Source organism: Ranitomeya imitator, chromosome 5 (genome assembly GCF_032444005.1).
Source record: "Ranitomeya imitator isolate aRanImi1 chromosome 5, aRanImi1.pri, whole genome shotgun sequence".
Lineage (NCBI taxonomy): Eukaryota > Metazoa > Chordata > Amphibia > Anura > Dendrobatidae > Ranitomeya > Ranitomeya imitator.
This window is the reverse complement of record NC_091286.1, coordinates 643,098,258-643,170,346: the sequence shown is the minus strand read 5'-3', so window position 1 is coordinate 643,170,346 and position 72,089 is coordinate 643,098,258. Positions and strand designations below refer to the sequence as shown.

The window sequence follows — 72,089 nt, the reverse complement described above, 5'->3', positions numbered from 1 at the left end:
AACCATAGCCCTAATCAAAACCCTAAGCCTAACACACCCCTAATCCTAATCTCAACCCTAACCTCAAACCTAACCCTAATCCCAATACACTCCTAACCCTAATCCCACCCCTAACCCCAGCCCTATTCCTAATGCCAACCCTAACCCTAATGCCAACCCTAATCCCAACTCTAACCCTAACTTTAGCCCCAACCTTAGCCCTAACCCTAACTTTAGCCCCAACGCTAACCCTAACTATAACCCCAACCCTATCCCTAACTTTAGCCCCAACCCTAACTTTAGCCCCAAACCTAACCCGAATTGGAAAATAGAAATGCATACTTTTTTTTTTATTATTTTTTCCTCACTAAGGGGATGATAAAGGGGGGGTTATTTACTATTTTTTTTATTTTGATCACTGTGATAGGATCTCACAGTAACCAAAATAAAACAAGAGGAAAAATCTTCCTCTGCCGGCCGGCAGATCAAGGCCAGCGCACTGCGCATGCACCCGCCATTTTCTTACCAAAGCAAGAAGCCGGTGGCCAGGAGAGGAAGCAGGAGGACCCAGAGACACCGGTAAGTATAACAGGGTCCCCGATCCCCCTATATCTCAGTCTTCTGATGTGCGATCACATCAGAGCACAGAGAAGGACACACCGCATTTTTTCTTGCGGTTGCCGGTAAACGGTTAATTACCGGCGATCACAAAACGGGTAAGTAAAAACCAACCCCGATCATGTTCTTTGGGGTCTAGGCTACCTCCGGCAGCCGAGACCCCAAACATCTGCCGGGTGTCGGCCAGCGGGCGCACTGCGCATACACCTGCCATTTTTTGCCGGAAGAAGATGGCGGCGCCCATGGGGAACAACGAGGGGCACTAGGGGAGACGGGTGAGTATCGAGGGGTGATCGGGGACCCCATTTCTCTGTCCTCTGTTGTGCGATCACATCGGAGGTCGGAGAAATTAAATGGCAAATCATTTTTTTTTTTGACTAGCGATCGCAACTCGGGGGTCGGTAAAAACCAACCCAAATCATGTTCTCTGGGGTCTCGGCTACCCCCGGCAACCGAGACCCCACAGAAAATCCGACTCTGAGGGGCGCTATACACTTTTTCCACAGCAGCGATATGGTTTAAGTACCCTTAACTGCCACCGTTAAAAGGCGTATCGGCGGTCGTTAAGGGGTTAAACTTTTGTTGAAAAAATTAGAAATGACTGGTCAAAGTTTAACCCTTATAACTTCCTAACAAAAAAATTATGCTAATGTAAAGCAGGAGATGTTGTGAGATGTGGGAAGGGGTTAAAGAGGAAGGACAGGGTCCTGTCTATCATTAACTGATATAAAACTCTGCATCCTTTTCAAAAATATCTGTAACATCTTAGGTTTGTAACGTGAAGTTCTGCAGCAGCTGAGGTGTGCATTATGAGTTTCTGCAGCAGCTGAGGTGTGTATTATGAGGTTCTGCAGCTCCTGAGGTGTGTATTATGAGGTTCTGCAGCAGCTGAGGTGTGTATCATGAGGTTCTGCAGCTCCTGAGGTGTGTATTATGAGGTTCTGCAGCAGCTGAGGTGTGTATCATGAGGTTCTGCAGCAGCTGTAGAACCTCCTCTTAATGAGAGTGGATCGTCCCGGTGTAGGGCAGTGGGGTACTTGGTACCGGGTCCTCCGGTTCTCAAGGGGGATGTCATGGTGGCTGACCCGGTCCGTGGCCCTTGTGAGGTCCGTTATGAAAGGGGAAAGGTCTTTAAAGGTGAAATGTTCGTGACGCCACCTGTGGTATTCGGTCAGGGTGACCTATGCTACTTAGGGGTCCGCTGGGGTGATGTTATGGCATCTAGATGGTATATCTTCCCACAGGTGAAGTACAGTTAGGGCCAGATATATTTGGACAGTGACACAATTTTCGCGAGTTGGGCTCTGCATGCCACCACATTGGATTTGAAATGAAACCTCTACAACAGAATTCAAGTGCAGATTGTAACGTTTAATTTGAAGGGTTGAACAAAAATATCTGATAGAAAATGTAGGAATTGAACACCTTTCTTTACAAACACTCCACATTTTAGGAGGTCAAAAGTAATTGGACAAATAAACATAACCCAAACAAAATATTTTTATTTTCAATATTTTGTTGCAAATCCTTTGGAGGCAATCACTGCCTTAAGTCTGGAACCCATGGACATCACCAAACGCTGGGTTTCCTCCTTCTTAATGCTTTGCCAGGCCTTTACAGCCGCAGCCTTCAGGTCTTGCTTGTTTGTGGGTCTTTCCGTCTTAAGTCTGGATTTGAGCAAGTGAAATGCATGCTCAATTGGGTTTAGATCTGGAGATTGACTTGGCCATTGCAGAATGTTCCACTTTTTGGCACTCATGAATTCCTGGGTAGCTTTGGCTGTATGCTTGGGGTCATTGTCCATCTGTACTATGAAGCGCCGTCCAATCAACTTTGCAGCATTTGGCTGAATCTGGGCTGAAAGTATATCCCGGTACACTTCAGAATTCATCCGGCTACTCTTGTCTGCTCTTATGTCATCAATAAACACAAGTGACCCAGTGCCATTGAAAGCCATGCATGCCCATGCCATCACGTTGCCTCCACCATGTTTTACAGAGGATGTGGTGTGCCTTGGATCATGTGCCGTTCCCTTTCTTCTCCAAACTTTTTTCTTTCCATCATTCTGGTACAGGTTGATCTTTGTCTCATCTGTCCATAGAATACTTTTCCAGAACTGAGCTGGCTTCTTGAGGTGTTTTTCTGCAAATTTAACTCTGGCCTGTCTATTTTTGGTATTGATGAATGGTTTGCATCTAGATGTGAACCCTTTGTATTTACTGTCATGGAGTCTTCTCTTTACTGTTGACTTAGAGACAGATACACCTACTTCACTGAGAGTGTTCTGGACTTCAGTTGATGTTGTGAACGGGTTCTTCTTCACCAAATTAAGTATGCGGCGATCATCCACCACTGTTGTCATCCGTGGACGCCCAGGCCTTTTTGAGATCCCAAGCTCACCAGTCAATTCCTTTTTTCTCAGAATGTACCCAACTGTTGATTTTGCTACTCCAAGCATGTCTGCTTATTCGGTCGTCCATGACAGCACTACGGAGAGAGGGGATCCGCCCTTCAGGAACAGGAAACCTACAGATATATAAGGGCGGCACCTCTCCCCACGCATCAGTTGGTTTCCTGTTCCTGGAGGACAGGATTCCCTACAGATTTTCTTCAGTTTCTCCTATCAAGCACCCAGGCCGGCTGTCCGACCCAGGTAGCGAGGGGGTCTCCTACCTCGGGCAGTGCGGGTCCCTGGAAGCGCCACGGTGGGCCCGGGTAGGGCTCCACGTCAGTGAGCGGTGCAGAGGCGAGCGGCGTCCAGAGGAGGCTGTCTCTGCGGTCAGAAGGTGAGTATGTTCCCCCCCCTTCCCCCCGGGCTCCGTTCGCTCTCGTGCCCTGACTCCCTACCTCGGGTCCCATCCGGGCGGCGCAGGCTCCGGCAACGCCCTCCGCACTCCTCTGGGATCGGGGCGGATTCGGGTGCAGGCTTCCGCCGCGATCGCCGCACTGCTGGGGCCACGTGGGCGTCGGTATGGCGGCGTGCGGCTGGAGGATCCGGCGACGCCGTCCCCGGCTTCCAGGAGCGTCGCTCACCGCTCTAGCCGGTTCCGGAAGTGATGCGGCGAGGGGGCGGAGCCGGGACCGGAAGTCGGACGCCGGCCGGCTTCAGCTGAAAGCACCGCGTCCTGCTTGTGATGGGAGCGGAGGGGGGGGAGCGCTCAGGGGCGGGGGAGGATGGAGCAGGGTCAGGTGCAGGGGGAGAGTAATTACTGACCATATGCACCTGCACATGTTCCGGCGGGGGAAGGCTATATATAGCTAATCAAGATTGCTGCAGAGCTGCTTATGGCCATCTGCAGCTATGGAGGTGCCAGAAGCTGCCGTTGGTCTGCTGGAGCAGGAGCAGGACAGATCCTCAGAGACCCTTGCAAACCCCCAGCAGAAGAACTGCGGACGCAGCAATCAGGCCAGTCGCAGATCAAGACAGAAGGATCTGGACCGACCCCCCAGTGAACCGGTACCTACCGCTACTGCCTGGGTAAGAGATCTTCGTGAATGTACGTGCCGCACAAGAGGTTGGTACACAAAATGAGAATGCTTGGTCTGGGGGAAATTGTGTGTAAATGGGTTAGTAACTGGCTTAGTGATAGAAAGCAGAGGGTGGTTATAAATGGTATAGTCTCTAACTGGGTCGCTGTGACCAGTGGGGTACCGCAGGGGTCAGTATTGGGACCTGTTCTCTTCAACATATTCATTAATGATCTGGTAGAAGGTTTACACAGTAAAATATCGATATTTGCAGATGATACAAAACTATGTAAAGCAGTTAATACAAGAGAAGATAGTATTCTGCTACAGATGGATCTGGATAAGTTGGAAACTTGGGCTGAAAGGTGGCAGATGAGGTTTAACAATGATAAATGTAAGGTTATACACATGGGAAGAGGGAATCAATACCACCATTACACACTGAACGGGAAACCACTGGGTAAATCTGACAGGGAGAAGGATTTGGGGATCCTAGTTAATGATAAACTTACCTGGAGCAGCCAGTGCCAGGCAGCAGCTGCCAAGGCAAACAGGATCATGGGGTGCATTAAAAGAGGTCTGGATACACATGATGAGAGCATTATACTGCCTCTGTACAAATCCCTAGTTAGACCGCACATGGAGTACTGTGTCCAGTTTTGGGCACCGGTGCTCAGGAAGGATATAATGGAACTAGAGAGAGTACAAAGGAGGGCAACAAAATTAATAAAGGGGATGGGAGAACTACAATACCCAGATAGATTAGCGAAATTAGGATTATTTAGTCTAGAAAAAAGACGACTGAGGGGCGATCTAATAACCATGTATAAGTATATAAGGGGACAATACAAATATCTCGCTGAGGATCTGTTTATACCAAGGAAGGTGACGGGCACAAGGGGGCATTCTTTGCGTCTGGAGGAGAGAAGGTTTTTCCACCAACATAGAAGAGGATTCTTTACTGTTAGGGCAGTGAGAATCTGGAATTGCTTGCCTGAGGAGGTGGTGATGGCGAACTCAGTCGAGGGGTTCAAGAGAGGCCTGGATGTCTTCCTGGAGCAGAACAATATTGTATCATACAATTATTAGGTTCTGTAGAAGGACGTGGATCTGGGTATTTATTATGATGGAATATAGGCTGAACTGGATGGACAAATGTCTTTTTTCGGCCTTACTAACTATGTTACTATGTTACTATGTTACCCTGATGCAGTCTTTTCCTATGTTTATTTCCGTAGGGGAAAAAAAGCGCTGGTAAATCAAAAAACAAGGAGTGCGCGCTATGCGCTTGCCCTTTGCCAGACGCCTACCCTAAAAGACTTTGTCAGTCGTGTGTGCGGCAGACGGTGGCGGAGGAGTCTCCCGATTTCACTTCAAATCTTAGGGAGATTATCAGGAAGGAGGTGAAGGATTCCCTGAAATCCCTATCCCGGGCAGAGCCTTCCAAGAGAAGAAGGGAGCCTAGCGCCTCAAATTCAGATTCGTCCGCTGGCCCAAGTAGAGAGATTGATTCAGACGCCTCTGTCTCCTCAGCGTCCTCTTCAGAAGAAGAGTCTAATCGTTTCTGTTTCCTGTTGGACCAAATGGACAAACTAATTAGATCAGTTAGATCCACTATGGGGGTGGCGGACGAAAGGCCAGAGCGTTCAACACAGGACCTAATGTTTGGCGGTCTAGACCCTAAAAAACGAAGGTCTTTTCCGCTTAACGACAAGGTGCAGAACCTCATTAAACGAGAATGGAGAAGCCGGAGAAAAAAAGCTCTTTTCCACCGGCCTTTAAACGAAGGTACCCCTTTGAGGACCCCATGGTGAACACCTGGGATAAGGCGCCAAAATTAGACGCAGCAGTGTCTAAGGCATCTAAGAAATCATCTATCCCCTTTGATGACATGGCTTCCCTAAAAGATCCTCTGGATAAAAAGGCGGACTCGTTCCTGAAAGGGACTTGGGAAATGTCGGCTGGTGCCTTGAGACCTGCTGTGGCTGCGACATGCGCAGCCAGATCGATGATGGTCTGGCTGGATCAGCTAGGGTCTAAATTAGAAGAAGGTGTTTCCAGAGATTCCATGCTGAAATTCCTGCCAACAATCCAAAATGCCGCTGCCTTTCTCGCAGACGCTTCTGCGGATTCAGCAAGAATGGCGGCTAGAGCGGCAGGATTATCGAACGCAGCGCGGAGGGCCCTATGGCTGAAATGTTGGCCGGGTGACCTTCAATCCAGATCCCGTCTGTGCTCTATCCCATGCGAAGGGGAATACCTGTTTGGGCCAGTCCTAGATGAGCTACTAGAGAAAGCCGGAGATGAAAAGAAGAAGTTTCCTAATCTTCCAACTACCTCTTACAGGCGCCCCTTCGCAGGGAAAAGATTCTTTCGGAAGAGACCGGCCAGAGATCAGAGCAGATGGGACGAAAAAAAGAAGAGAGGTACGGGGTTCATGTTTGGTGGAGCACGTCAGGAGCCACCCCGTGAAATCAAAAAACCACCCCAATGACTAGTCGCCCCGGTGGGAGGTAGACTATCTGCCTTCTACCCGGCCTGGTCCAAGATCTCCAGCAGTGATTGGATTTTGGGGTTGGTAGCTACGGGTCTGCAGCTAGAATTCTCCTCTATCCCTCAGAACTTCTTCAGAATCACCCCTCTCAGATCCTCTCCAGCAGAACAGGCAGCCCTGGAAGCGGAAGTTCACGATCTGCTCAATAAAAATGTCCTATCTGAGGTTCCGGAAGGAGAACAGGGTAGTGGATTCTACTCTCCTCTATTCCTGATAAGTAAACCAGACGGCTCCTTCAGAACAATCATTAACCTTAGAGCACTGAATAAATTTCTGACCGTGCAACCATTTAAAATGGAAACTATAAACACCGCAATAAAACTGCTGTTTAAAAACTGCTTTATGGTAGTATTGGATTTGAAGGACGCCTATTACCATATCCCTATTTATGCAGGTCACCAACGATACCTGAGGGTGGCGGTACGGTTGGATGGGGTAGTAAAACACTTCCAGTATAGGGCCCTTCCCTTTGGGATTTCGGTCGCCCCTCGGGTATTTACCAAAGTAATGGCGGAAGTTATGGCGCACCTGCATGAGTCCAACATTCTAATAATCCCCTACCTGGACGATCTCCTTATCGTAGGTAAAACGGCGGATCACTGTCTGGAACAGTTACATAAAGTGATGTCGGCTCTAGAGCGTCTGGGGTGGATGCTAAACATTAAAAAATCACGGTTACAGCCCATGACGGTGCAGCGATTTTTGGGCCTGACCCTGGATTCCCAGGTTCAGGAATGCCGTTTGCCTCAAGAAAAAATTGATCGCCTGCACCTTCAAGTGCTGAATACCTCTAAAAACCCCACCATGTCCCTACGAAAAGCCATGTCTCTGCTAGGCTCTCTCTCGTCCTGTATTCCAGCAGTCCGATGGGCTCAGTATCATACGAGGATACTTCAGGGCGAGGTGCTGTTGCATCAAAAAAGGTTGGGGGGGTGTCTAGAAAGTCTGCTGACCCTATCCCAAGACGCTATTGTATCCCTCGGTTGGTGGTTGGACCAAGAGAATCTGTCCACAGGGGTCCCCTGGGAATATAATATAACTCGCGTGGTCACCTCGGACGCTAGCCCTTCTGGGTGGGGGGCTCACATGGGGGATACATTGGTCCAGGGGCTGTGGGATTGTAATCAGATAGAGATGTCTTCCAATCTAAAGGAGTTGACGGCTGTGGAGCAGGCGGTTAAAACACTCCTTGTCTGTCTACAGGGCCACCACGTGCGAGTAGTCTCGGACAATCGAGTCACCGTGGCATACATAAATCACCAAGGCGGGACTCGTTCCAGATCCCTGATGTGTGTAGCAGATCGTCTGTTTCATCTAGCAGAGCAACATCTTCTCTCGTTGACGGCTCTACACATAAAGGGGGCAGAAAACACTACAGCGGATTTCTTAAGTCGCAACACATTAAGGCAGGGAGAGTGGTCCCTGAACGGCACCATCTTCGACCTTATCGTGGAAAGGTGGGGACAACCAGAGGTAGACCTGTTTGCCACAAAAGAAAACAGGAAAGTGGCACAATTCTGCTCTCTGAACCCCAGAGAAAATCCCCTGTCAGTAGACGCCCTCCTCATAGACTGGAACTTCAGGCTAGCCTACGCCTTTCCTCCCCTGTCTCTACTTCCTCTGGTGGTGAGGAAAATCAGGAAGGACAAAGCCACAGTGATATTAATTGCCCCCTTCTGGCCCAGAAGGACGTGGTTTCCATGCCTGAGGGCTATGTCGATGTCCGATCCATGGGTCTTGCCAGACATTCCGGATCTCCTATCCCAGGGTCCAGTCTACCATCCTCGAGCGGTTGGCCTTCATCTGACGGCGTGGATTTTGAGCGGGCGCTACTAAAAGATAGGGGGTTCTCACCGGCCCTCATTAACACACTGCTGAAAAGCAGGAAAGTGATAACCACAAAAATCTATGTCAGAATCTGGAAGAGATTTCTTCAGAACTCGGGGGTAATAGCTGGTCAGTCAATACCAATAGACCAGATCTTGGAGTTCTTACAAAGGGGGTTAGATATGGGGTTATCCCCAAATACTCTTAAGGTGCAGGTATCAGCCTTGGGGGCCCTCTTTGGCTGCAACATCGCTGAGAATCACTGGATCAGCAGATTCATCAGGGCAACAAAACGGTCTAGGCCAATTGTGAAGAATAGAGTCATGCCATGGGACCTGAACCTAGTCCTCTCAGCCATGACAGAGGCCCCATTTGCGCCAATTACTTCAGCCTCTATTAAACATCTATCCCTTAAAGTAGCCTTCCTGGTGGCCATAACATCGGCGCGTAGGATAGGTGACATACAAGCATTATCCAGGGTTCCCCCTTACATGCAGCTTAGGGATGATAGAGTGATACTGTCCCCTGATCCAGCATATCTTCCTAAGGTAGTGTCCAGTTTCCACAGAACACAGGAAATAGTTCTTCCATCTTTCCTCCCCAATCCTACTAACGATAAGGAAAGGAAGTTACACACTTTAGATGTAAGAAGATGTATCCTGCAGTATCTAGCGGTAACTGATCCCTGGAAGTTAGATAATGCCCTATTCGTGTCCTATCAGGGTAGTAGGAAAGGGCATAGAGCATCGAAGTCTACTCTAGCTAGATGGATCAGGGAGGCTATCTCGCTGGCTTATATCTCAAAGGGCAAGCCGGCGCCTGAAGGTCTTAAAGCGCATTCCACTAGAGCTATGGCGGCTTCGTGGGCGGAAAGATTGGAGGTGTCGATCGACCAGATTTGTAAGGCTGCTACTTGGTCTTCTCCAAACACTTTCTATAACCATTATAGATTGAACCTGGGTGCCTCATCTGACCTCTCTTTTGGTGTAAGGGTGCTGCAAGCTGTAGTCCCTCCCTAGTTAGTTACTCTCTGTAATTCTCTCCGTAGTGCTGTCATGGACGACCGAATAAAGTCTTAGTTACTCACCGGTTAACGGTGTTTTTCGGAGTCCATGACAGCACCTGTACATACCCTCCCGTCTTCTTAAGTTCTGGGTGTACACCTCTTCCTTTACTTATATATAATTCACGGGTAGTGAATAGTTAATATTGTATTATTGTTTATTTTGTATGCTATTAACCTTGGTGGTCCTCTTGTGCTCTGTAAACCAACTGATGCGTGGGGAGAGCTGCCGCCCTTATATATCTGTAGGTTTCCTGTTCCTGAAGGGCGGATCCCCTCTCTCCGTAGTGCTGTCATGGACTCCGAAAAACACCGTTAACCGGTGAGTAACTAAGACTTATCTCTCTGATGGATTTTTTCTTTTTTTTCAGCCTCAGGATGTTCTGCTTCACCTCAATTGAGAGTTCCTTTGACCGCATGTTGTCTGCTCACAGCAACAGCTTCCAAATGCAAAACCACACACCTGGAATCCACCCCTGACCTTTTAACTACTTCATTGATTACAGGTTAACGAGGGAGACGCCTTCAGAGTTAATTGCAGCCCTTAGAGTCCATTGTCCAATTACTTTTGGTCCCTTGAAAAAGAGAACGCTATGCATTACAGAGCTATGATTCCTAAACCCTTTCTCCGATTTGGATGTGGAAACTATCATATTGCAGTTGGGAGTGTGCACTTTCAGCCCATATTATATATATAATTGTATTTCTGAACATGTTTTTGTAAACAGCTAAAATAACAAAACTTGTGTCACTGTCCAAATATTTCTGGCCCTAACTGTATGTCCCCAGGGCTTCCCAGAGTGTAGATGGTGGATGGTGTGAGGTGCAGAGAAGAACGAGGACACAAGGTTGCAGTCTCTTTACCTTTACTGAAGACTTCAGCGTCCACAGTCCAGAGCTCCAGATCACACGGCAGGCAGAGTCCGGCCGGTCTGAAGGCAAATCCAGAGTCCCCTTATCCAGGTGGAAATCAGTAGCCTTCCTCCAGGGCCTGGATGTTGTAGTACCTTCCTGCTGAGCTTCTCGGTAAGGTCCTCACAACTGATGTAGATGTTCTAGATGTTATGTCTTTCTCTCTGTCCCCTAGATAGATAGGAACAAACCCGTATGACTGGTGGCCTGGGACTTTTTACAGGGACTCTACCACAAGTTGCCACCGTGCCTCCTGGGTATAGGTCAGGCAGGTAACGTGGAATTAGCTGTCCTGCCAGTCTCTGGAGCAAGGCTTGGAGACTGTTGCTCCCTCGGTGTTCCGGCTACTGGATCCTGCGCCTCAGAAGGAGACAGCCTATATAGGGGAGAACTCCTTCTGGTTTCCTCTCCTTTTGCTATGACTTTGTTTCTCACCCTCTACAATACAATTCGCCGTTCGTGTCCTGTCTTAGGATGCTGCCGCATCAGTAGGCAGGCGCTGCTCCGTGTCCTTCTGTCTAGGCCTCTGACAGGATCCAACCCCTGTCAGGGACCACTCTGTCTGCAGCTGTTTGATGTTCCTCCTTTCCCTCTCTGCCTGACAGGTGCTGCCTGGGTGAAGCCCAGTCAGCTTCTGACTAACATCCTATCTAAACCACCAGTTTTAGCTAATTGTGAAGAGTGCCCTACTAAATAGGAGCATAGCTCCCCCTGGTGGACTGGAGTGTGAAGTGTGTTGTGTGGTTTGTGATACCTGGTAAAGTGATCTCCTTTATTGCCTTCAAACGTAACATCACTCCCCCCAAGAGGAGAATGATATTACTGCAACGACCAGGACCCTGGGGCGCTGCAAGAGCGCTACTCATCAACCAATCGGTGACAGGCACAAGATGGAGGATACCTTCGTACAGTGCAGTCTGTGAGTGACGTACCCGACAGGAGAGGTTGTCAGCTCCTACGTCACTCACCTGTAGTTGTCACGTTCTGTCTGATGATATTCTTTCTTTTTTTAATATTTGTGCTATTTGTTTTTGTTTCTTAGAATCATTTCGAAGGTGTGATATAAAGTCATCCGGATCCTGTTTATCGTCCATCTGTTTTTTTTGGCGCATTTAGCGGCTTATATCATCGCTTAATGTTGGTGTTGACCTATGAATTTATACGGTGTCAATGTATAAAAAAAAACAAAAAAAAAACTTTTTTCTTTCACATCTAGCTGAAAAGCCATAAATATTTTGGCAGATTTTTCTTTACCATATTGCTCATTTTGAATATTCACGTTAATTGTGAATTTTTATTTTCATTTGTTTTCATCTGTCTCATCATTGCACATCTCACTTCTCTTATACACACACACACTTATATAATAATATTAAAAATAATGTAAAAAAATAATGTAAAAAAGTGAAATATATATTTAACTTTTTTTAAATTATTTTTCAGATTTTTTTTGTTCAACAATATTATCATTAAATATATTGTATATTCATAAAGTGCTATGAAAAATACCATCGCAATTGCCCTTTTAACCCCTTCCCGACCTTTGACGCCACGTAGGCGTCATGAAAGTCGGTGCCAATCCGACCCATGACGCCTATGTGGCGTCATGGAAAGATCGCGTCCCTGCAGATCGGGTGAAAGGGTTAACTCCCATTTCACCTGATCTGCAGGGACAGGGGGAGTGGTAGTTTAGCCCAGGGGGGGTGGCTTCACCCCCTCGTGGCTACGATCACTCTGATTGGCTGTTGAAAGTGAAACTGCCAATCAGAGCGATTTGTAATATTTCACCTATTATAACGGGTGAAATATTACAATCCAGCCATGGCCGATGCTGCAATATCATCGGCCATGGCTGGAAATACTAGTGTGCCCCCACCCCACCCCACCGATCGCCCCCCCAGCCCCCCGATCTGGCCGGTACACTGTTCCGGCTCTCCTCTGTTCTGTGCTCCGCTCCCCCCCGTGCTCTTGTCCGCTCCCCCCGTGCTTCAATCACCCCCCCGTGCTCCGATCACCCCCCCTGCACTCCGATCCACCCCCCTCAGTGCTCCGTTCCACCCCACCCGTGCTCCGTTCCACCCCCCCCCGTGCTCCGTTCTACCCCCCCGTGCTCCGTTCCACCCCTCCCGCGCTCCGATTCACCCCCCCATGCTCCGATCCCCCCCCCCCCCCGTGCTCCCCCCCACCCTATCATACTTACCGATCCTGCCGGGGTCCGTCCGTCTTCTCCCCGGGCACCGCCATCTTCCAAAATGGCGGGCGCATACGCAGTGCGCCCGCCGAATCTGCCGGCCGGCAGATTCGTTCCAAAGTGCATTTTGATCACTGAGATATAATCTATCTCAGTGATCAAAATAAAAAAATAATAAATGACCCCCCCCCTTTGCCACCCCCATAGGTAGGGACAATAAAAAAAATAAAGAATTTTTTTTTTCCACTAATGTTAGAATAAGGTTAGGGGTAGGGGTAGGGTTAGGGGTAGGGTTAGGGCTAGGGGTAGGGTTAGGGTTTCGGTATGTGCACACGTATTCTGGTCCTCTGCGGATTTTTCCGCTGCGGATTTGATAAATCCGCAGTGCTAAACCGCTGCGGATTTATGGCGGATTTACCACGTTTTTTTTGCGCATTTTACTGCGGTTTTACAACTGAGATTTTCTATTGGAGCAGTTGTAAAACCACTGCGGAATCCGCACAAAGAAGTGACATGCTGCGGAATGTAAACCGCTGCGTTTCCGTGCAGTTTTTCTGCAGCATGTGTACAGCGATTTTTGTTTCCCATAGGTTTACATTGAACTGTAAACTCATGGGAAACTGCTGCGGATCCGCAGCGTTTTCCGCAGCGTGTGCACATACCTTTAGAATTAGGCCATGTGCACACGGTGCGGATTTGGCTGCGGATTCGCAGCAGTGTTCCATCAGGTGTACAGTACCATGTAAACATATGGAAACCAAATCCGCTGTGCCCATGGTGCGGAAAATACCGCGCGGAAACGCTGCGTTGTATTTTCCGCAGCATGTCAATTCTTTGTGCGGATTCCGCAGCGTTTTACACCTGTTCCTCAATAGGAATCCGCAGGTGAAATCCGCACAAAAAACACTGGAAATCCGCGGAAAATCCGCAGGTAAAACGCAGTGCCTTTTACCTGCGGATTTTTAAAAAATGATGCTGAAAAATCTCACACGAATCCGCAACGTGGGCACATAACCTTAGGGTTAGGGTTGGAATTAGGGTTGTGGTTAGGGGTGTGTTGTGGTTAGGGTTGTGATTAGGGTTATGGCTACAGTTGGGATTAGGGTTAGGGGTGTGTTGGGGTTAGGGTTAGGGCTGTGATTAGGGTTATGGCTACAGTTGGAATTAGGGTTGTGGTTAGGGTTAGGGTTGGAATTAGGGTTGTGGTTAGGGTTAGGGGTGTGTTGGGGTTAGGGTTGTGATTAGGGTTATGGCTACAGTTGGGATTAGGGTTAGGGGTGTGTTGGGGTTAGGGTTGTTGTTAGGGGTGTGTTGGGGTTAGGGTTGTGATTAGGATTATGGCTACAGTTGGGATTAGGGTTAGGGGTGTGTTGGGGTTAGTGTTGGAGGTAGAATTGAGGGGTTACCACTGTTTAGGCACATCAGGGGTCTCCAAACGCAACATGGCGCCACCATTGATTCCAGCCAATCTCGTATTCAAAAAGTCAAATGGTGCTCCCTCAATTCCGAGCCCTGACGTGTGCCCAAACAGTGGTTTACCCCCACATATGGGGTACTAGCATACTCAGGATAAACTGCGCAACAATTACTGGGGTCCAATTTCTCCTGTTACCCTTGTGAAAATAAAAAAATGCTTGCTAAAACATCATTTTTGAGGAAAGAAAAATGATTTATTATTTTCACGGCTCTGCATTATAAACTTCTGTGAAGCACTTGGGGGTTCAAAGTGCTCACCACACATCTAGATAAGTTCCTTTCGGGGTCTAGTTTCTAAAATGGGGTCACTTGTGGGGAGTTTCTACTGTTTAGGCACACCAGGGGCTCTGCAAACGCAACTTGACGCCCGCAGACCATTCCATCAAAGTCTGCATTTCAAAAGTCACTACTTCCCTTCTGAGCCCCGACGTGTGCCCAAACAGTGGTTTACCGCCACACATGGGGTATCAGCGTACTCAGGAGAAACTGAACAACAACTTTTGGGGTCCAATTTCTCCTGTAACCCTTGGGAAAATAAAAAATTCTGGGCTAAATAATTATTTTTGAGGAAAGAAAACGTATTTATTATTTTCACGGCTCTGCATTATATACTTCTATGAAGCACTTGGGGGTTCAAAGTGCTCACCACACATCTAGATAAGTTCCTTTCGGGGTCTACTTTCCAAAATAAGGTCACTTGTGGGGGGTTTCTACTGTTTAGCCACATCAGCGGCTCTGCAAACGCAACGTGACGCCCGCAGAGCATTCCATCAAAGTCTGCATTTCAAAACGTCACTACTTCAATTCCGAGCCCCGGCATGTGCCCAAACAGTAGTTTACCCCCACATATGGGGTATCACCGTACTCAGGAGAAACTGGACAACAAATATTGGGGTCAAATTTCTCCTGTTACCCTTGGGAAAATTAAAAAATTCTGGGCTAAATAATTATTTTTGAGGAAAGAAAACGTATTTATTATTTTCACGGCTCTGCATTATAAACTTCTGTGAAGCACTTGGGGGTTCAAAGTGCTCACCACACATCTAGATAAGTTCCTTTCGGGGTCTAGTTTCCAAAATGGGGTCACTTGTGGGGGGTTTCTACTGTTAAGCCACATCAGGGGCTCTGCAAACGCAACGTGACGCCCACAGAGCATTCCATCAAAGTCTGCATTTCAAAACGTCACTACTTCACTTCCGAGCCCCGGCATGTGCCCAAACAGTGGTTTACCCCCACATATGGGGTATCAGCGTACTCAGGAGAAACTGGACAACAAATTTTGGGGTCAAATTTCTCCTGATACCCTTGGGAAAATAAAAAATTGCAGGCTAAAAGATCATTTTTGAGAAAATATATATATTTTTTTATTTTCATGGCTCTGCGTTATAAACTTCTGTGAAGCACTTGGGGGTTCAAAGTCCTCATCACCCATCTAGATTAGTTCCTTTGGTGGACTAGTTTCCAAAATGGGGTCATTTCTGGGGGATCTCCAATGTTTAGGCACACAGGGGCTCTCCAAACGTGACATGGTGTCCGCTAATGATTGGAGCTAATTTTCCATTTAAAAAGCCAAATGGCATGCCTTCCCTTCCGAGCCCTGCCGTGCGCCCAAACAGTGGTTTACCCCCACATATGGGGTATCAGCGTACTCAGGACAAACTGGACAACATTTGGGGTCCAATTTCTCCTATTACCCTTGGCAAAATAGGAAATTCCAGGCTAAAAAATCATTTTTGAGGAAAGAAAAATTATTTTTTATTTTCATGGCTCTGCGTTATAAACTTCTGTGAAGCACCTGGGGGTTTAAAGTGCTCAATATGCATCTAGTTAAGTTCCTTGGGGGGTCTAGTTTCCAAAATGGGGTCACTTGTGGGGCAGCTCCAATGTTTAGGCACACAGGGGCTCTCCAAACGCGACATGGTGTCCGCTAACAATTGGAGCTAATTTTCCATTCAAAAAGTCAAAAGGCGCGCCTTCCCTTCCGAGCCCTGCCGTGTGCCCAAACAGTGGTTTACCCCCACATATGAGGTATCGGCGTACTCGGGAGAAATTGCCCAACAAATTTTATGATCCATTTTATCCTATTGCCCATGTGATAATGAAAAAATTGAGGCGAAAAGAATTTTTTTGTGAAAAAAAAGTACTTTTTCATTTTTACAGATCAATTTGTGAAGCACCTGAGGGTTTAAAGTGCTCACTAGGCATCTAGATATGTTCCTTGGGGGGTCCAGTTTCCAAAATGGGGTCACTTGTGGGGGAGCTCCAATGTTTAAGCACACAGGGTCTCTCCAAACGCGACATGGTGTCCGCTAACGATGGAGATAATTTTTCATTCAAAAAGTCAAATGGCGCTCCTTCCCTTCCGAGCCTTACCATGTGCCCAAACAGTGGTTTACCCCCACATATGAGGTATCAGTGTACTCAGGAGAAATTGCCCAACAAATTTTAGGATCCATTTTATCCTGTTGCCCATGTGAAAATGAAAAAATTGAGGCTAAACGAATTTTTTTGTGAAAAAAAAAGGACTTTTTCATTTTTACGGATCAATTTGTGAAGCACCTGGGGGTTCAAAGTGCTCACTATGCATCTAGATAAGCTCCTTGGGGCGTCGAGTTTCCAAAATGGGGTCACTTGTGGGGGAGCTCCAATTTTTAGGCACACGGGGGCTCTCCAAACACGACATGGTGTCCGCTAAAGAGTGGAGCCAATTTTTGATTCAAAAAGTCAAATGGCGCTCCTTCCCTTCCAAGCCCTGCCGTGCGCCCAAACAGTGGTTTACCCCCACATATGAGGTATCAGCGTACTCAGGACAAATTGGACAACAACTTACGTGGTTCAGTTTCTCCTTTTACCATTGGGAAAATAAAAAAATTGTTGCTAAAAGATAATTTTTGTGACTAAAAAGTTAAATGTTCATTTTTTCCTTCCATGTTGCTTCTGCTGCTGTGAAGCACCTGAAGGGTTAATAAACTTCTGGAATGTGGTTTTGTGCACCTTGAGGGGTGCAGTTTTTAGAATGGTGTTTGGGTATTTTCAGCCATATAGACCCCTAAAACTGACTTCAAATGTGAGGTGGTCCCTAAAAAAAATGGTTTTGTAAATTTCGTTGTAAAAATGACAAATCGCTGGTCAAATTTTAACCCTTATAACTTCCTAACAAAAAAAAAATTTTGTTTCCAAAATTGTGCTGATGTAAAGTAAACATGTGGGAAATGTTATTTATTAACTATTTTGTGTCACATAACTCTCTGGTTTAACAGAATAAAAATTCAAAATGTGAAAATTGCGAAATTTTCAAAATTTTTGCCAAATTTCCGTTTTTATCACAAATAAACGCAGAATTTATTGACCTAAATTTACCACTAACACGAAGCACAATATGTCACGAAAAAACAATCTCAGAACCGCTAGGATCCGTTGAAGCGTTCCTGAGTTATTACCTCATAAAGGGACACTGGTCAGAATTGCAAAAAACGGCAAGGTCTTTAAGGTCAAAATAGGCTGGGTCATGAAGGGGTTAATGAAACTGGTCTGGCTAATCCCATAAATCCCATAGGCTATGTGGACACAATGCGGATTTGCTGCGGATTTTTCCACGCAGAAATGCTGCAGATCAGATGTGATGTACAGTACAATGTTATTCAATGGGTAATAAAAAAAAAAATGCTTCACGGAAAAATCAGTGCGGAAGTAGCATGTCACTTCTTTTGTGCGGATCTGCGTTTCTGCACCCCTCCACGATAGAAATTCGCAGTGGTAAAAACAGCAGAAAATCCGCACAAAATCCGCATCAATTCCGCACAAAACCCGCGGCTTCTGCCAGGAGATGCGGATTTTGTGCAGAATATTCTGCACCTCTTTTCCTACGTGTGCACATAGCCATAGAGTGACTGATAACTTTTGTGACAAGCCTGGGCCACCATATCTTTAAGCGTTGAGTTTTCAGGTGCGCACCCATCCCCCCATACTGTGATCATGGGTGCTGATGGATTCCAGCGACAGATGAACGCCGATGGCAGCCGTCACCTGGATCTTGTCGCACGGGAGATTGTGATTAGTACGATGCACTTCAATACTGCAGGATTTACCACTTATAGGACAATTATCTCCCCCCAAAAATACAAGTTTGCAGTTGCCATAACGGTGCTGACTGTCGCCGGGTCTAGGTAATGGACGCCGTAGAGAACAGAAACCTAGACGACAATGGAGATTTTTTCCACCATTTCTCCCTCCCTCTTTGGTTACACGGCCATAGTGACACTGGGGCCGGTCATGGCGGGTGTGGGGGCCGCCCGATACTGAGGTGGTCCGTACATCTGACCCGACTCGTATTCGCCCACGAGGACCATCTGTAGGATCCGTCATGGATCTATTGTCCCGGTGCGCAGGAATCCGCAGCAGAAATCAGGTTTGCCCCCATTTTGGGGTGGAATCTGCCCAGAAATCGCTCCCATAAGTCACAGGTCAAATTATACTTTGAGCTATTTTTAGGTGATCTGGATAAAAAAAGAAAATCTGTGAAAATCTTCTAATCTTCACTGAGATTATTTTCCATCCAATCAGAAAAATTCAACTGAAAACAGCAGAAATTCTGTGAAACGTGCAGATTATGCTGCGGATTGGCACACAACCTTCCCTCTAATTTCCCTGCCATTGCCCCTCATACTACAAGCAGGGTGGACGCCAAATGCTGCAGAAGCTCTGGATCTGTGCGATGTCTCCGCGATCATAACTCCCATCATCATCATCATCATCATCATCATCACCTTAAAATGTGTAGTAACAGCAGTGTCCAGCAGGTGGCGCCCGAGTCAGCACGACTCGTCAAACGCAAGAAAATAATGCGCACGCTCGGCCACGCCTCCCCGTGACGTCACGGCAGAACTGCTCTGTCAGCTGGACGCCGGCTCGGGAGAGTCACATGACCGCCCTTCTTCCTTCCCGGTCCCGGACGTTCGGTGAGCTCGCGCTGTGTATCTGGGTGCACCGGGGCTCGGGAGGGGATCTCCTTCATGTGGTGCACGGCTGGGGGAGGGGAGTTGTATATAACATGCACATATAGATTATACACCGTGTCCTCCACTAGGGAAGGGCTAACCATAAGGTGGCTGTGGAACTACAAGTCCCAGCATGCACCCAGCAGTGGGCAAATTGCTTGTAGATAGCTTTCACACTCAGAAATTACTATTATTATAGGTTGTAGTCACATGACCAGGTCACCTGAGCGCATGATGGCGGGGACCGCGGAAAACACACGACTGGCCGAGAAATCCAGGGGAACTGACTGCTGAGCCGTGTATCTAATCCTATCCTGTGATACTGACTGCTGAGCTGTGTATCTAATCCTATCCTGTGATACTGACTGCTGAGCCGTGTATCTAATCCTATCGGGTGATACTGACTGCTGAGCTGTGTATCTAATCCTATCATGTGATACTGACTGCTGAGCTGTGTATCTAATCCTGTCATGTGATACTGACTGCTGAGCTGTGTATCTAATCCTATCCTGTGATACTGACTGCTGAGCTGTGTATCTAATCCTATCATGTGATACTGACTGCTGAGCTGTGTATCTAATCCTGTCATGTGATACTGACTGCTGAGCTGTGTATCTAATCCTATCATGTGATACTGACTGCTGTGTATCTAATCCTATCCTGTGATACTGACTGCTGTGTATCTAATCCTATCATGTGATACTGACTGCTGTGTATCTAATCCTATCATGTGATACTGACTGCTGTGTATCTAATCCTATCATGTGATACTGACTGCTGTGTATCTAATCCTATCCTGTGATACTGACTGCTGAGCCGTGTATCTAATCCTATCGTGTGATACTGACTGCTGTGTATCTAATCCTATCGTGTGATACTGACTGCTGTGTATCTAATCCTATCCTGTGATACTGACTGCTGTGTATCTAATCCTATCCTGTGATACTGACTGCTGTGTATCTAATCCTATCATGTGATACTGACTGCTGTGTATCTAATCCTATCATGTGATACTGACTGCTGTGTATCTAATCCTATCATGTGATACTGACTGCTGTGTATCTAATCCTATCCTGTGATACTGACTGCTGTGTATCTAATCCTATCATGTGATACTGACTGCTGTGTATCTAATCCTATCCTGTGATACTGACTGCTGTGTATCTAATCCTATCATGTGATACTGACTGCTGTGTATCTAATCCTATCATGTGATACTGACTGCTGTGTATCTAATCCTATCATGTGATACTGACTGCTGTGTATCTAATCCTATCATGTGATACTGACTGCTGTGTATCTAATCCTATCATGTGATACTGACTGCTGTGTATCTAATCCTATCCTGTGATACTGACTGCTGAGCCGTGTATCTAATCCTATCGTGTGATACTGACTGCTGAGCCGTGTATCTAATCCTATCGTGTGATACTGACTGCTGTGTATCTAATCCTATCCTGTGATACTGACTGCTGTGTATCTAATCCTATCATGTGATACTGACTGCTGTGTATCTAATCCTATCATGTGATACTGACTGCTGTGTATCTAATCCTATCATGTGATACTGACTGCTGTGTATCTAATCCTATCCTGTGATACTGACTGCTGTGTATCTAATCCTATCATGTGATACTGACTGCTGTGTATCTAATCCTATCATGTGATACTGACTGCTGTGTATCTAATCCTATCATGTGATACTGACTGCTGTGTATCTAATCCTATCATGTGATACTGACTGCTGTGTATCTAATCCTATCATGTGATACTGACTGCTGTGTATCTAATCCTATCCTGTGATACTGACTGCTGTGTATCTAATCCTATCATGTGATACTGACTGCTGTGTATCTAATCCTATCATGTGATACTGACTGCTGTGTATCTAATCCTATCATGTGATACTGACTGCTGTGTATCTAATCCTATCATGTGATACTGACTGCTGTGTATCTAATCCTATCATGTGATACTGACTGCTGTGTATCTAATCCTATCATGTGATACTGACTGCTGTGTATCTAATCCTATCATGTGATACTGACTGCTGTGTATCTAATCCTATCATGTGATACTGACTGCTGTGTATCTAATCCTATCCTGTGATACTGACTGCTGTGTATCTAATCCTATCCTGTGATACTGACTGCTGAGCTGTGTATCTAATCCTATCCTGTGATACTGACTGCTGTGTATCTAATCCTATCGGGTGATACTGTCTGCTGTGTATCTAATCCTATCCTGTGATACTGACTGCTGAGCTGTGTATCTAATCCTATCCTGTGATACTGACTGCTGAGCTGTGTATCTAATCCTATCCTGTGATACTGACTGCTGTGTATCTAATCCTATCCTGTGATACTGACTGCTGAGCTGTGTATCTAATCCTATCCTGTGATACTGACTGCTGAGCTGTGTATCTAATCCTATCCTGTGATACTGACTGCTGAGCTGTGTATCTAATCCTATCCTGTGATACTGACTGCTGTGTATCTAATCCTATCCTGTGATACTGACTGCTGTGTATCTAATCCTATCCTGTGATACTGACTGCTGAGCTGTGTATCTAATCCTATCCTGTGATACTGACTGCTGTGTATCTAATCCTATCGGGTGATACTGACTGCTGAGCTGTGTATCTAATCCTATCGGGTGATACTGACTGCTGAGCTGTGTATCTAATCCTATCATGTGATACTGACTGCTGAGCTGTGTATCTAATCCTATCGTGTGATACTGACTGCTGAGCTGTGTATCTAATCCTATAGTGTGATACTGACGCTGAGCTGTGTTTCTAATCCTATAGTGTGATACTGACTGCTGAGCTGTGTATCTAATCCTATCCTGTGATACTGACTGCTGTGTATCTAATCCTATCGGGTGATACTGACTGCTGAGCTGTGTATCTAATCCTATCGGGTGATACTGACTGCTGAGCTGTGTATCTAATCCTATCATGTGATACTGACTGCTGAGCTGTGTATCTAATCCTATCGTGTGATACTGACTGCTGAGCTGTGTATCTAATCCTATAGTGTGATACTGACGCTGAGCTGTGTTTCTAATCCTATAGTGTGATACTGACTGCTGAGCTGTGTATCTAATCCTATCGTGTGATACTGACTGCTGAGCTGTGTATCTAATCCTATCGGGTGATACTGACTGCTGAGCTGTGTATCTAATCCTATCGTGTGATACTGACTGCTGAGCTGTGTATCTAATCCTATCGTGTGATACTGACTGCTGAGTATCTAATCCTATCGTGTGATACTGACTGCTGAGCATCTAATCCTATCGTGTGATACTGACTGCTGAGCTGTGTATCTAATCCTATCGTGTGATACTGACTGCTGAGCTGTGTATCTAATCCTATCGGGTGATACTGTCTGCTGTGTATCTAATCCTATCCTGTGATACTGACTGCTGTGTATCTAATCCTATCGTGTGATACTGACTGCTGAGCTGTGTATCTAATCCTATCATGTGATACTGACTGCTGAGCTGTGTATCTAATCCTATCGTGTGATACTGACTGCTGAGCTGTGTATCTAATCCTATAGTGTGATACTGACTGCTGAGCTGTGTATCTAATCCTATCGTGTGATACTGACTGCTGAGCTGTGTATCTAATCCTATCGGGTGATACTGACTGCTGAGCTGTGTATCTAATCCTATCGTGTGATACTGACTGCTGAGCTGTGTATCTAATCCTATCGTGTGATACTGACTGCTGAGTATCTAATCCTATCGTGTGATACTGACTGCTGAGCATCTAATCCTATCGTGTGATACTGACTGCTGAGCTGTGTATCTAATCCTATCGTGTGATACTGACTGCTGAGCTGTGTATCTAATCCTATCGGGTGATACTGTCTGCTGTGTATCTAATCCTATCCTGTGATACTGACTGCTGTGTATCTAATCCTATCGTGTGATACTGACTGCTGAGCTGTGTATCTAATCCTATCGGGTGATACTGTCTGCTGTGTATCTAATCCTATCCTGTGATACTGACTGCTGAGCTGTGTATCTAATCCTATCCTGTGATACTGACTGCTGTGTATCTAATCCTATCGGGTGATACTGACTGCTGAGCTGTGTATCTAATCCTATCGGGTGATACTGACTGCTGAGCTGTGTATCTAATCCTATCATGTGATACTGACTGCTGAGCTGTGTATCTAATCCTATCGTGTGATACTGACTGCTGAGCTGTGTATCTAATCCTATAGTGTGATACTGACGCTGAGCTGTGTTTCTAATCCTATAGTGTGATACTGACTGCTGAGCTGTGTATCTAATCCTATCCTGTGATACTGACTGCTGTGTATCTAATCCTATCGGGTGATACTGACTGCTGAGCTGTGTATCTAATCCTATCGGGTGATACTGACTGCTGAGCTGTGTATCTAATCCTATCGGGTGATACTGTCTGCTGAGTATCTAATCCTATCGTGTGATACTGACTGCTGAGCATCTAATCCTATCGTGTGATACTGACTGCTGAGCTGTGTATCTAATCCTATCGTGTGATACTGACTGCTGAGCTGTGTATCTAATCCTATCGGGTGATACTGTCTGCTGTGTATCTAATCCTATCCTGTGATACTGACTGCTGTGTATCTAATCCTATCGGGTGATACTGTCTGCTGTGTATCTAATCCTATCGGGTGATACTGACTGCTGAGCTGTGTATCTAATCCTATCGTGTGATACTGACTGCTGAGCTGTGTATCTAATCCTGTCGGGTGATACTGTCTGCTGTGTATCTAATCCTATCGGGTGATACTGACTGCTGAGCTGTGTATCTAATCCTATCCTGTGATACTGACTGCTGTGTATCTAATCCTATCGGGTGATACTGACTGCTGAGCTGTGTATCTAATCCTATCGGGTGATACTGACTGCTGAGCTGTGTATCTAATCCTATCGGGTGATACTGTCTGCTGAGTATCTAATCCTATCGTGTGATACTGACTGCTGAGCATCTAATCCTATCGTGTGATACTGACTGCTGAGCTGTGTATCTAATCCTATCGGGTGATACTGTCTGCTGTGTATCTAATCCTATCGGGTGATACTGACTGCTGAGCTGTGTATCTAATCCTATCGTGTGATACTGACTGCTGAGCTGTGTATCTAATCCTGTCGGGTGATACTGACTGCTGTGTATCTAATCTTATCGTGTGATACTGACTGCTGTGTATCTAATCCTATCGTGTGATACTGACTGCTGAGCTGTGTATCTAATCCTATCGTGTGATACTGACTGCTGAGCTGTGTATCTAATCCTATCATGTGATACTGACTGCTGAGCTGTGTATCTAATCCTGTCGGGTGATACTGACTGCTGTGTATCTAATCTTATCGTGTGATACTGACTGCTGAGCTGTGTATCTAATCCTGTCGGGTGATACTGACTGCTGTGTATCTATTCCTATCGTGTGACACTGACTGCTGAGCTGTGTATCTAATCCTATCGGGTGATACTGACTGCTGAGCTGTGTATCTAATCCTGTCATGTGATACTGACTGCTGAGCTGTGTATCTAATCCTATCGGGTGATACTGACTGCTGAGCTGTGTATCTAATCCTATCGTGTGATACTGACTGCTGAGCTGTGTATCTAATCCTATCGTGTGATACTGACTGCTGAGCTGTGTATCTAATCCTATCGGGTGATACTGACTGCTGAGCTGTGTATCTAATCCTGTCGTGTGATACTGACTGCTGAGCGGTGTATCTAATCCTATCGTGTGATACTGACTGCTGAGCTGTGTATCTAATCCTGTCATGTGATACTGACTGCTGAGCTGTGTATATAATCCTATCGTGTGATACTGATTGCTGAGCTGTGTATCTAATCCTATCGGGTGATACTGACTGCTGTGTATCTAATCCTATCGTGTGATACTGACTGCTGTGTATCTAATCCTATCGTGTGATACTGACTGCTGTGTATCTAATCCTATCGTGTGATACTGACTGCTGTGTATCTAATCCTATCGTGTGATACTGACTGCTGTGTATCTAATCCTATCGTGTGATACTGACTGCTGTGTATCTAATCCTATCGTGTGATACTGACTGCTGTGTATCTAATCCTATCGTGTGATACTGACTGCTGTGTATCTAATCCTATCGTGTGATACTGACTGCTGTGTATCTAATCCTATCGTGTGATACTGACTGCTGCGTATCTAATCCTATCGTGTGATACTGATTGCTGCGTATCTAATCCTATCGTGTGATACTGACTGCTGAGCTTTGTATCTAATCCTATCGTGTGATACTGACTGCTGTGTATGTAATCCTATCGTGTGATACTGACTGCTGAGCTGTGTATCTAATCCCATCGTGTGATACTGACTGCTGAGTATCTAATCCTATCGTGTGATACTGACTGCTGAGTATCTAATCCTATCGTGTGATACTGACTGCTGAGCTGTGTATCTAATCCTATCGTGTGATACTGACTGCTGAGCTGTGTATCTAATCCTGTCATGTGATACTGACTGCTGTGCTGTGTATCTAATCCTATCGTGTGATACTGACTGCTGAGCTGTGTATCTAATCCTGTCGGGTGATACTGACTGCTGTGTATCTAATCCTATCGGGTGATACTGACTGCTGAGCTGTGTATCTAATCCTATTGGGTGATACTGACTGCTGAGCTGTGTATCTAATCCTATCGTGTGATACTGACTGCTGTGTATCTAATCCTATCGGGTGATACTGACTGCTGTGCTGTGTATCTAATCCTGTCATGTGATACTGACTGCTGTGCTGTGTATCTAATCCTATCGGGTGATACTGACTGCTGTGCTGTGTAATTCCCGTGATCTGAGCGCCGCAGTGACATGACTGCTATGCTCAGATCTCAGTAGAGGCCAGTGAGCAGCACAGAACCAATAGAATCACCACTGCTATCCTCGGTGACACTGGCCACATCTTGGTATCACATTGCAGTCACTGGCACAGTGTCTCCGCACTGTGATCCTGATCACTGTCCCCCCTTATAATTTTGCAAACGCCCAGAAGGGGAGGAGCGATATCGAACATGTGATCAGACCCCGCCCACATTTACTGCAGTCGTAATGCGACTTAGCGCTACACTAGGTTTTCCTGTTTCCAGCAGCTGCTCCCCCTTGTGTTTAAAAGCGGAGAATTTAAAATATTTTTTTTCCTATTTTTTTACATTTAATTTTTTTTTAAATATTAAACAGCCCCTCTCCAAAAATACATTACATTTTTAAGTGTTATAAAAATAAAAGAAAATGACACCTTCCCTTTTAAAAAATAAATGTAGGAATCCGACTGCACGCACAGACTATCAATAGACAATGCTCTGTACACGTCACTTTTTATTATTAATATAACATTGATTCCAGGGTGCTGGACATGAGGAGGAGGAATACACAGGATACAGAGAGGAGAGGGTCCGACCTGCCGTCTACAGGCTTTTACAGTGACTACACAGACATATACAGCTATAGACAGACTGAGTCATAGGAGAGCTTTCTAGGCTCACTCTCTAAGCTCATTGTGAAGGGAGGGAGAAGAGGTGTGCTGTGACATCATCTATTGTGAATGGTGGATCCTGTGTTATCTACTGTATATAGAGGTGTTATCAGTCATTGTACAGGAGGAGGAGGTGAGCTGTGACATCACCTATTGTGTATGGTGGATCCTGTGTCATCTACTGTATATAGAGGTGTTATCAGTCATTGTACAGGAGGAGGAGGTGAGCTGTGACATCACCTATTGTGTATGGTGGATCCTGTGTCATCTACTGTATATAGAGGTGATTTGTCAGCGGTACAATGTGACCAATTCAGGAGACGGTGGTGTGAGTCGTCCATCCCAGCTGCTGTTTCTCTGACCTCTGTAGCCAGGCTCGGCTCCTCTGCCTCTGTGACTTCACACTAAGCGTTAGGATATTATTTTGTCCTTTGTGCTTACTCCAATATCCTCCTTTTTTTTTCTGTTCCTCCAGTTGTAGAATGGAGCCCGGTCTGCTGAACACCGCAAATGCTGAGCTGGAGCAGCGCCACCTGGAGGCCGCAGAGGAGCTGTACGACAAGGTGATAGAGCGCTGTCAGCAGGACAGGTGAGGAGGGTGCTTGTCCTCGCTACGTGCAGTGTGTGGTTACAGGATAACCAGCCGGAGCCACGTGGACGTATACGAGACGACGTCCAGACTCCAGAGTCCACAGATAGATGGAGCTGGTGCAGGACAGAGTGCGGCTCCGGGATGGAACCGTCACTTATTAACCTACAATCTGTGTCCTGTTATTCCCTTACAGTCTCCTTCAGTGCAGAAACTCCAGGACTGAAACTTGAGTTTCTGCAATACAATAGCAGTTTTTTTTCACCTTATGTGAATGGATCATGAAGTGCTGCATTCATTGTGTCTTCAGAAAATCACCTTTCGCTCCAATAAAGTTTTTAGGTTAAATATTGTGCTTTAATTTTATGATATATTTTTTTTAAATTCTGCATTATCTATATTGAAAAAAGAACTTGCAGTTTTCACACTGACCCCTATACCAGACTCTTACTTACCATTCTGTACAGCAGACTTTTGAGTAGTCTCATTCTCATCACAGACAGGATTACAATGACTGATAACACCTCTATATACAGTAGATAACACAGGATCCACCATTCACAATAGGTGATGTCACAGCTCACCTCCTCTTCCTCCTGTACAATGACTGATAACACCTCTATATACAGTAGATAGCACAGGATCCACCATTCACAATAGGTGATGTCACAGCTCACCTCCTCCTACTCCTGTACAATGACTGATAACACCTCTATATACAGTAGATAACACAGGATCCACCATTCACAATAGGTGATGTCACAGCTCACCTCCTCCTCCTGTACAATGACTGATAACACTTCTATATACAGTAGATAGCACAGGATCCACCATTCACAATAGGTGATGTCACAGCTCACCTCCTCCTCCTGTACAATGACTGATAACACCTCTATATACATTTATACATTAGATAACACAGGGTCCACCATTCACAATAGGTGATATCACAGATCGCCTCCTCTTCCTCCTGTACAATGACTGATAACACCTCTATATACAGTAGATAACACAGGATCCACCATTCACAATAGATGACGTCACAGCTCACCTCCTCTTCCTCCTGTACAATGACTGATAACACCTCTATATACAGTAGATAACACAGGATCCACCATTCACAATAGATGACGTCACAGCTCACCTCCTCCTCCTGTACAATGACTGATAACACCTCTATATACAGTAGATAACACAGGATCCACCATTCACAATATGTGATGTCACAGCTCACCTCCTCCTCCTCCTGTACAATGACTGATAACACCTCTATATACAGTAGATAACACAGGAGCCACCATTCACAGTAGGTGATGTCACAGCTCACCTCTTCCTCCTGTACAATGACTGATAACACCTCTATATACAGTAGATAACACAGGATCCACCATTCATAATAGGTGATGTCACAGCTCACCTCCTCCTCCTCCTCCTCCTGTATAATGACTGATAACACCTCTATATACAGTAGATAACACAGGATCCACCATTCACAATAGGTGATGTCAGAGCTCACCTCCTCCTCCTGTATAATGACTGATAACACCTCTATATACAGTAGATAACACAGGATCCACCATTCACAATAGGTGATGTCACAGCTCACCTCCTCCTCCTGTACAATGACTGATAACACTTCTATATACAGTAGATAGCACAGGATCCACCATTCACAATAGGTGATGTCACAGCTCACCTCCTCCTCCTGTACAATGACTGATAACACCTCTATATACATTTATACATTAGATAACACAGGGTCCACCATTCACAATAGGTGATATCACAGATCGCCTCCTCTTCCTCCTGTACAATGACTGATAACACCTCTATATACAGTAGATAACACAGGATCCACCATTCACAATAGATGACGTCACAGCTCACCTCCTCTTCCTCCTGTACAATGACTGATAACACCTCTATATACAGTAGATAACACAGGATCCACCATTCACAATAGATGACGTCACAGCTCACCTCCTCCTCCTGTACAATGACTGATAACACCTCTATATACAGTAGATAACACAGGATCCACCATTCACAATATGTGATGTCACAGCTCACCTCCTCCTCCTCCTGTACAATGACTGATAACACCTCTATATACAGTAGATAACACAGGAGCCACCATTCACAGTAGGTCATGTCACAGCTCACCTCTTCCTCCTGTACAATGACTGATAACACCTCTATATACAGTAGATAACACAGGATCCACCATTCATAATAGGTGATGTCACAGCTCACCTCCTCCTCCTCCTCCTCCTGTATAATGACTGATAACACCTCTATATACAGTAGATAACACAGGATCCACCATTCACAATAGGTGATGTCAGAGCTCACCTCCTCCTCCTGTATAATGACTGATAACACCTCTATATACAGTAGATAACACAGGATCCACCATTCACAATAGGTGATGTCACAGCTCACCTCCTTCTCCTGTACAATGACTGATAACACCTCTATATACAGTAGATGACAGGATCCACCATTCACAATAGGTGATATCACAGCTCACCTCCTCCTCCCTGCACAAATCACCTTTATCCTGATGAGAGGATGCTCATTAAATACTTAAGTTCATTTCTGTAGAATTACTAATGACCAATTGCCAACAGGACGTGAGAGTGTAATATTGGGTCTCATGTTCTGTGTGAAAATTGTAGTTATTTTTTTTTATATATAGATAGTAATATAAAAAATAAAATGTTTATTCCTTCCGGATGCTATTTTCAGTTTTGTTTTAATTTTGCCCTTTTTGTCAAATTGTCATAATTTATTCTTAATTTTTTGCTTACATAAACATTTTGTTGCTATTTTTTGAGACCAATAATGTTATTTATCCATTTGAGTACCGGTGTGATCGCTGGTTTGTTTTGCGTGACAATATGTAGTTTTTATTGGTAACATAGTATTCACCCCAAAATGACTTGATCGCTAATTTTTTTTTTTTTTTTCTGGCACTTAGAATTTTTTCTTTCATTACAGTCTTCATGGATTGGGTTAATTAATTTCAGATTTTGCTAGATTAGACTTTAATGGATGCAGTGATGCCAAATGTATATTTTTTAATTTTATTTTTAACATTAATTTTGTTTTTAATTAAAGAAAAGGTGTTTTTTTTTTTTTTTTTTTTTTACTTTTTTTGTATTTTTTTTAATGCAGTAGATAACACAATGGCCACCCATTTTTGGTCCATATGAGACCAATACTATTGATCCGTAACATTTGGGGCCCCTCTGGAGATCTTGCATTTGGGCCAGTGAGCTTTAAGTGACACAATTTGGGGTTGTGTGAAAGTTTAAGATATCAATCTCATTTTTAATTTTTTTTTTGCTGCACTTTTATAAATGTTACCCCAAGAGTTGGGTGGATGCATTTGTGGCTCTGTCGGCCCATGTCAGTAGCCCCTGGGTTCCAGGTAATTCGGCTGTGTAATCCTTGTGTCCCTGCAGTGCAGCGTCAGTGCTTGCATATTATCGCGTGTCCGGTCATGTAAGGCCGCGTCCTCTGCTCTCACTTTTTCCTGTGGTTTATGGCGGCACATTATTCAGGCTCCTATAAATCCATTATTCATGGCTCTGCCCCTGTAATCGTCACCACCAAAGATCTCGTCTTTTTCACACGGTCGTATATTCATCTGTCGTCGATAATTGCGTCTCCTTGTATCCCGCAGGAGGTGCAGCATGGAGGAGCTCTCTGTCGCCTACAATAATCGGGGACAGATCAAATACTTCCGAGTTGACTTCTACGAAGCGATGGATGACTACACGGCGGCGATAAGATTGAACCCAAAATTTGAGGTCCCGTTTTACAACCGAGGTTTGATCCTTTATCGACTTGGTGAGTGCTGCTGTCCTTATGAAGATACTGTAGGATTTTTTTTTTTTTTTTTTTAAGTCGCTTGCTGAAAAAAATTACCCAGTAAAAATCTCTGAGCTGCACCGATTCCGCTGCTTTTGCCCTTTTTGCTCTGCGTCGCTCCAGTGCAGAGATATTCATATTTGTTTCTTCTGGAGCGCAGTATGTGAAATCTCTGTTTGTAGTGCAACTGTGTGTTTCTTCACAGTCTTCTCTTGGAGACATGCGCTTTTACTTTTCCCTCCACAGCTCGGCAGCGGATCTAGCAGTTTTGTCAGTCTCAGACGCTGCCGCGCTGTGATTGAAAAATCGCGAATGATCGGGTGAAAATATCTGGAAAATCGAAACCGCGACCATGGTAGCCAACTAAGATAAAACCAGGCGAACACATATAAAATAGGCGCAAATGGAAAAGATTAATTTGGTGCAATTAAAAAAAGAAAAAGAAATCCAAAATCACAAAAATTTGATAATCCAGCTCAAATTCAAAAAATAATCAGGACCCCAAATGTTTTTTTTTCTGCATAAGTGTGACTTATGATCGTGTTCACATATAAAAAGATGTTTCTGCCGCAGGGTTCTTTGATGACGCAATGAAAGATTTCCAAAAAGTCTTACAGCTGAACCCAAATTTTGAAGATGCCAAGATCAGCCTGAGACAAAGTATGGTGGATAAGGAAGAAAGGAGATGGAGGATTCAAGAATGATCTGGATGGGAGGCCTCCATATAGGCGCTTTTACGGGATATTTCCACAACACTTGGGAACATTCGCTGTTATCAGCCATAATTGTTGATTACGTTGTGTCTGATTTACTCATTGATGTCCTGCCGAGCGGACGAATGGCAGGATCCAAATGGCTACTGAAATGTGGAGAGGCAACGCTGAAAAAATGGAACTGGTCATCTAGGCATTCTAGTCGATTCACAAGGCCAGGTCCAGTGGCCCCGAGAACCACCTCATCCCTGCTCCTTTGTTACTTAGCCGGTATCTCATGACATGGCGCCCTAAAGAAGGGCAGGTAAGAGGCGTTTCTCAGGGCTCCTGTCCGACAGTGATAGATTACAGTCATGTCTAATGGATCGGGTCCTGGAAATCGACATGCACCATCAATAATAAATAACATTATGGGAGCAGATTTGTTTTCCCTTTTTCTTTGAAAGGGTTATCTCTGCTCTCACTGCAGAGCTGTGTGTGATTGAGAGCATACTGTCAGTCATTACATGTCTCACATCGGGAACTCCCCCTTTTATTAAACATAAGCCCTGGAGGCAGATTCTCAGGGAGATCTGTGGCCGGCCCAGAGATCTTAACAGCTCATTTAAATATAAGATAACCGTGGATTTCTCTGGAATAACACATTGAGTCGCGGATATCAAGGAATCAGTTTATTTAAATTACTATGACGTACACGCCCATATAGACGGCTTAGGAGGAATGAATCTACAGATTCCCTTTAAGTCCCTGGATCAGTGTCTGTCTCCAGCATTTAAAGGGAACCTGTCAAGTCTGCCATGCCCTCTAACCCACCAACATTCACGTCACTAAGTTCCCTGTGGGCGTGATAACCTGATTTGCAAGCGCCAGCACCTGCACATCTCGCGCACGTGTGGCTTTTTTCAGGCTCGTCATTGCACCTCTGAAGCCAGGTATGCGCGTCCCGGCCTCAGTTATGCACTGCGCCTGACCGGAAGAGCAGACAACTGCTGACATACATCTTCTGCACTTCCCGGTCATGCACAGTGTGAAACGTACACCTGGCTTCAGGGGCGCAATGACACTGCCGAATGTATGTGCTGTCCATGTCACCGACTCTTGCAAATCATGTTATTACACCCACTGGGGCGTGATAACATGCAAAGAGGGCGGACTAGTCAGGGGCAACTAACGCCTCATCCACTAGTCAGAGCCCTCATTAGCATAGGGAAAGTGGAGGTTCTAAATACATTTTTTTAAACATGGAGGTAAGTGAATCACATTATACAGGGCTGGTGAGGCAGGGACTTGAGTAACATATATGTGAGTGCTGCTGGGTTGGAGGGCATGGGGGACAGGACAGGTTCCCTTTTACACCATGTTTCAAATTATTATGCAAATTGGATTTAAGTGTCATAAAGATTTAATTGTTTTGTTTATCAAATAAACTCATGGATGGTATTGTGTCTCAGGGCTCAATGGATCACTGAAATCTATCTTAAACACGTGATAATTAGTTTTCCAGGTGATTCTAATTAAAGAAAAACTAATTAAAAATGATGATCCACATTATTAAGAAGGCCACAGGTTTCAAGCAATATGGGAAATAAAAAGGATCTCTCTGCTGCTGAAAACATTAAATAGTGCAATGCCTTGGACAAGGGAAGAGAACATTAGATATTTCATGAAAACTTAAGAGTGATCATCATACTGTGAAGAGATTTGTGACTGAAAAAGAGTTCATGCAGATAAAGGCATAATGAGGAAGGTTTCTGCCAGACAAATTCATTGGATAAAAAGAGCAGCTGCCAAAATACCATTACAAAGCAGCAAACTGTTATTTGAAGCTGCTGGTTCCTCTGGAGTCCCTTGAACCTCAAGGTGTAGGATCCTTCAAAGACTTGCTGTGGTGCATAAACCTACTATTCGGCCACCCCTAAACAGTGTTCACAAGCGGGTACAGCTGCAGTGGGCCCAGACATACATGAAGACTAATGTCCAAACAGTCTTGTTTACTGATGAGTGTCGAGCAACCCTGGATGGTCCAGATAGATGGAGTAGTGGATGGTTGGTGGATGGCCACCATGTCCCAACAAGGCTGCGACGTCAGCAAGGAGGTGGTGGAGCCATGTTTTGGGCCGGAATCATGGGGAAACAGCTGGTAGGGCCCTTTAAGGTTCCTGAAGGTGTGAAAATGACCTCTGTAAAGTATATAGAGTTTCTGACTGACCACTTTCTTCCATGATATAAAAAGAAATGTGCCTTCAGGAGCAAAATCATCTTCATGCTGACAATGTCCCATCTCATGCTGCAAAGAATCCCTCTGTGTCATTGGCTGCTATGGGCATAAAAGGAGATAAACTCATGGTGTGGCCACCATCTTCCCCTGACCTCAACCCTATAGAGAACCTTTGGAGTATCATCAAGCAAAAGATCTATGAGGGTGGGAGGCCGTTCACATCAAAACAGCAGCTCTGGGAGGCGATTCTGACTTCATTCAAAGAAATACAAGCAGAAACTCTCCAAAAACTCCCAAATTCAATGGATGCAAGAATTGTGATGGTGATATCAAAGAAGGGGTCCTATGTTACCATGTAACTTGGCCTTCTAGGATGTTTTGGATTTAAATACTGTATATACTCGAGTATAAGCCGACCCGAGTATAAGCCGACCCCCTAATTTTGCCACAAAAAACTGGGAAAACTTAATGACTCGAGTATAAGGCTAGGGTGGAAAATGCAGCAGCTACTGGTAAATTTAAAAAATAAAAATAGATACCAATAAAAGTAAAATTAATTGAGACATCAGTAGTTTAAGTGTTTTTTAATATCCATATTGAATCAGGAGTCCCATATAATGCTCCATACAGTTTGATAGGCCCCATAAGATGCTCCATATTAAAATATACCCCCATATAATGCTGCACAAATGTTGATTATGGCCCCATAAGATGCTCCATACAGACATTTGTCCCATAAGATGCTCCACAAATGCGGATTATGGCCCCATAAGATGCTTCATAGAGATATTTGCCCCATATAATGTTGCACATGGCCCCATACAGATATTTGCCCCATATAATGCTGCACATGGCCCCATACAGATATTTGCCCCATATAATGCTGATTATGGTCCCATAAGATGCTCCATACAGACATTTGCCCCATATGCTGTTGCTGCGATTAAAAAAAAAAAAGAAAAAATCACTCACCTCTCAGGCCTCTGGCACTTGCTATATTCACCTGTTCCCCGTTCCACCGACGGCTGCCGCTGTGTCTTCCCCGTCCTCTGCACTGACGTTCAGGCAGAGGGTAGCACGCTCACTAATCGCGTCACCGCGCCCTCTGACCTGAGTGTCAATGCAGAGGATGGGGAAGACGCAGCGGCGGCCATCGGGGGAACAGGTGAATATAGCGCACTGCCCCCGCCATACTCACCTGCTCCTGGCACGGTGCAGTCCCTGGTTCTCCGGTGCCGGCAGCTTCTTTCTGTAGTGAGCGGTCACATGGTACCGCTCATTACAGTAATGAATATGCGTCTCCACCCATATGGGAGTGAAGTTGGGTCCATATTCATTACTGTAATGAGCGGTACCATGTGATCGCTCAATACAGGAAGAAGCTGCTGACACCCGGAGAACCAGGGACGACAGGGACAGTGCCAGGAGCAGGTGAGTATTATTACACAGCTGCCGCTCCCCCTCCCCTGCCGACCCTTGGGAATGACTCGAGTATATGGCGAGAGGGGCAATTTCAGCCTAACAGATTGCACATTTTCTGTTAGTACGATAAACCTCATTTCAAGGCAGAAACATTACTGTGTCCAACAGTTATTAGATATATGAAACAGCTGTTTAAAAAAACAACAACAATTTTTATAAAACATTAAGCTTAAGATTAATAGGGGTGTCCAAACTTTTTCATATAACTGTACATACATACATATTCTAGAATACCCGATGCGTAAGAATCAGGCCACCATCTAGTGCATAATAATTTGGAACATGATGTAATACAAATACTTGGTGATATTAATGAAATGTAAAGTAGATGTTAATAATTAAAACCAGCAATGTGTAACAGTGCGATGTAGTCTCCTTATTGTATCGTCGTTCAGTCATGTAATCCTGAAGATATAACGCCATCCCAAAGAGCCAACCATTTATTGAAAATTCGTAACGATTAAAAACTAGGGATGGATCCATAAGAATGGTGTGTCCATAATGCTGACACGTTTCCAACCAAAAGGACAGCGTCTCCTATAAACCCATGATGGTTTCAATTTTGGTTGTATCTAGAGATGATTTTTGGGGTCTCCATACAATTTGCATAATGAGGCAGGAGGAAGAAGCTAGCTCACCGTGAAAGCCTATTTCTTGCCAGAGCTCGGAGCAGTGACACTGCTTGGACTGGAATAGCCAATGGATGTAAAATCTACAACTTTTTTGGTGCCATTATAAAAACCTCTTTACATCCAAACTTTGTCCATCAGCACAGACACCAACGCGTTTTTGCTCCTGGGCAATTAAGTTGAAGATTTTATATTTGTTCATCTGGATTTGAAGATAAAATTTCACCAATCTGGTAGGTCATCTACTGTACAGTTTAGAGATGCTCAGAGGGGCACCTGTTGCTACGCCATTCATAGGTTGTGTTGGGTCCTGGAACGTTTCAGGACAATCGCAAGCACTTGAGAGATTTCACAATTTGTCTAAATGTGAAGACTGTTCCACTTCTGTAGTAGCCGACATTCCTATTGCTTGTTACACCCAGTTTATGTAATTTTTTTGCCCCCACACTATCCTTACACTGTACCTGTATCGGAGGCTGTACCACCACTTACGAGTTTCCCAAGGCTTGAAGTATTGTCTAGATGTTCAACATTAGAATTGCAACACCAATAAGGAAAGCTTGTGAAATTATGAAAAACACAGGATCGAGACATGTTACTGATTTGGAAGTGCCGAAAAATTAAAATAACATATTCAAAACATCCTGATTTTATGTATGGAGTATGAGTGCCACACGCAGAAACCATGCACTTCAGGCTTGGCTGCTATCACTGAGGTTATTAATGGCCGTCTGAGGAATGTTCTGCCATGCAGTGTTAATTGCCGACCAATGACGTCCCAGATGTTCTTGATGGGAGACGTCCTGAGACTTCGCAGGCCATGGGAGCACATTTAAGCCATGCAGACTGCTCACAGTAGCACAAGTGGACCTGTCGTATTGAAGAAATGACATCCATGATACTTTGGAGAAATAACTGTACCACTGGTTCCATGACCAAATCAATGAAAGGCCAAATTGTTAGTGTATCTGGAATGAAGACTAGAGGGGTCTGGCTACCATACATTATGCCACCCCTCACCATAATAACGCTAGTAGGACAAGCTTGACGTTACCTCGTAAAGATGTCTTCATGACACTGCCCACGTGGTGTCGACAGATTCGAAGAATCGCGTGTAGTGATCCATTCTGTACTGCAAGTGAAATTGGATGCCACATACTAAGTCTAATATATCAGCGTCTACACCACTGATTCTAAAAAGTTTTGGGTACGCACGGTACTATCACAGAGACGGGTGCAGAGTACACAGAGTGTACTGCTGCGTTCCTTACCTTGAGAGCCACATTAAGCTGTAAGAGAAGTTCATGACCCCATCCTACCGCCCCATCCATAGTGACACACAGAGGCCCCCGTTATCGTTATAACAGCCAGAGACACCCTGAGAACTTGTGCCCCCCTCTTTTATAGGCAGTAGACTTACATCGAGAGGTTTTGACTTTACCCCATTCGGTATTCTTGCATCAAGCACCCTCACAACACTTTGCTCCAGTTTTCAGCAACCATAATCTGTATCATCCTCTTTCCAGCTTACCTTATTTATCCTTGCCCCCTTACCCTGCGCCAGTATATGTGCATCCATATCTGCTGTTGTGTGCAGGGTTACTCACAAAATTCACCACCTAGAGACCTTCTCTCCATAGTTGTTTGCTAGACTTGGTGTTAACCTACTCAGATGGCAGACAGCCGGTATCCACACATCATGGACTCGTGAGACATGTGTCTCCCAAGCCATGGGTTGGGGACCCTGGTCTACACAAACCATCTAAAGGCTTTTTAAATGACATTGGGTGACCAACAGGTGATCCACTGACCTCACGTCACCACTCTCACGGCGCAGAGCAAGAGGGCAATGGAGGCTGGATTGGAGGGTCTATCCTCTCAGTGATGAGTCCTGTCTTGGATGCAATGATAGCCGGACATCGGTCTGCAGACCATGTTAGAGCATGAGTGTGTCTCAGGAGCCGTTTTTCCTACAGGATGCCAGACCGCACGTTACTTATGCTAATGTGAACAGCCTCCATAGCATAAACTTGTACCATGACCTGCAGAATCATCTGGGACATCATTGATTGGTAATTATAACCTCATTAATAGAAGCCAATGCTGTAAATGTCGGGATTTCTGCATGTGGCCCTCATACTCCAGACTGAATAAAGCGATAAGTTTTTACAATTCGGTTTCCATTTTTTCATGATTTACATATCATTAGCATGTCTATCCATCCTGTGATTTCCATAGCTCCATGACTTTTCCTTCTTCATGACGCAATTTCAGTATAAAGAAGTGTATACACATACGGTCTGGTTCCAAACCACCTTTGTAAAATGCCTTTGGGCTAGTCCCTAGTGGTGGTTGTCACCATGCTGGATTTGGTGCGGCTTTCAAAATGAATGGACGACTCATTGATTTTCATGGACAAGATTTCGAGGTTAATAGTAATAGAACAAGCATCTGATTAGGCCATTTCCATGTTACATTAAGGTCAGGGCAGATTACATATAGGATATTGATTCAGGCAGAAGTTTGGCACCTTTCACACTCCGAACATTACACATATAGCGACCATTACCGTGAAAATCGTTACCACATTAAGAAAATAAACACGAGTGTCCATTGTGATCCAGATACTTTATAAGGCGTATATTTAATATATTTTTATTAAAGTCAGTTTTTCAGCCTGACACATAGATTGTAAGCAGCAGGGATGACTTCAGTGTGTGGATCGGAGGTGCTGGCATCGCTGTGAGGTTATTAAACACAATGTTTAAGCTGTTCCTGATATGTTTCTGGCATTGCGTCATCCGTCAGATATCCCCGACCGGAGCCATTTTGGCATTGTCCTCTTACAATCCCGTTTCAAGACTTAAAAACATAATCTGCGGGTGGATCCAAGGGCAGAACTTAGTGACACAATCAATTAAATGTTCACAGATAATTGTGTCAAAATGAGAAACGAAGCAGCCGCTGTGAAGGTCGACTCCGCCATTTTGTATGTCAGCTACTCACTTATTCTGGATTTTGCTGAGGATTTTTTTTTTCTCTTTTTGCTTCGTGAAGATTAGAAACACATTGGATTTACTGAATCGTCACCAAAAATGCTCTCAACACCAAAAGTATGTTGGAGCTTTGTAATGCAGCTCTTAATATAAGTGAGGTGAAATCCCCATCACTGGCAATTCTTGTGCGAAGTCTTAAGGTCTGGATTACCGTATCACTGGATCAACACAGTTTGTCATCCTCTTAGAAAGCGTCTTCAGGAAGCATGGCTGTAATGTGCGTTTCTTTGTCTTCTTGTTTTGGCCTTTCTTCCTACATCGTTGTCTATTACATGTGGCTCTCTAGGTAGTGTGAAACTAAATACCCCCACGTGCTCGGACAGCTGTGGAAACTGGACAATGTCTCGGCTGTGTGCCGAATGCGCATTGTCATGCTCAGGCCGGTGTACCTGGAAATTGTGAAATCATCATCTGCAATCACTGGCTAAAGTAGGGTACAGAGTCTAATAAATGTTCCCATTTTACATTGGGGACCACCACAAATCCCCAGGTTGCTGTCCTCAAAATGGTCACTGGTTGGAAGTGAGAAAGAGTGAGAAATTTTATAAATTCAAAAGACAAGTTGGAGACAGAAGACAAAGCTTGAATTCAAATGTGAGAGTGGAAGCGATATCCACAGGTTTAAGAGGCAAGGTAGAAACAAGACAAAGGCTAGAGAAAAATTTGCAGTCTGGAAGCAGAGACCATGTATGAATGTGGATGCTTAGTCAATTGTCAGGAGACCCCTATGTGGAAACAGCTCGCTGACAGGAGACAGGTGGAGCTGTCAACTTATGTTCATATGGAGTTTTACCCTCATCAGTTGATCTGTCCAGGCTTATGTCTGAAGGCCTGAAAAATGGGATTTGGATGTTTGCACTGATGGGGCCAATAACTATAATGATCTAGACGCGGTCACTTTGTGCTCTGTCGAACATCATTTTCCACCGTATCTGCCTGTTTGTGGCAGGCTTCATGACGTGATTGACTGCGTTTTGGTGCACACTTAAAATAAGAGGATACGGATGTAAATTATGACTGATAAAGCACACAGTGACAAAAGTACAAAGGGGCTGACAGCACTCTATTGGGGCGCCCGTTCCATGTCCAGGGAACCTTCCTGGATACTCAAGACCATCCAATATCCAATGAACAGCGCTCCACTCGGGTGTAAAAGTCTCCAAAAAGTGCTTTATTTAGCCATGATACAGCAGCAACGTTTCGACCAACACTTGGTCTTTATTGCTTGATAAAGACCAAGTGTTGGTCGAAACGTTGCTGCTGTATCATGGCTAAATAAAGCACTTTTTGGAGACTTCTACACCCGAGTAAAGCGCTGTTCATTGGATATTGGATGATAAAGCACACAGTGAGTCCTTCTGTATCATCACAGTCAATGACCCTGTCAGCGCATGTAGCCAAATCCTGTTTTTCAGGACACCAGACGTAAGCCCCAACAGCCAAAAACAAGTGGATAAAACGTGATGTGGGCCCAGCTTTTCTCTGTGATTCACAAAATAATCTTGTTTGATGGAAGCCATCGCTTCATGGATCCTTTACACGTAGGAACATTCTTGGTTGCAGACAAACAGATTGTGGCCCTCTAAGCTACCTCTCTGGGTTGTTGTTGGCAATGAAAATTGGTAAGTTCTCATCTGACTTAGAGGACAAGATTGGGTAAGTTTCACAGTACCAGAGCATAGTCGAGTCACAGGCAAAGGTTGTGGTTTAAGGCACTGGAGAAAGTTATGACTCATAATTATGGCCGTGGTCACCAAAGTATTGTTTGGCTAATAACTACTAACTGAGAGATGAGCTCATAGTTGGGTCACTAAACAAGACCAAGGTCAAGGGAACCAGCTCAAAGTTTTGTCAATAAACGAGGGTTCTGCAGCATGAGAAAATGTGGACATCACCGCAAACAATAACTGGATTTATCACCCCCATTATTATAGGGCAATTTTTATTTTTATGTTTTTGTTATTTTTCCTCCCCTATTTCCTCAGACCATAACTTGTGTATTTTTTATTTTATTTGTGCATTAACATAGCTGTATGAGGATTTTTTTTTTGCTGGTCGAGTTGTACTTGAAAATGACACCATTCTCTTTACCATAAAATGTACAGAAAAATGTGGGAAAAATGCCAAGTTGGTTGAAATTGTGAAAAAAAATTCCATCGTTTTGGGGTTTCATTGTTACACCATTCAGGATGCGGAGGAAATGAACTTGCATCATGATTCCTCGGATTAGTACGATTACGGTGATACCAGACTTGTGTAGTTTTTCCTTATATCATAGAGGTTAACAAAATTCACAACTTTGCAAAAAGAAAAAAATTTAGTATCACCATCTTCTGAGATTCATAACTGTTTTCTTTTTCTGTTGATGGAGCTGTGTCAGGTCTTGGGTTTTTTTCTGTCTGGAGATGTTTTTTTTTTAATTGATACCAGTTTTGGGTACATATGACATTGTGATCGCTTTTTTAAATTTTTTTTCTCTTTACCATAACGTTGTTTTTTTGTTACATTTTTTTAAAAACTAATTTTCACTTTATTTAGTCCCTCTAAGATATTTGAACCTGTAATCATTTAATCAAATATATTCTCTGTAGTACTTCAATATTACAGTAGATGTATATAGCAGATATACAGTGATGAGAAAAAGGGTAAAAATGTTTTGAACTTTTGACTTTCAGACTCCATAACTAACCTTCCACTACTGCTTCGAACGTGAGACTATCATTTTATAGACACTCATCTTGGTCATCTCATAATTAAATTTGACTTGCAACTATTTAGCATATGATTAGTTATGCAGATTCTTGTCATGTCACTGCATTGTTACTGATTTGCTAATAAAAATATATATTTTAATTTTTAGCATTTTATAAATCAACGTTTTGGCTTTCAACACTGAATCCTGGTCATTCTCTGGATCAGATTCAAACATGTCTCGACCGAAGGTTGGTGCATTCTGGTCGACTCAGTTGGGTATGTATACAGGTTTTTCTTCAACTCTACCCACACGTGTTCTATTGGGTTGAGATGACAATCTCGATGTATGCTTCGGGTCATTGTCCCGCTGGAACACTATGTCGTCCTTTTCATACCCATAGTACTCGAATGTACAAAGCAACTCGTCTTGTAAGATACTCACATATAGCTCAGCATTGAGACTGCCATCGATCCTGGTCAAGTATCCAATGCCTTTGGCTGTGAAACAACCCAATATCATCAGGCTTCCTCCACCGAACTTGACAGTTCCTTTTATTTCTTGCTCCGTTAGCCCCTTTTTCCCTCATTTCTTCCAGACCAGTTTGCACCCATCAGAGCATAGTCTATTGACTGTCTCATCACTCCAAATCATCCGTTTCTAGCCTTCTATTGTCCACTTTTTGAACTTTTTTGCAAGCTCGAGCTGACACTTCTTATGACGATATTGAACTCAACGCTTCTTCACCTTTTTTTTTTTTTAGAACCACCATTCCAGACTTGTGTAATGTGTGTTGCACGGTGCTTTCTACGATCTTACTATTATGAAGCATACGAGCCACCTCCACTGCCATGTTTGTTGCACCAGAACTGATATAACTTGTGATGATCTGACTTGTTGACTCCAATACTATGCCTGGACGTCCACTTTTTGGCTTCTAAATGGATGGACTTCATTTCATATTTTTCCAACTGTCATGGCGCTCACATGATGCAGTTTGTCAATTTTCTTAGACCGCCGCTATCGATGAGCTGGATGATGCTGTTTCTCTTTTCTTGGGAAACCTTCTCCATGGCTGCTCCTCAATTTGAACCAGTGACCTTTCACTTGGGAATCATACTAATAACACACTGAGCTATTAGGGAATGTGAGAACAGGTTGTAATTTGTAGTATACAGGAAGATAAGATTTTTCCACCACCAGGAGCAAAACGGTAACAATGCAGCGACAGGACAAGAATCTGCATAACTAATCATATGCTAAATATGAAAATATGCACAATAGTTGTCAGTCAAATTTATGTATGAGATATCCAAGATGATTGTCTATAAAATGATGGCAGTCTCACATTTGAAGCAGTAGTGGATGGTGAGATATGGAGCCTGAAAGTCAAACGTCCAAAACATTTTTACTCTTTTGCTCATTAATGGAACAATCCCCTATTAGTACATGTGAGCATATACAGCTCTGGCAAAAATTAAGAGTCCACTGCAAAATGTTCAGTTTGTCTGAATTTTCTCTTTATATGTATATTTTTAAGTAAAATGTAAATTTCTTTTTTTATTCTATAAACTTCTGACAACATATGTCTGAATTTCCAAGCAATAAATTTTGTATTTCTTTTTTTTTTTTTAAAGAAAAATGGTCAAAATTTTTTTAAAAAACCCAGTGCTTTCAGACCTCAAATAATGCAAAGAAAACAATACAATACTAATGTTTCAACTCAGGAAGAGTTCAGAAATCAATATTTTGTGGAATAACCACGATTTTAATCATAGCTTTCCTGCGTCTTGGCATGCTTTCCACCAGGCTTTCACACTGCTTCTGGCGCAAAAATGTAAGCAGTTCTTCTTTGTTTGATGGCTTGTGACTATTCATCATCCTCTTGATTACATTCCAGAGGTTTTCAATGGGGTTCAGGTCTGGAGATTGGGCTGCCCATGGCAGGGATTTGATGTGGTGGTCTCTTAATTTTGCCAGAGCTGTACATAGCAGCGATGAGGAACTTCAGTCAGCAACATATCGGCATCATACGACTGCACCCCGGTCGTCGCTTCCTCCCTGCACTCAGAAGAAAATACAGTTATCAGATGTGAATACAATTGATGTCAGTCGCACTGCCCAGGACAAGAGCAGGGGAGCTGTAATGGGCTCCCTGCTCTGTCGAGATCTCCAGCAGAATGCAGGTCTTTTCCTGCCTGCACCCTGATGCAGACTGTGCACAAAGGGGATGACGAATGGCGCTATACAGTGATGTCATTGCACCATCTAGTGTCCACTGCGGTACAGGAAGCAAGAGAAGACAGTACCCGCGGTGTACAGTGAGCCGGGATTAGCCAGCAAGCAAGAGAAGACGGCAGCCACGGTGTACAGTGAGCCGGGATTAGCCAGCAAGCAAGAGAAGATGGCAGCCGCGGTGTACAATGAGCTGGGATTAGCCAGCAAGCAAGAGAAGACGGCAGCCACGATGTACAGTGAGCCTGGATTAGCCAGCAAGCAAGAGAAGACGGCAGCTGTGGTGTACACTGAGCCAGGATTAGCCAGCAGGCAAGAGAAGACGGCAGCCACAGTGTACAGTGAGCCGGGATTAGCCAGCAAGCAAGAGAAGACGGCAGCCACGGTGTACAGTGAGCCGGGATTAGCCAGCAGGCAAGAGAAGACGGCAGCCACGGTGTACAGTGAGCCAGGATTAGCCAGCAGGCAAGAGAAGACGGCAGCCACAGTGTAGAGTGAGCCGGGACTAGCCAGCAGGCAAGAGAAGATGGCAGCCACGGTGTACCATGAGCCGGGATTAGCCAGCAGGCAAGATAAGACGGCAGCCACAGTGTAGAGTGAGCCGGGACTAGCCAGCAGGCAAGAGAAGATGGCAGCCACGGTGTACCATGAGCCGGGATTAGCCAGCAGGCAAGAGAAGACGGCAGCCACAGTGTAGAGTGAGCCGGGACTAGCCAGCAGGCAAGAGAAGATGGCAGCCACGGTGTACCATGAGCCAGGATTAGCCAGCAGGCAAGAGAAAACGGCAGCCACGGTGTACAGTGAGCCAGGACTAGCCAGCAGGCAAGAGAAGACGGCAGCCACAGTGTAGAGTGAGCCGGGATTAGCCAGCAGGCAAGAGAAGATGGCAGCCACGGTGTACCGTGAGCTGGGATTAGCCAGCAGGCAAGAGAAGACGGCAGCCACGGTGTACCGTGAGCTGGGATTAGCCAGCAGGCAAGAGAAGATGGCAGCCGCGGTGTACTGTGAGTCGGGATTGCGTGAGCATAATCCTTTTTTTATATTTTTCCAATGAATGGGGGACGTAAGTGGGGCTGGCTATGGGGGACATATGAGAGGTTGGCTGTGGGGGACATACTGTATAGTGGCTGTGGGGGATATCATATTGTTTATTGGGAAGATGTTGTGGATATCACACTGTATGGACGGCTGTGGTCACCATCATACCGTGTGGAAGAACAGTGTGAGGGGGGGATACAGTTTGGAGAGGACAACGTGATGGGCATTATGAGGGCATAGTGTGTAAAAGGGCACAGAATGGCTATGGAAAGGAGCAGTGTGAAATGGGGACACAGTATGGAGATAGGTATGCATGGTGGGAAGGACAGTATGGAGATATAGAGTGTAAGGGAAAACTAGAGAGGGGACAGCCATGGTGTAGGTCGTGGTTCATAAGGTCGGACGATGTGGCAGTAATAGCTGATAATGGCAGACAGTGGGGTGGTTATAGATATTAAGATGGACAATGTGGAGGTCATATAGTATAGAAGCTTATTTAGGTCATAGTATGGACAGATATATTTATGCAAGGGAGCATTTTAATAACACTGTTATTTTTAATGGGCACCATGTCGGGATGTGCTGCAGAAAACCGAAGAAGAGGGAATCTGGAGAGACGAGATGTGGATGAGAGAAGTCATTGTTGCGTCTAAATAAGATAGAGACGAAAGTAAAGAAAAGACTCAATCAGAGAAGATGTCGCCTATAATGTACCTGGATATAAATGTTTACTTGTTGTAACTGACTGTGTCTCCTCCGTACTGTGGTTCCTGTATGGTCTGCAGTCTGATATTGACTGATAACAACAACTCCTAGCATTTGTTTACAATTGTTAAGGACATGCTGGGAGTTGTAGGTCCATGAGATACAATTATATATGGGGCTGACAGAAGGATTCAGCTTGTCAGTTATTAATCTCATGTCATAGACCTAATGGAAAAGAGAAGAAATAACTGGGTAGAAAGGAAAAATGAGCAATTGTAAGTACACAGTGCTGTATAATATGATGATAAAAATGTTGATAAGAGGAGGAGCGCTTCTTTAACCCCTTAACGACCAGAGGTATTTTTGGTTTTGCATTTTCATTTTTTGCTCCCCTTCTTCCCAGAGCCATAACTTTTTTATTTTTCCATCAATATGGTCATGTGAGGGCTTGTTTTTTGCGGGACGAGTTGTACTTTTGAACAACACCATTGATTTTAACATATCATGTACTGGAAAACAGGAAAAAAAAATCCAAGAGGGGTGAAATTGCAAAAAAAAGTGCAATCCCACAGTTTTTCTTTTTTACCATGTTCACTAAATGCTAAAACTGACCTGCCATTATGATTCTCCAGGTCATTACGAGTTTATAGACACCAAACATGTATAGGTTCTTTTTTATTTAAGTGGTGAAAAAAAATTCCAATACCCGTAGCATCTCCAATTTTCGTGATCTGGGGTCAGGTGAGGGCTTATTTTTTGCGTGCTGAGCTGACATTTTTAATGATACCATTTTGGTGCAGGTACATTCTTTGGATCACCTGTTATTGCATTTTAATGCAATGTTGTGGCGACCTAAACATAATTCTGGCGTTTTGATTTTTTTTCTCTTTACGTCGTTTAGCGATCGAGTTAATTCTTTTTTTATAATGATAGATCAGGCAATTCTGAACGCGGTGATACCAAATATATGTATGGTTGATTTTTTTTTTTTATTTTGAATGGGGAGAAAAGGGTGGTGATTTGAACTTTTTATGTACTGTATGTAGGAGAATGGCTCAGTTGCTATAAGCGCCGACCACCTAGCCGCGTTCATAGCAATCCGGTAGTGACCACTATAGAGGTCTGCTGGAGACCTCTGGTTGTCATGCTGAGCCATTGGTGACCCGCGATCACATGATGGCGTCACTGATGGGCGGGATTTCCGGCGTGCTTGCCGGAAGCGCCCGATTCCACCCGCGGCTTTCAGAGGCACATGTCAGCTGTTCAAAAAAGCTGACGTGCCAGAAAAGATGTGGGCTCACCGCCGGAGCCCACATCAAAGGGATGGAGTCAGACATCGGCGTACTATTACGCCAGATGTTGGAAAGGGGTTAAAAACAATCATACTTATCCATATCTCTTTATCTATAATGAGGCCTGTTTAGTTTCCATTAGGGCATCTGCCAATTGATGTACACTTTGGTTTCAATTAAACGGCCCCACTCCCTGTTGATCCTCACCCCATAAAGTACTTTTTTATTTTTTTTTATTTTGCTGTTATTATTTGGATAAAAAGGTAGGGGTACTTTAGGGGTCCTTTTAACCTTAGTCTCTGACCCATTCCCTAACTTGGGTGCTGAGGGTCCACACCAGGGTAGGGGGGCGCTATCAACTTCATCTACCTAGGGCACCAAACTACCTTGCCCCGGCCCTGACTAACATTAAGACTTCACCCAGCTGGAGCCTGAACCTAAATCATGGCATACAGTAAAACATGCAGTGGGAACTAATGTGTCCACAAGGTGGCAGCAGAGCACAATACATTGACTCATATAAAGGGAAAAAAAGCTGAAAAACTAAAATAGAATAAGTATATTGTCTATATTCTTAAAAAGCAGGAGACGCATGTTCTGTGCCACTTACACTACGGCCAGTAAGGCCAGAACATAACATGATGTCACTATTAATCCAGGGTATTATAACAAGAACATTTAATTAGGAAAAGACCAAAAGAAATAAAAAGCAGACACTAAATATACCAGTACGGCTGGACTACTTCACACGAAGCTCCAATAGGGCCTGCAAGTGGAATATCCACAATCTCCTCTTTTGATGCCAACATCAATGTCACTATTACATCAGACGGATCACGTAATGCAGTCTCCCCACTTTCAACAACATGACGTTCCGTGCCCCATGTGTACAGGTAGATCAGCTTGGTACAGTTTTACACAAACACCTACTGTCCACACGGGCCCAGGGAGACATGGGGAGTGAGAGGATGATCATGTGGCCCCCGCAGTCACTGACGTAGCACCACACTCGCCCACATCTCTGACAGGCCCCTTTCACTAGCACCAATGAAACAGAGCTCTGCAGCCCGGTAGGACTGCCACCAGTTCCTCGTGAGATATTAGCACATTAACGGGATTATATCAGGCCAGAAAGCAGCCCCGGTAGCATGGAAATTTAAGCCGAGAAACGGACGTGTGGATTTGTGGATCAAGATAGAAGAGCAGCACAAGGTTAAATTATATATTTAATTACCTTAAGGGCACACTATACCATACACTATATACACAATGGTCATACATATACAATGAGCAGATATGCAAATACTATAGTTTTAAGACCAAAGATATAAGCAGATAGATCATGTCAATTACCGGATTGATATTCCACCATGTGTGCGCTGGGCCACAGGGGGCATGGGCTGCCAGCTTGTTCCTAGGTCTTTCACAGCATATTGCTCGACGTGACCCCCCTATCAAAGTGGACTACATGCATAACAGAAAGAGACCACAAGGCTTTACACTTGCCTTTATCCCCTTTGGGTCACTGTCCTCTGGGCTCAACCCAAATACCCTCCTCTTGCCTCTAGCAGCTAAAAACTCAAAAACCTAAGATAAGTCATAACTGTCTAATGGACCGTCCTACGGAGGTGGTTTTGGCGCAGTCGGATCCGGCTGTTGGCCCCTGCTACACGTTGAGACTAAACGCATCTTTGCTATCTGGTTCCTACTAGCCATTCTATATATCGCCTTTCCCTGGGGTGTTATAACAGATTGAGACCCTGGGAGATGTTTGGTCCATTCCAGAGATCTTGAAAATGTACACGATGCATGGCTGGAACATATAGTATCTCCATAACTCCTTATGCAATTGTGTTTCTAGAATGTTCTTTGGTAGCTTCAGCTCGACTCTATATTTAAAGCACTCAAGGTGTGAATTCTGTCACAGCCTTTTGAGGCCTGACCCCCGCTGAGCTAGGTGTTCTTATAGAGCTGCATGCTGAAGGGGGTTTTATCATACCATGCCAGATGGGATACAAACGATTGACATGAAATTATATCTCCTTTGCCTCTCGCCTCCGGTGTATAACATTCGCCACCCTGCCCCCATGTATAACATCCATCCCCTCGCCCCCCATGTATAACATCCAGAGCCCCATCTACCGATGTATAATTTCCATCCCTTTGCCTGCAGTGTGTAACATCTTCCCTCTTGTCTCTGTAGTATGACATGGCCCTCGACTGGGTGTATAATATCTGCTCCCCACCATGCCACCTGCCTTTACTAATATGTGACAGAATGACCGGTAATAAAGAGCTCACTGATACCAGCGCAGTCCTGTAATAAGGGCTACCATTGTAAAAAGGGCATTCATGATATTTCTTCCCTCCTCAATCTTCCCTCATCACCTGTGTGTGATATTATTGAGTGTGCTGAGGAGCAGAGAAGTCTCTCGTGACTCCATAACTGCAAATTCCAGGCCTCCTCTAGTATTAACATGAGCACAAACAATGCGCCCCTGTCGGGAGCTTCATGGCCAAGCAGCTGCATGGAGCCTTATTTCACCAAGCACAATGCTGAGCGTCTGATGGAGTGGTGTAAAGTCGCCACCAATGGACTATCAAGGAAACATGTTCTGTGCAGTGACAGATTAAACTTCTACGTGGCATCAGAAGGAGGAGTCTGGGTTTGGTGAATACTCAGAGAATGTTACCCACCTGACTGCATTGTAGCTGCTGTACAGTTTGGTGAGGGGGGATAATGCCAGGGCCGGCATCACCACCAAGTCCCGGGGCCCTGAACAAAACTCGCAGTCGGCAGGGGCGTAACTACTGCAGAGCTCTGTGACCGCCCTGGCCTGTCGGGCGAGGGACCTGCCGACGCAAGCAAATGTTTAAGGATGTGCGTTGCACAGACGCAACACAAATGGCAATTCACGCTGACGGCCAATCAGAGGACAGCAGCTGTAGTCGGCGTGCACGTGACCGGGGGTGCATTATTATTATTTTTAAATAATTGAGTTCACGGTGGCCATATTACTAATGGATGACTTTGGGCTGTGCATTATATTACATGGATGAATATGGGCTATGCTTTATATATGGAGGTGCATTATACTATATGGAGGACTATGGGGTGCATTATAGTATATAGAGGACCCTGGTGTGTGCAATATACTATATGAACTACTATGGGCCGTGCATTATATTATATGAAGGATACAGGCTGTATATTATACTAATATGAAGGAATATGGGCAGAGCATTATATATGAAGGTGCATTATTCTGTATGGAGGACTATGGGAGGTGCATTATTTTATATGGAGGACTATGGGAGGTGCATTATATTATATGGAGGACTATGGGCTGTGCATTAAACTGTATGAAGGACTATGTACTGTGCATAATACTATTTGGAGGACTCTGGGCTGTGCATTATATTACATTGAGGACTATGTGATGCATTATACTATATGTATGGTATTCTAGAATTTACTATAGATATCCCTCATGTAACGTAAGAAGTGAAATCTTTGGCATTGTACTATTCCTATATTTCTCTGCTGTATCTGTGCATCATGAAATCATGAATCACAATATGTGTTAAAGGGGCCCACTAAGACTCTTGCCCGGGGCCCACGAAAACCTGGAGCTGGCCCTGGATGATGCTATGGGCTTGTTTTTGAGGGATTGGCCTTGGCCCCTTAGTTCCAGTGAAGGGAAATCTTAATGTTTCAGCCCAAGACATTGTGGACAATTGTAGCTTCCAACTTTATGTAAACAGGGCCTTTCTGATATGCCTTTCTGATCCTCATGACTGTGGCCAGTGGTCAAGGAGTCTGACCTCAGCCTTATCCAACACTTTGGGATGAACTAGAATGGAGATAGTAATCTCGCCAACATCAGTATCTGACCTCACAAATGATCTTCTGGATGAAGGGTCAAAAATCCCACAGACACCTCCACAATCTTGTAGAAAGTCTTTCGAGAAGAGCGGAAGTTGTAGCTGCAAAGGGGTCAGCTACATATTAATTCCTATGGATTTACTATGGGAGGTCAGAAAAGTTCCTGTAGGTGTAATGTGTACGTGTCACAATACTTTTGTCTGTATTGTTCATATAAGCACCAACAAACTAAGTGTCCAATAAGTCAGCGAAAAGAAGCAGGCAAGCGGAGGTTATCTCGCTTACAGAGAAGCAGGGAATACAGAAGTGTGAGCCGTCATGATGTTCTGATCAGCGAGGTGCGCTGGGAGTATCTGACAAACGCCTCTGACAAATTGGCAGAAAAGTGCAGTCTATTTTGGAGAATTCTTAATTACCGTCCAATCATTCCAGGAAAAGTTTAATAAAGTTGAGATAAAGTTTTGGCGCCGCGCAGCCTCCCTGTCAGTAACAGCCGATAGATAGAGCATTTGTCACCGGCCTCGGGAGTCCTGAGGTTGTATCAAGATGCCCCAATCTCATTCTACAGTGTCCTCATCTCATCCTTCCTTTCACTTTTTTAGTCAATGTTTTATGGCCAAAATTTACTAAAAAAAATAAAAAAGAAGGAACTTTGAAAAATATTCTTGTGTTTGTGTCTACAGCTCCAATGCGTTTTTATGTGTTTCTAAAGTTACACATGCGCCCCTTGCAGGTTAGCATGCATGGTGTACAGAGGCAGCTATAGCAAGGGACATACAGAGTATTACAACAGCAGACATTAATCCTTCTGTTGCTGCTTTGCTTTGGACTACAGCTCCAAGAAACCTTTGCTTCTATTTGCAACTTTGAAGAGGAGGAGGAACAGAGGAAAAAACTGATTGGTTCAGCATCTGGAGAAGAAGAGGAGCTAACTGGTCTGAGGGACGTGTGTGTGCTCCTCCATGGCAGATTAGAGAAAGCCTTTCCCTGAAGGACACAATAAAGAGGCACAGAATCAGCCAGGTTACCAGGATTTGTCCACAGCCTGCTGGCCTACCCCAGATGAGGTTCCTGCCACCTACTCCATGTTCTGTATCTGAAAAATGACAACAGTCTTCGGGATGGAGGAGTGATGGTCAGTGTTGGGTTGAAGACATGAAGGAAGAAGGATTCTTTGTTTCAGGAATCCCAATCACAAGGTTCGCCAGTGCTCCGATCGGTAGTATTTAAAGAGTTTTCCTTCTAACCCAGGCAAAATAGGTGATCACTGATCTTACAGCCAATCGATTTTACCTGTCATGAATGAAAGCTGACATTAAGGACTATTGTAAATGTAACAAGGTGGCACGGGGTGGTAGTTGCTGGCAAGTCCACCACAGCAGAATCAGTCCACACCCCGGCCCCTTGCACATAAAATGTCAGTTCTAATCCCAGCCCTGGGTCACCTCAGTCCTGCAGCTGGTTTCCATGACAGGACATCGTCCTCCGGATGAACCACACTTCACACTGTATAGGGCCCAACAGTGGCAACTTGCATTTTAATGATGAGATAGAAAAAATAAACAAGAGACATATAATTCCTGTTCTGTCCCTAATCACAGCAACGGCTGCAGCAGCAGAGTCCAAAGTTCCCAGTAAGCTCTCCGGGGCTAAAATTCTCTGGCGAGGCACACATTCAATCCCGGTGCCCAACAGTCAAGACAGCCAGTATTCCCCCCAGCCGGGGGTCCCTTCTGTCCCAGACGGGGATCCACCTATGCCCCACATGGGGGCTCCTTCTGTCCCAGACGGGGATCCACCTATGCCCCAGATGGGGGCTCCTGTCCCAGACGGGGATCCACTTATGCCCCAGATGGGGGCTCCTTCTATCCCAGATGGGGATCCACTTATGCCCCAGACTGGGGCTCCTCTCCCAAGTGGGGTGTGCCCCAGACAGAAACACACACCCTGCCTCAGGCCATCCTGCCTGGGCTCTGAATAGGAAGCAGGAGCTTCCTGCTCCCTTGAGGCTGCAAGTCCAGTCCCCTTCTTAACCCCTTCGGTCCCTGTCTCTAATATGTGCATTACAAACACAGCACAATAGTTATACATGGAAGACACAGCACATTTAACACTGTAAAACACAAGGGGATAACATTAAAGCATAAGTGGTACATAGCATTACACAACAGCATAAAACACATGACAATACATAGGCATTTTACAATAAGGTATTAACACATAGGTGCACCATCTGGGTACCACATTAAGTGCACGGGACCAGCACAAAGGAGAGAGGGGAAGCAATAAGGTTTTATGACACCTCCTTACATAAATACTGCATATGGTGTGTCATCAGGAAGACCCGTTAGCCCGTAGACTTGGAGAACAAGTTGTGAAACCAGAGAGCGATTCGAGTGACAAATGGGGAAATGATTACAGGTGGGTAGGTGACACATGCTCTACAAATCAAGACAGTATAGGACAGACAAGTGGAGAAGGATCTCAAGAGGAGCGTAGCCCAGTATCAAGTCCACACAATCCCTAGTCATGGAGGAGTTCAAGTGATGTGGAATTACCAAATGAACAAGTGAGTATCATAGAACCTGAGCCTAAAAGTAAAAAACTAGGGGCCAATGAGGGTGTTCTTGTAGTACACACTTGTCCCAAACAAGACTTTAGGCCCCATATAACTAGATGTTGCATGCTAATGAGGTTCATAGAGTCGTACTCTCCCATTTTAAGGGAACGTGCCGCGATTTTTAATTTTTTATTAATAATTTTATGCAAAATTAAATTTAGCATTTTATTAGTTTTTACTTTAGTCTCTGGAGGCTGCCATTTTCATTTGGGGTTGTGTAAGAGTCTGAGCAGAACTCTTATACACCTCACTTATGGCATAAGAGCCTGCAGTCAGACGGTGACCACATCTCTTATATTGACTTGAGGCCATTCCTTACCCGTCTGAGGGATCAACAGGACAAAATCATGACCTATTTGCGCAACTTGTGTACTCGCACGGATTCCCTGATTTCTTCGACAGTACCCGTCTCTGCTACCGGTATCCAGGTATCTAGTTGCACAGCAACTAAAGGTCCTTGCCTGGCGGCTCCCACCCGCTTCCATAGCGACCCCATTCAGTGTCCGGGTTTCATTAACCAGTTCACGCTGCACTTTGAACTCCTGGGACATATGTTTGCTTCTGATCGGGCCAAGGTGGACTTCATTATGTCTCACCTTCCTGGAGAGACCCACGCCTGGCTGAATCTGCTGCTGGAGAGAGGGGATCCTCTGGTTACTAATCTCCAGTCTTTTCTAGAAGCATTCCGCTGGACCTTTGATGAACCCGGTTGTGCCACGTCGACAGCTTCGGCTCTTCGGCTACGCCAGGAGGCTCTTACAGTGGCTCAGTATGCTGTTTGGTTCCATACCCTTTTGTCTGAGTTATCCTGGAATAACGAGGCCTTGCTGGCCGCCTTCTGGGAAGGTCTTTCGGGAAGAGTAAAGGAAGGGCTGGTGGGACGAGACATGCCTACAATTGTGGATGACCTGATTTCCCTGGCAGTCCGGATAGACCTACAGTTTCAGGCACGTTCCAAGGAGATCAAACGTGATAAGAGGCCCTACCGCCTGCTTTCTAGTTCACCAAAACCTGCGGCCTCCCTGACTTTGTCCTCCTCTCCTGAGGCTATGGAAGTGGATCAAGTAAGCTTGGCCATCCACCGCCAGGAGGCGCGTCACCTGGAGTGGAGCTGTTTCTACTGTGGTAGTTCTGAGCATCTGATCCACTCCTGCCCAAAGAAGTCGGGAAACTCCAGTGGCTAGGGTCTGTAGGAGAGGCTACCCTAAGTAAGGAGCATCTCTCTCCATCACTGCAAATAACGGTCTCTGTGTCCTTCGGCATGGTAAAATTTTCAGAACTCTGTCACCTGGACTCTGGAGACACCGGGAATCTCATTCAGCAGGCGATTGTGGACCGATACCAGACACCAGTCCAGCATCTTTCAGATCCGTTGCAGGTGACATCCATGGATGGCAAACCCCTGACCGAGCCTGTTTGGTTCCTGACTGTGCCAGTGGAACTTCAGGAGGTCTAACGCATTCGGAAAGAATCTGTTTTTATGTGTTGCCTGGTTTGTCTCACCCCTTGCTTTTAGGTCTACCCTGGCTCCAGATGCATGAACCAGTCTTAAATTGGAAGACGGGAGAGGTTTTGCACTGGGGGATTCCTGCTCTGACCGGTGTATCATCCCTGTCCAACCTGTTCCACCTTCAGTCCAGTCTACTGCCCTGCCGGGTCTACCTTCCTCTTACTGGGCTTTCGCTGATGTCTTCGGGAAAAAGGAAGAAGAGAGACTACTTCCGCACAGGTTGTATGACTGTCTGATTGATCTGCTCCCCGGAACATCTCCTCCTCGAGGGTGAATCTATACTCATTCTCAAGCAGAGACCCAGTCTATATCTGATTACATCCAGGAGAACCTAGCCAGAGGATTTGTCCGGAAGTTATCTTTGCCGGCAATGGGCAGGATTCTTCTTCGTGAATAAAAAAGACCGATCTCTACGGCTCTATAACGATTACAGGGGGCTGAACCAGATCAAGGAAAAGTACAGGTACCCGTTACCTCTTATTTCAGAGCTGTTTGATCATCTCATAGGGGCCAAGATCTTCACTAAACTGGATCTCAGAGGGGCCTACAACCTGATTCGTGTACGTAAAGGTGATGAGTGGAAAGCAGCTTTTAACACCCGGGAAAGACACTACGAATACCTGGTAATGCTGTTCGGCCTAAGTACACCCACAGTTTTCCAGGAATTCGTAAATGACATTTTCAGAGATCTGCTCTATTCTTGTGTTGTTTACCTGGACGATATCCTGATTTTCTCTGCAGACTTAGCCTCACACCGGAGGCAAGTATTTCAGGTCTTATAAAGACTCAGGGAGAACAGACTTTATGCCAAATTTGAAAAGTGCTTCTTTGAACAATCCACTCTGCCATTCCTCGGTTATATAGTTTCGTCCACAGGGTTTAAGATGGATCCGGAGAAGGTGTCGCCGTCCTTAAGTGGCCTCGCCCATCCGGGCTGAAAGCCAAACAACGGTTTCTGGGATTCGCCAACTACTACCGTCTATTCATTCCACACTTTTCCACCCGAGTGGCACCCATCTCGGCTTTGACCCAGAAAGGCGCAAACACCAAGGATTGGACTCCCGAGGCAGAGGAAGCTTTTGTTTCTCTAAAACAGGCCTTCTCTTCTGTGCCTGTTCACCATCGACCTGACTCATATAAGCAATTCTCGCTTGAGGTTGACGCTTCCTCCATAGGTGCTGGAGTGGTTCTCACCCAGAAGTCATCTACCGGTCGTATGGTCTCCTGTGTTTTTTTCTTGAAGATTTTTTCCACTTTTGAAGGGAACTACTCCATGGTAGATCGAGAATTGTTGTCAATCAAGTTGGCTCTGCAAGAGTGGTGACATCTCCTCGAGGGAGCAGTCCATCAGGTTGTCAACTTCACTGATCATAAAAACCTCTCTTATCTCCAATCCGCTCAGAGGCTCAATCCCTTCAGGCCTGGCAGACCTTGTTTTTATCCCGATTTAATTTTGTCCTTCATTTTCATCCAGCTTACAAGAATGTTAAAGCCGATGCACTCTCTAGAGCATTCCTGCCTCCTCATTCTGAGGAAAAACCGCAGCATCATCGAGACATCCAGACTGGTGCCCGTAGCCTCAGTTAATCTTGCTCAGCTTCCCCCGGGATAGACTCTCGTTCTCACTTCGGACCGGAATCGTGTCCTCCGGTGGAGTCACTCTTCCAAGTTGGCCCGGCAACGCTGGTCAGAAAAAGATTGTGCAGCTCATCTCCCGTTACTACTGGTGGCCCACCATGGGCAAAGATATCCTGGAATATGTCACAGCCTGTCCTTCGTGTGCACGCAACGAGACTGCTAAACATCTGCCCTCTGGGTAGGTATTACCTCTTTCTGTTCCTTCAGTCCCTGGCAGCATATCACGATGGACTTCGTTTCGGATCTTCCCATCTCTTCTGGCTGTTCCGTTATCTGGCTAGTTGTTGATCGCTTCTCGAAGATGGCCCACTTCATTCCGTTACCCGGTCTTCCATCTGCTCCTGAGCTCGCTGACCATTTCATACAGCATATCTTCCGTCTTCATGGGTTTCCTCTCCACATTGTGTCCGATAAAGGCGTCCAGTTCACCTCCAAGTTCTGGAGAGCTGTTTGTAAATTAGTGAAAGTGGAACTGGACTTTTCTTCTGCATACCACCCTCAATCCAATGGGAAAATAGGACCAATCAAATCTTGACCGGATTACTGCGCAACTTCGTCAATGCGCATCTTGATGACTGAGTCAAGTTGCTGCCTTGGGCGGAATTCTCATATAACAATCAAGTAAGTGAATCCTCAGGAAGATCTCCCTTTCAGATTGTGTTTGGACTCCAACCCGGGATCGCTCTTTCTATCTCTGTGACACCAAGGTTGCCTTGGAGAAAGCCTCACAATGTATGAAGAGGCATGTGGACAAAAGATGCCTAGATGCTCCAATCTTTCGGTCCAGAGATAAGGTGTGGCTCTCCTCCAAGTACATCCGTCTGAAGATGCCCTCCTACAAACTGGGTCCCCGCTTCATTTGTCCTGTTGAAGTCTTGAAAAAGATCAACGCAGTCTCGTACAAATTGAAATTGCCTGCTTCTTTACGTTTTCCTAACTCTTTCCATGTTTCCCTCCTCAAGCCAGTAGTTTTGATTTCCTTCTTTAAGGATCCAGGTTCCACCCTTGATACCGTCAGTGAGGAGGATGTCTTTGAAGTAGAACATATCTTGGCCACTAAGAAAGTAAAGGGTAAGACCTATTATTTGGTGGATTGGAGGGTCTTTGGTCCCGATGAGAGGTCATGGGAGCCTAAAGAGAACATCCAGGCCCCTCTCCTACTGAAAAGATTATACGCAGGCTTGAAAAAGAGGAGGCGTAAAGAGGGGCATAATATTACACCCGGTTCCAGTCCTGTATCTTCGCGGGGTCCCCTTCGGGACTCCCACTCTGTGCCGGCCCCACTCCGTCCTGCTGCAGCCTCTGCTTCCTCTCTTCCTCCTGCTTCCTGGCGCGCGCGTGGCCAGCAGGTCCTCGGGTAGAGTGCTTAGGTCATGCGCGCACACGCTCCCGGTTCTCTTAAAGAGACAGCACGCATTTTTAAAAAAGTACTTCTGACTAATGGCGTGTTAGTAATTACTATTTCTAGCCCCTCCGCCGTAGGGAGGGTGCCAGAGCAACAAGTATCCTCTGTTGCTAGCTTCCGGTTTCGGCTAGTGTGTGCTTCAGCTTCTGAAGTGTTCTGCCAGTGCTCCGCATACTCTGTTTGTCTCAGCAGACTATCATCCACCTGTTACCCGGCTATCCTGGACGACAACCGTTCTGTCTACGCAATTTCCATCACGTTCCACCATTCTGCCATCTGTACCTCTGGACAATGCCAGTACCACCTGTGTCAGCTCCACGACATCTGTTAACCCTGCTTGTCCGTCTGCCGCTGGGACAGCTGCCACGTGTCCGGGGTCTAACTGGAGATAGCACCTGTGTCCCCCAGGCATTCAATTCCGACCCTGTTCGAGGGGACTTACCACGGGTTCCTGGGGCTCACGTAGTCACTCCCCCTTCGGAGCCCCCTGGACCGTAATTCTGAGGTTCCACAAAATTATCAATAAAAAACTAATGTGAACTTCATCCCCTGTGCCTCCGCTTCCATTCATTACAACCAGGATGAGTGCCATATACCAAGATGGGTGCCATATACCAGAAAGGGTATATATACAAAGATGGGGGCATATACCAAGATGGATAACATATACCAGGATGGTTGCCATATACCAGGATGGTTGCCATATACCAGGATGGGTGCCGTATACCAAGATGGGGCCATATACCAGGATGGGGCCATATACCAGGATTGGACCATATACAAGGATGCACTGTATGGGACATTATACTGTGGAGCACTATGTGGGGCCATTATACTGTGGTGCACTATATGGGGCCATTATGCTGTGGTGCACAATATCGGGCCATTATACTGTGGTGCACTATATCGGGCCATTATTCTGTGTACTCTGGGGCACTATGTGAGGTCATTATAATGTGGGTCATTATATGGGGCCATTATACTGTGGTGCACTATAAGGGGCCATTATACTGTGGTGCACTATATGGGGCCATTATACTGAGGGCACTATATAGGGCAATTATACAGAGAGCTCGGTGACTCTGATGAGTGACATAGTTACTGACGTCACTGCTCATCACAGCCGCCAGGTCTCGTGGAGTGCAGCGAGACCCCCATTAGCTGCTGCTACAGTCTAAGGAGCGACGTTCTCTGAATAGGGGTGTAATGCGTGACCCCACTCTGTGCGCTTCTACGGGAGCAGTGGTGTAATGCGTGACTCTGCTTTGCATGCTTCTATGGGAGCAGTGGTGTAATGCGTGACCCTGCTCTGTGTGTTTTTACGGGAGCAGTGGTGTAATGTGTGACCTTGTTCCATCCGCTTCTATGGGAGCAGTGGTATATTGCGAGACCTCGCTCCATCCACTTCTATGAGAGCAATGGCATAATGCGTGAACTCACTCCGTCCACTTCTATGGGAGAAGCGGTGTAATGTGTGTCCCCCACTTCATCCACTTCTATGGGAGCAGTGGTGTAATGTGTGAATTTGCTCGGTACAGTTCTATGGGAGAGATGGTGTCATGCGTGACCTCACTCCGTCCACTTCAATGGGAGAAAATGGTGTAATGTGGGACCCTGCTCTGTGTGCTTCTACGGGAGCATTGGTGTAATGTGTCTTCTCGCTCCGTCCACTTATATGTATGGGAGCAGTGGTGCATTGTGTGACGCAGCTCTGTCCACTTCTATGGGAGCAGTGGTGCATTGTGTGACGCAGCTCTGTCCTCTTCTATGGGAACAGTAGTGTAACATGTGACCCTGCTCTGTCCTCTTCTATGGGAGCAGTGGTGTAATGTGTGACCCTGCTCTGTCTGCTTCTATGTGAGCAGTAATGTAGTGGATGCAGCGGGGTCACGCATTATACTACTGCTCCCATAGAAGTAGATGAAGCTGGGTCACATCTTACATACATTATATACTGCATATGTAATCCCCTCCTGTGCTATACACTCTGCTGAGCTCAATATCTAATCCCATCATGTGATAAATGACACTTAGCCCTGTATCTGATCCCAGCATTTGCTACGCTAAGCATAAGTCATTGCGTATGTGATGCACTCCATGTATCCAACCCCAGCTTATGATACAGCGAGCAGCACTAACAAGAATCAGCACTGCCGGCCGCCCTCAGTGACAGAAGCGGAGGGGAGGAGTGATGTCACAGACATGTGATCAGACCCCGCCCACATTTACTGCAGTCGTAATATGAGCTAGTTGTACACTAGGTTTTCATGGTAAATTTCAGCAGCTGCTCCCCCTAGTGTTTAAAAGTGGAAATACCAAACCTTTTACAATAATTTTTCATATTTTACTTAATTCAAAATAAATGATTTTTTTTTTAAATTAAAGCATTATTAATACTTAACATTTTTTCAATTGATGAATTTATTTTTTTATAGCACCTTTCTTTTAGTAACATGGCTTTATTTACCCTCTGTATCCATGTAGCAGGGGTTGTGGTGGTAGTCAGGATGCTTTACCACAGGTTTGTACTTCAGGTGGTTATTTTCCAACAGCAGACATGAATCCTTTTGCTGCATTGCCTTCAACTACAACTCCTAGAAGCCTTTGCTTTTATTTGCAACCTGTAAGAAGACAACACAGTAAAAGACTGATTGATGCGATGGCTGGTCGGAGTGTGTGAAAGCCTCCATTGTACTGTAGACCGAATAGAGCTTTTCCATGGAGGGCACTGTAAAAAGTAACAGAATCAGCCAGGCTACCAGGATTTGTCCACAGCCTGCTGGCCTAGCCCAGAGCATCCTCACACCCAACCCATGTGCTTCCAGGAATCTTAATTCTGTAGCCCCAAGCTGGATCCCGGTGAGACCGCAGAGTTGCTGCATCAAGGAGTAGATATTGCTGGTACTTGCAGTTCTACTGCTAAGGAGTATAAAAGGGAACTGCTAAACTTTGATGTCATAGTGCACCAACTGTTCCTACAAGCGCGCCAACATCCATGGCAACTGTGCCCCATCATTGGATTGTGTTCATTGCATTTCTGCAGCCATTTCAGGTTATGTGCTGTCAGTTATAGATCTGCTTGTTGGCGCTGGGATTCTGTTCTCATTGAGTAGAAGTATGAGGGTATGTGTACACATTCAGCATCTTTGCCTCGTTTTTTTATGTGTATTTTTCCCCACTCATTAGTATGGGTGAAATCTGCTGAAAACGCTGCAGAATTGAATTTGCTGCAAAACTTCAAGGAAAAAAAATAAGCAATCTGTGCATGAGACTTCCGGAGTCTCGTTTACTTTGCTGATACTAGGAAATCCTTCAATTTTTGTAACAAACTTGTGTGGAAAAAAATGCAATATGTGCACATACTCTGGAAAAAAGTATTGTGTAACAATCCATTGTGTGTATAGCCAGATTGTATAGCACCTCAGGGATTGCTCCATGCTATCACCCAGCCAGGTGTAAAGTTCGTCCCTTACCTCTATGGCATAGCTATGCCTATGGCACTGGTGTTGTACTACATGATTTGCTGTTTCTTGTCCATTTTTACACTTTAACCCCTTTAATTACACCTGTTCTTTTAATGTCATCTCTTGTGAGTGTGTACAGAGTTTGGACAGGGGTTTCACGAGTTGACCCCTGGCAGAGGCGGAAAACCCTACTGCTCCCGGCAAGATCGGATGCTCCATAATGAGATGAGACCTACCAGACACCCTGCCTACAGTGTCGGCATGTAGGAAGGCTACACAGGCAACAAATAAACCCTGCGCACGTACATCTTTGTTACAGTCTGTTGAAAGTCACTTTATTTAAAAGTTTTTCCTGAATAATCCCTCCAAAGTGCCAGGTATCTACCTTCTGTCTAACGTGCTGTCTATGGGCTGTAGTCAAGTGTAATCCATCTCGAGCAACAGAGACGCCAAACTGATGACACAAAGTGGGGGAGGGTCTGTGCCTATATGCTCCTGCTCTCCTGTCTCAAGCTGCCTAAAATGCAAAACAGAAAGGTGTCTTTCAGTTCAGGGCAGGCAATCTATTTCATAATGACAGAAGAAATGCAAGCTAAAGTGAGTGAAAGGAATTTCATGCATTCCTGCACCTATAGTTCTGGCAGAATGCTGATGAAGAGAAACTGCTAGCTGAAAAAAAAGTGGATTGTATGTTACAGAGCATGAGAATTGGGACAGTTCCTGAACATATGAGACTCGTATGTGCATCAGTAGCCACTTTATCTTCGTGTCGGCATAAGTGTAGGAATAGAATACTTTAATGCAAACTAAAGTGAGTGAAAGTAAGTTCCTGTAGTCATAGTTCTGGCAGAATGCTGATGAATAGAAATTATCAGCTGAAAAAAATTGATAGCAAGTTACAGAGCATGTATATGAGGATGGTTCCTGGACATATTAGGCTGTTCTTTGCAACAGTAGCCATTTTAACTTCATGTTGGAGTTGAGGGTAGCAAGACTATACTTTTATGCTAGCTAAAGTGAGTGAAAGAAGTTCCTGCACCCATAGTCCCAGAAGGGACTATATGAGAATATGGACATTTTCTGGACATATTAGACTGGTGCGTGCATCAGTAGCCACTTTAACTTCCTGTCGAGAATGAGGTCAAGGCGACCATACATTCATGCAAGCAAAAATGAGTGAAAGGAAGTTCCTGCACCCATAGTTCTGGCAGAACGCTGTTGAAGACAAACTGCTAACTGAAAAAAAAAATGGATGGATGAAAATGGAGCTATCTGGACATATTAAACTTGTATGTGCATCAGTAGCCACTTTAACTTCTTGTTGTCAGGGATGAAAGTAGTATAAATTATATACTTTAATGCAAACTAACGTGAATGAAAGGAAGTTTTGGAACCTATAGTTCTGGCAGAATGTTGATGAAAAGAAAGTGCCAATTTAAAAAAAAAAGTGGATGGTAAGGTTACAGAGCATGTGAATGGGGATATTTGCTGGACATATTAAACTGGTATATCCATCAGTAGCCTCTTTATCTTCTTGTTGACAATGAGGTTAAGATCACACATTCACGCAAACGAAAGGAAGTTCCTGCACCCATAGTCCTGGCAGAACGCCGCTGAAAACAAACTCCTAACTGAAAAAAAAAGTGTATGGTCAGTTACAGAGCCTGAGAACAGGGATATTTTCTGGACCTATTAGACTGGTATGTGCCTCAGTAGTCACTTTAACCTCTTGTGAGGATGAGGGTAGTGAGACGATGCTTTCCTACAGGTTTTGTGTGAAAGGGCAGGTACGCTTTAGGGCTTTACTTACACCCATTTCCGATGTATGGATTTGATCATGTCAGCAGTGCGCTATCTCACTTTTTCCAAGGTGGGTCGTCCCCTATGGTCTTATTGACATGAGAAACTTCTCACAATATCTCGATTCACTTGGTGGCACGGCTCCAGGCGGTGTCAGGCCTCTGTATACTGCTACTCAAGCACAGCTGCAATATTTATGCTCACCATATTATTTACCGGAGGGGGCCCGAGGATCAGAAACCCCCCAGTCGACAGACATAAGTCAAGCCCGTAAAACTATGTTGTCGAGTCTCTGAATGCAGAAAGCGGTCCCAGCAGATAGCACGGCCTGAATATCCCTACCTTTATTTTGACTTCTCATGTCTGGGAATCGTTGCCGAGCTTTCTTCACATTCAGCAACGTGATCCTTGTGGTTTGGGATAGGCATGTCTAACAACATCTATTACCTCTGCGGTCACCGTAGCCAATGAATGCGAACATCTGTTGTCTTGTGGTTTTTCAAGCTCATTTATAGCGACGTGTAAAGGGCTGTGAGGAAAGTGGCCTCGTTTGTGGTACATTCACAACGACATACAAAATGGCTGCCGGCCAGAAATGGGGGGGAATTAAGCTCCCCTGGTGAGGGCAGATGAAAGGGGAGGTCAGGTTTTTTTTCTTCTCCTGCCTTTTTCTCAGTTGGACCATTCGTCTTATGAACGTGGAAAACTGAACCGCGCTGTGTGTTTCGAAATGAGGGCCATATATCAGGAACAGGCTGAATGTCAGGGACATGAGGAAATATGTCATGATTATAGCCTTGTACAATTGTTGCGGTAAAGATAGAAACAAGTGTTCCTGAGATGTATTTCCAGATAATGGATTTTTTTTTTTTTTCTATTCCGCTAGTTCATATCGAGCGCTCAGGAGTCTTTAACAAATCTATCAAACGCGGCCAGATACGATCCCGCGTATGTGATTAGTGGGGACGTCTGCTGAGCTCAGCGGTTCCCAAAAATTTCCTTCTTTAAGACGTTTCCTCTCAGATTAAAAATCTGTCAAGATGTTTAACACCACAACATGGAAAAGATGTGTCATAGCGTCGCTCCAAACATACAAATGTCTCTGTTTCCAGGTGTTGCACATTTCGGAGATGTGATTTTTGTGTTTTTTTTACTAATATATAAGTATTACAGGTCCTCCTCCTTCAGACAGCACAGAAATCCGGCTCTGTAAATGGCCGCTGACAGAGAAGCATGTAACCAGACCTGTCCATCCTCCATCTTGTTAAAAAAAAATGTGCTGTTTGCGAGAAAGGAGCAAAACCTGTAATACGAATATATATTTGTCACAAAATCATGTCCACAACATATATGATATAATAGAAATAAAGTGGTCAGTCCCTTTAAGAGATTACAGATATTCTTTTAGATGTACGATCCCGTCACGTTCCCTAGTAATCAAATATGCTCATATCGTGCTTTTCGGGATTAATTTTAGGTGCTCACCTGGTGAGGTCAGTGTGAGCAATATAGATCATAGTGTGTGCAGGGCAACATGTGGATCAGCGTGGACCAGGACAGTAAGGTATGAAGAATGGCAGACAAACAATGGAGCAGGAAACACCAGAAGACACATAGTCAGGAGTATGGATATACACAAGAATTGTAGACATATAGTTAGTGCGGGACTTGTGGCAAAAAAAGGTTAATGTTGAGTTGTATGCTATCAGCAGACAAATGGTCAATGGCAGAGCAGTATTCAATCAGACAGATGGTTAACTGCAAGGCAGCAGTGATGAACAGAAAACTGCAGTGATTACACACTTTTTAATAGAGTTGTGTGAACAGCACCAGAATAGAGAAGAGCTTGCTATGCTTTCCACAGAAAAACGGGTAACCGCAGGTCTAAGCTAGAAAGTATCTTGATAGTTGATCAACAAGCAGCAGTTTACTGAGTCAAACTCCTGAAGTACACATGGTACCTGAATGCTATGCTTACTGAAAATTCAGACAGCTCATAATATATCTGAGTCAGTTCTAAAGGGAACCTATCATCCGATTCATACTGTCCAAGCTACAGGCAGTATCAATCAGAGCCTGACTGCATGATTGCAGGCAGGTATGTTTTTCTTTGAAACACCAGAGAAATATACTTTCAACATCCCATAAATCACTTATATCAGCACTGGGAAGAGATGAATAGGGGCGGTGACAGGCTAGTCTTGTGTCCAGCTATGGACCCTGGCTGTATCTTTAAAGTATTCAGAGAAAACCCTACCTGGTTGCAATCAGGCAATCATGGTCAAGCCCTTGACTTAAGGCCGGTTTAACACGTCAGTGGCTTCGGTACGTGTGGTGACAGTTTCCTCACGTACAGGAGACACTGACATACGTAGACACATTAAAATAAATGTGTCTCTGCAGATGTCAGCGTGTTTTCACGGACCGTGTGTCCGTGTGCAAAACACGGAGACATGTCAGTGTTCGTGGGAACGCACGGATCACACGGACCCATTAAAGTCAAAGGGTGCCTGTAAACACGGACCGCACACTTGGGTACAGTGGTGAGTACACTGGCGTCTCTGCAGAAAGTGAGAGGCAGGGGGCAGAGATGCCAGTGCTACACTTATGATAACCAGGCAAACCGTGTATAGTATCATTAAAAAACATTGGGGCATTCTAAGAGCTGATTACATATGATCTAATCCCAGCATTCCTTACCAAAAAGGTCGATCGATTCGAGATCGACTGGAACATAGCTTCTATCAGCGACCAATACAATCTGGTACATGGCTGAAGTGCAAAGTATGTGGAGCGCCCCCAGGGGCTAGGGGTTACTCGGAGCCAGGCCCTTCGGTTCTCATCAGGGATGTCACGGTGGCTGACCCGGTCCGTGGCCCTGGGGGAACGTCCATTGATAAATTGGGGAAAGGTCTTTAAAGGGATAGTGTTTGTGACGCCACCTGTGGTATTCGGTCAGGGTGACCGATGCTGCTTAGGGGTCCGCTGGGGTGATGTTATGGCAGCTAGATGGTATACCTTCCCACAGGTGAAGTATGTCCCCAGGGCTTCCCAGAGTGTAGATGGTGGATGATGTAAGGTGCAGTGAATAATGAGGACACAAGGTTGCAGTCTCTTTACCTTTACTGAAGGCTTCAGCATCCACAGTCCAGGGTAGGGACCACAGGGTAGGTAACGTCCGGCCAGTCTGAAGGCAAATCCAGAGTCCCCTTATCCAGGTGGAATTCAATAGCCTTCCTATAGCGCCTGAGTGTTGTAGTTCCTCCCTGCTGAGCAACTCTGTGAGGTCCTCACAACTATTGTAGATGTTAAGTCTCTTTCTCTCTGTCCCCCTGACGGATAGGACAAACCCGTATGACTGGTGGCTTGAGGCTTTTTATAGGGACCATAGAGACGCCCCAGCCTCCACAAGTTGCCACTGTGCCTCCTGGGTATATGGTCGGGCAGCCAACGTGGAATCAACTGTCCTGCCAGTCTCTGAAGTAAAGCATAGAGACCCTTACTCCCTCAGTGTTCTGGTTACCGGTACTGCTCTTCAGAAGGAGGCAGCCTGCTTCTAGCTGGTCTCCCACTGACGTTCCTCTCCTTTTGCTATGACTTCGTTTCTCAGTCACTGCAACACAATTGTTGTGAATTCTGCTCTTGGGCTCCCTCCGGTGGTTATGAGTGGTAGTGCTGCTGTCTGTGGATCGCAGCATTTATCAGGTGTGTTCACTTTTTGCAATTTGAACTCAGCTATTTAGTCCTGCTTGATCCTTTAGTCAGTGCCAGTTGTCCATTGTTTTTGGAGGATTCACATCCCTTACTGGTCTCTCCTGTTTGCTGTGCTTTTCAACAAAGATAAGTCCTGGCTTTGTTTCTGCTGTCCACATGCTGTGGGCTTTATAGTTCAGTGCATTTTCATGTTTTGTCTTGTCCAGCTTGTCTGTGAAAGGATTTTTTGCAGCCAAGCGGTATCTCTGGAGATGCAGATATACCCTCCATGTCTTTAGTCAGATGTGGAGTTTTGTATTTTCTGTGGTGGATATTTTCTAGTGTTTTAATACTGACCGCATAGTTCTCTGTCCTATTCTTTCTTTTTAGCTAGTAAGGCTTCCTTTGCTAATCCTGATTTCAGTCTGCGTTTGTCATTTCCCTCTCCTCTCACAGTCAATATTTGTGGGGGGCTGTCTATCCTTTTGGGATTTTCTCTGAGGCAAGATAGTTTTCCGTTTCTATCTTTAGGGGAAGTTAGTCCTTAGGCTGTGTCGAGGTGTCTAGGGAGTGTTAGGTACATCCCACGGCTATTTCTAGTTGCGCTGCTAAGTTCAGGGTCTGCGGTCAGTACAGGTACCACCTTCTCCAGAGTACATCACATGCTGCTCCTAGGCCACCAGATCATAACAGTATAACTGGCCAACAATGAGTTAATTGCATCTCAGAAGAAGGGAGGAAAGGTTTTGAGCCATTTTTTTTCCTTAGCCTGTTTTGTCTTTTTCTCCCTCTTAATCTCTGGGTGGCTGCGGAACCTAGTAATAACATGAATGTTCAGGAGTTAGTTTCTCGTGTGGATCAGCTTGCTGCTAGGGTACAGGGTATTTCAGATTATATTGTTCAGACTCCTGCCTTAGAACCTAAGATTCCCACTCCTGATTTATTCTTTGGTGACAGATCCAAATTTTTGAGTTTCAAAAATAATTGTAAACTGTTTTTTGCATTGAGACCCCGGTTTTCTGGTAATCCCATTCAGCAGGTTAAAATCATCATATCCCTGCTGCGTGGTGACCCACAGAATTGGGCGTTTTCCCTGGAAACTGGCAATCCTGCTTTGCTTAATGTTGATTCTTTCTTTCAAGCATTGGGGTTATTGTATGATGAGCCTAATTCTGTGGATCAAGCTGAGAAGATCTTGTTGGCCCTGTGTCAGGGTCAAGAAGCGACAGAATCGTATTGCCAGAAATTTAGAAAATGGTCTGTACTGACTAAATGGAATGAGGATGCCTTGGCGGCAATTTTCAGAAAGGGTCTTTCTGAATCCGTTAAAGATGTTATGGTGGGGTTCCCCACGCCTGCTGGTCTGAGTGATTCTATGTCTCTGGCCATTCAGATTGATCGGCGCTTGCGCGAGCGCAGAGTTGTGCACACTGTAGCGTTGTCCTCTGAGCGGAGCCCTGAGCCTATGCAGTGTGATAGGATTTAGTCTAGAGCTGAACGTCAAGGATTCAGGCGTCAGAATAGGTTGTGTTTTTACTGCGGCGATTCTGCTCATGTTATTTCTGATTGCCCTAAGCGTACAAAGAGAATCGCTAGGTCTGTTACCATCAGTACTGTACAACCTAAATTTCTGTTATCTGTGACCTTGATCTGCTCATTATCATCATTTTCTGTCATGGCATTTGTGGATTCAGGCGCCGCTCTGAACATAATGGACTTAGAATTTGCCAGACGTTGTGGTTTCCCCTTGCAACCTTTGCAGAACCCTATTCCTTTAAGGGGCATTGATGCTACACCGTTGGCTATAAATAAACCTCAGTTTTGGACACAGCTGACCATGCGCATGGCGCCAGCCCATCAGGAAGATTGTCGTTTTCTGGTGTTGCATAATTTGCATGATGATATTGTGCTGGGTTTTCCATGGTTACAGGTACATAATCCGGTGTTAGATTGGAGATCTATGTCTGTGACTAGTTGGGGTTGTCAGGGGGTTCATGGTCACGTTCCTTTGATGTCAATTTCCTCTTCCCCCTCTTCTGAAATTCCTGAGTTTTTGTCAGATTTCCAGGATGTATTCGATGAGCCCAAATCCAGTTCCCTTCCACCGCATAGGGACTGTGCTATTGACTTGATTCCAGGTTGTAAGTTCCCTAAGGGCCGACTTTTCAACCTGTCTGTGCCAGAACATGCCACTATGCGGAGCTATATTAAGGAGTCTTTGGAGAAGGGGCATATTCGGCCATCTTCTTCACCATTGGGAGCAGGTTTTTTTTTGTTGCCAAGAAGGATGGCTCCTTGAGACCCTGTATTGATTATCGCCTCTTGAATAAGATCACGGTCAAATTTCAATACCCTTTGCTTACTGATTTGTTTGCTAGGATTAAGGGGGCTAGCTGGTTTACTAAGATTGACCTTCAAGGGGCATATAATCTTATTCGTATTAAGCAGGGTGACGAATGGAAAACTGCATTTAATACGCCTGAAGGCCATTTTGAATACCTTGTGATGCCATTCGGACTCTCTAATGCCCCATCTGTGTTCCAATCCTTCATGCATGATATCTTTTGGAGTTATCTTGATAAATTCATGGTTGTATATTTGGATGATGTTTTGATTTTTTCCGATGATTGGGAGTCTCATGTGAAACAGGTCAGGATGGTATTTCAGATCCTCCGCAATAATGCTTTATTTGTGAAGGGGTCAAAGTGCCTCTTTGGAGTGCAGAAGGTTTCTTTTTTGGGCTTCATTTTTTCTCCCTCATCTATAGAAATGGATCCGGTTAAGGTTCAGGCCATTCATGATTGGATTCAGCCCACATCTGTGAAGAGCCTTCAGAAATTCTTGGGCTTTGCTAACTTTTATCGTCGTTTCATTGCCAACTTCTCCAGTGTGGTTAAACCTCTGACCGATTTGACGAAGAAAGGCGCTGATGTGACGAATTGGTCCTCCGCGGCTGTTTCTGCCTTTCAGGAGCTTAAACGCCGATTTACTTCTGCCCCTGTGTTGCGTCAGCCGGATGTTTCTCTTCCATTTCAGGTTGAGGTTGACGCGTCTGAGATTGGGGCAGGGGCGGTTTTGTCTCAGAGGAATTCTGATGGTTCCTTGATTAAACCGTGTGCCTTCTTTTATCGGAAGTTTTCGCCTGCGGAACGCAATTATGATGTCGGCAATCGGGAGTTGTTGGCTATGAAGTGGGCATTTGAGGAGTGGCGACATTGGCTTGAGGGGGCCAAGCATCGTATTGTGGTCCTGACCGATCATAAAAATCTGATTTACCTCGAGTCTGCCAAACGGCTGAATCCTAGACAGGCTCGATGGTCCCTGTTTTTCTCCCGTTTTGATTTTGTGGTCTCGTACCTTCCTGGTACTAAGAATGTTAAGGCGGATGCCCTCTCTAGGAGTTTTTTTCCTGATTCCCCTGGGGTTCTTGAGCCGGTCGGCATTCTGAAGGAAGGGGTGATTCTTTCTGCCATCTCCCATGATTTATGACGGGTTCTTCAGGAATTTCAGGCTAATAAACCTGACCGCTGTCCAGTGGGGAAACTGTTTGTTCCTGATAGATGGACTAGTAAAGTGATTTCTGAGGTTCATTGTTCTGTGTTGGCTGGCCATCCTGGGATTTTTGGTACCAGAGATTTGGTTGGTAGGTCCTTTTGGTGGCCTTCTTTGTCGCGGGATGTGCGTTCTTTTGTGCAGTCCTGTGGGATTTGTGCGCGGGCTAAGCCTTGCTGTTCCCGTGCTAGTGGGATGCTTCTGCCTTTGCCGATCCCTGAGAGACCTTGGGCGCATATTTCTATGGATTTTATTTCAGAGCTTCCGGTTTCCCAGAGGATGTCTGTTATCTGGGTGGTTTGTGACCGGTTTTCTAAGATGGTTCATTTGGTACCTTTGCCTAAATTGCCTTCCTCTTCTGATTTGGTTCCGTTGTTTTTTCAGCATGTGGTTCGTTTGCATGGCATTCCGGAGAATATTGTGTCTGATAGAGGGTCCCAGTTTGTTTCTAGGTTTTGGCGGGTCTTTTGTGCTAGGCTGGGCATTGATTTGTCCCTTTCTTCCACATTTCATCCTCAGACAAATGGCCAAACCGAGCGAACTAATCAGACTTTGGAAACCTATTTGAGATGCTTTGTGTCTGCTGATCAGGATGATTGGATGGCTTTCTTACCATTGGTCGAGTTTGCCCTTAATAATCGGGCTAGTTCTGCTACCTTGGTTTCGCGTTTTTTTTGTAATTTTGGTTTTCATCCTCGTTTTTCTTCAGGGCAGGTTGAGCCTTCTGATTGTCCTGGTGTAGATTCTGTGGTTGACAGGCTGCAGCAGATTTGGGCTCATGTGGTGGACAATTTGGTGTTGTCTCAGGAGGAGGCTCAGCGTTTTGCTAACCGTCGTCGGTGTGTTGGTTCCCGGCTTCGGGTTGGGGATTTGGTATGGTTGTCTTCCCGTCATGTTCCTGTAAAGGTTTCTTCCCCTAAGTTCAAGCCTCGGTTTATTGGTCCTTATAGGATTTCTGAGATTATCAATCCAGTGTCTTTTCGTTTGGCCCTTCCAGCCTCTTTTTCCATCCATAATGTTTTCCATAGATCTTTGTTGCGGAAGTATGTGGTGCCCGTTGTTCCCTCTGTTGATCCTCCGGCTCCGGTGTTGATTGATGGGGAGTTGGAGTATGTGGTTGAGAAGATTTTTGATTCTCATTTTTCGAGGCGGAAGCTTCAGTATCTGTTCAAATGGAAGGGTTATGGCCAGGAGGATAATTCTTGGGTTGTTGCCTCCGATGTTCATGCTGACGATTTGTTTCGTGCCTTTCATTTGGCTCGTCCTGATCGGCCTGGGGGCTCTGGTGAGGGTTCGGTGACCCCTCCTCAAGGGGGGGGTACTGTTGTGAATTCTGCTCTTGGGCTCCCTCCGGTGGTTATGAGTGGTAGTGCTGCTGTCTGCGGAT

At 45.1% G+C, this 72,089-nt stretch overlaps 1 protein-coding gene across 2 annotated transcripts; it reads left to right on the top strand.

Moving 5' to 3' along the window:
• The first annotated feature begins 18,951 nt into the window (after positions 1-18,951).
• TTC32 (tetratricopeptide repeat domain 32) lies at positions 18,952-33,227 on the top strand. Of its 2 annotated transcripts, none has more exons than XM_069728135.1 (4): positions 18,952-19,046; positions 27,085-27,172; positions 30,887-31,053; positions 31,648-33,227. In XM_069728135.1, the coding sequence occupies exons 2-4, from the start codon at positions 27,120-27,122 to the stop codon at positions 31,776-31,778; spliced, it is 351 nt and encodes a 116-aa protein (XP_069584236.1). In that variant the 5' UTR covers positions 18,952-19,046; positions 27,085-27,119; the 3' UTR covers positions 31,779-33,227. The 2 variants fall into 2 exon arrangements, with proteins under 2 accessions (XP_069584236.1, XP_069584235.1); XM_069728134.1 differs by having other exon boundaries at positions 18,958-19,046; positions 27,085-27,198.
• The last annotated feature ends 38,862 nt before the right edge of the window (positions 33,228-72,089 follow it).

Excerpts from the sequence above, each read along its gene's own strand:
- TTC32 (XM_069728134.1), top strand. The coding sequence starts at position 27,092 with ATGGAGCCCGGTCTGCTGAACACCGCAAATGCTGAGCTGGAGCAGCGC. Across the intron at positions 27,199-30,886 it reads GAGCGCTGTCAGCAGGACAG|GAGGTGCAGCATGGAGGAGC; the intron begins GTGAGGAGGGTG and ends TGTATCCCGCAG. Across the intron at positions 31,054-31,647 it reads TTTGATCCTTTATCGACTTG|GGTTCTTTGATGACGCAATG; the intron begins GTGAGTGCTGCT and ends TTTCTGCCGCAG.